The sequence below is a fragment of the Phyllopteryx taeniolatus genome, chromosome 14 (genome assembly GCF_024500385.1).
Source record: "Phyllopteryx taeniolatus isolate TA_2022b chromosome 14, UOR_Ptae_1.2, whole genome shotgun sequence".
Taxonomy (NCBI): domain Eukaryota; kingdom Metazoa; phylum Chordata; class Actinopteri; order Syngnathiformes; family Syngnathidae; genus Phyllopteryx; species Phyllopteryx taeniolatus.
Genome location: NC_084515.1, coordinates 168,843 through 240,931, shown reverse-complemented (window position 1 = coordinate 240,931; position 72,089 = coordinate 168,843). Strand labels below are relative to the sequence as shown.

Below are 72,089 nucleotides of genomic sequence, written 5' to 3'. Positions count from 1 at the left end.
GGGAGACATCGGCATTCCCCACGCACATCGAGATATTTGGTTGTAAATATTGACTGCGTAAAATATTTAAAGGTCAGATGACAAAGATGTTATGGGGTCAGTTAAAATTCATATTTGCATTGTTTATATGTTATGTAATACACGCACATAACTTCCAGCAAGTTTTCAACCATAGTTTAGCTAAAAATGAGGTTATTATGACGCATATTGAGTCCTCCCCGAACATCCCTGAAGCTCAAGACAGTTACTCCATCCACCACAAAGGCTACCAGAAGTGACATTGCAATTGCCAAACACAACGCACTACACACTGTAGTATATTTTAATAGCAACACAATCAGAGTTCCTTTGCACAGGACAAATGGTTGGAGACCTGTAGTCACACCAACTATCTTTTCTTTGTAATTCTACATCAAAGGACGTCCTTTAACCAGTTATATGTATATTGGGGTTTCCTGCGCCTCCCTGACAGAAACCTGTCTGGGGTTTACAACAGGGGCCAGGTCTTCAAAGAGGAGTGTTTTTCATTAACGCAGCAAAGGGCCCCAGGGAGGGGGGAGATTGACCAGAGTAAGAGGCACCAGCAGGCGAGTGCGATTCCAAATATGGTCATGAGGAGCACCATCCTTCCAGGTGCACCCAGGGAGGCACTAAAGCCGCTCCCAGGGAAGGAAAGCTTGATAAAACAGAGATCCAGGGGTTTTCGGGGGCTTTTTCGTCGTTCTGGCAATGTAAGCAGCTGTTATGACACTAAGGCTTGTTCAATAAATCGAATTAGCCCAAACGCCAAGTGTCTCGAAGTCTTCATTCATCCCATGCCCGACGGACGTCGGAGTTCTCCCGGGTGACCTCCGACTCGGAACCACAGGCGAAAAAAATCCACCACAACACTAAATGCAATGGCGAGCAACGTGTTGGAATATGAGGAGGAGGAGGATTTCGACATACAGGAGCACCCAACTGAACTTGGCATCGTCAAAGCGTACGTTTGAGCCGATCAGACAGTGACGACAACGAGCAGCCAAGTAGCAGCTGTACAACAGAAAAAGAGAGCGGCCACTGGCTCGATGTCACGGTATGTCAACTCGCCCATTCCGTCCACCCGCAAGGAGCGTCAACGCTTTCTTGGTTTCGCCAATTTCTATCAACGTTTCATCCATGACTACAGCAAGGTTGCCGCACCTCTCAACAGTCTCACCTCCACCAGCTCACCTTTCCACTGGATCTCCGCCGCATTGCAAGCATTCAAACGCCTCAAAGAACTGTTCACCAGTGCTCCCATCCTGCGACACCTTGACCCCTGCCTCCAGTTCGTGGTGGAGGTTGACGCCTCTGACACGGGAGCAGTCTCTCCCAGCAGGACCCAGGCTCCCAAAAACTTCATCCTTGTGCCTTTTTCTCCCGTCGCCTGTTCACATCTGCGTGAAATTATGATGTGAACCGTGAGCTGCTAGCCATCGTTTGGGCCCTGGAGGAGTGGAGGCACTGGCCGGAGGGGACCGTTACACCCTTTATTATATGGACTGACCACAAGAGCCTGGTTTATCTCCATTCAGCCAAGGGGCTTAATCCCCTGCAAGATCATTGGGCTTTATTTCTTATCCGGTTCAATTTCTGCCTCTCCTTCATCCTGGTTCGCACAATGGCAAGCCTGATGCCCTCTCCCGGATGCCCATCCTCCCTTCCTTGTGCTTCGTTGGAGCAGCCACTTGAATAGGTGGTCCCAAGACCGGACCTCCTAACCGACGTCCTTCAGTGGGCCCACAACTCCAAGCTCACCTGTCATCCCGGCATCACTCCATCCATCCATTTCATCCAGCAACATTTCTGGTGGCCCAGCCTAGCTAAAGACTCCCGAGAGTTTGTCCTAGCCTGCTCCGTCTGTGCCCGAGGTAAGGCTTCACATCAACCCCCAGCTGGTCTGCCGTGCCCCTTACCCATTCCGAGCTGCCCTTGGTCCCACATCTCCCTAGACTTCGTCACCGGCCTACCCCCATCTGAAGGTAAGACTGTCATTCTCACCATTATTGACCGGTTCGTCAAGTGTGTTCACTATGTACCTCTTCCCAAATTGCCCCCTGCCTTTGAGACTGCTAACCTTCTTGTCCTCCGCGTGTTCAGACTTTATGGTATCCCTGTTGACATAATATTGGACTGGGGTCCTCAGTTCTCATCCCAGGTCTGGAAAGAGTTCTACAAAGTGGTGGGCGCAGCAACCAATTTGTCTTCCGGCTACCATCCCCAAACCAACGGCCAGACGGCGCGCGCAAATCAAAACCTCTCCATCCTGCCTCCTGGTACACCTTCCTCCCGTGGGTGGAATATGCCCACAACTCCCTCACCAGCTCCGCCACCGGTATGACTCCCTCTAGGGCATGTTATAGTTTCCAACCTCCGTTGTATCAAGATCAAGACCATACAGTGACCGTTCCCGCATTGAGGGAGCCTCTTCGACTGGTCCAGTCTGTGTGGAAGGACGTCAGGGCTGCTTTAACATGGTCGATGGAGAAAAATAAGCCACACACTAAGCAGGCAAAAGATTTTCCCCCAGTGTGTGTGTTCTTGTGTGCATGGTTAAAATTGACTTTTTATCAAATCTTTTGCCACTATAGGAACAGATAAAAGTTTTTTCTCCTGTCTTATGCCTTATTAAATCAGACTTTTTAGAGAAGCTTTTGGCACATACTACACAAGTAATACGTTTCTCTGCAGTGTGTGTTCGTTTGTGGTTTGTTAAACTGTAATTTCCACAGAAGCTTTTGCCACAAACTGAGCAGGCAAATGGTTTCTCCCCAGTGTGTGTTCTAATGTGTGTTGTTAAACTTGTCTTTCTAGAAAAGGTTTTCCCACATAGTGAGCAGGCAAAAGGTTTCTCTCCAATATGTGTTCTTGTGTGCATGGTTAAAATTGACTTTTTAGAAAATCTTTTGCCACAATAGAAACAGATAAAAGTTTTTTCTCCTGTGTCTGTTCTTGTGCGTGTTATTAAACTTGTTTTAACAGGGAATATTTTGCCACAAATTGAGCATCCAAAAGGTTTCTCTCCTGAGTGTGTTTTTGTCTTATTAAAACTGACTTTCGAGAGAAGCTTTTACCACATGCTGAGCAGGCAAAAGGTTTCTCCCCAGTGTGAGTTCTTGTTTTTTTTTTTACCTTTGCCTTTTCAGAGAAGCTTTCGTCAAAGGTTTCTCCACAGTGTGTTTTTTTTTCACATTCTGGTGTGTACCTGTGTGCATACTTGTGTGCCTTGTTAAACTTAACTTTCCAGAGAAGCTTTTGCCACATACTGAGCAGGCAAAAGGTTTCTCCCCAGGGTGAGTTCTTGTTTTTTTTTTTTACCTTTGCCTTTTCAGAGAAGCTTTCGCCACATATTGTGCAGGCAAAAGGTTTCTCACCATTATGTGTTCTTGTGTGTGTTGTTAAACTTGACTTTGAAGAGAAGCTTTTGCCACAGACTGAGCAGGTAAAAGGCTTCTCTCCTGTGTGTATTCTTGCATGCGCTATTAAAGTCGTCTTTACAGAAAATCTGTCGCCACAAGGTTTCTCTCCTGTGTGTGTTCTTGTGTGTTTTGTTAAAGTGCTTTTTTTCTGTGAATCTTTTACCACAAGCTGAGCAGATAAAAGGTTTTTCTCCGGTGTGTGTTCTCATGTGAATGTTCAGATTTTTTTGTTTTCTCACACTGAGAACATTCCCAGCATTTGTTGTCAGTGTGACATGTCATACCACCTTTAGATTGTTCATTAAAATCAGTGTCAGGAGAATGTGAAAGTTGTGTCATCACTATCTGATAGTGGAGTTATAAAGTCATCAACTTGTGGTCGTGCACAGTGATCTCCATCACTTTCTATTGTCATGTATAGGCTTGAGCTGCTGCTTGGAGGCTCTGCCCCTCTATTCTCCACACATTGACTGTTATCTTCATCATTTTCACTCTTCAAAAGGACAAAGTACAGTGGCAACTTGGTGATATTATCCTTCTCTTCCTCCTTAATGTAGAAGGTCTCTGGCTCATCTTTCTCTTTAATGTGGGGGGTCTCTGGCTCCTCTTCCTCTTGAACAAGAGGGTGCCCTTGCTCCTCCTCTTTAATGTGAGGGGACTCTTGCTCACGACAAATATATTTTTCACTAACGTCTGCAAGACAAGAAGTAAACAAAAATTTGGTTTGTTGAAGCCAACTGTCATGCTGTGACCACAATGGCTGTGGCGAAAGGAATGATGATGAGCATGGCCGCTTCTATCTGGAAGCCATTGGCCAGTAGCTTGCAGTACTCTGGGGGCTGCAGAGCTGGCAGGAAAGGACCGAGTGTACCATGTATAGTGGATGTTGTGTGCTATTGATATATATATACACACACACACACACACACACACACACATATATATACAGTGGGTACGGAAAGTTTGCAGACCCCCTTAAATTTTTCACTCTTTGTTATATTGCAGCCATTTGTTAAAATCATTGAAGTCAATTTTTTTACTCATTAACATACACACAGCACCCCATATTGACAGGAAAAAAAATTTAATTTTTGAAATTTTTGCTGATTGATTAAAAAAGAAAAACTATCACACAGCCATAAATATTCAGACCCTTTGCTGTGACACATTTAACTCTGGTGCTTTCTTCTGATCATCCTTGATGGTTCTACACCTTCATTGGAGTCCAGCTGTGTTTGATTATACTGATTGGACTTGATTAGGAAAGCCCTACACCTGTCTATATAAGACCTTACAGCTCACAGTGCATGTTAGAGCAAATGAGAATCCGTCCGGCCAAACTGAGCAATCGGGGGAGAAGAGCCTTGGTGAGAGAGGTAAAGAAGAACCCAAAGATCACTGTGGCTGAGCTCCAGAGATGCAGTCGGGAGATGGGAGAAAGTTCTAGAAAGTCAACCATCACTGCAGCCCTCCACCAGTCAGGGCTTTATGTCAGAGTAGCTCGACGGAAGCCTCTCCTCAGTGCAAGACACATGAAAGCCCACATGGAGTTTGCTAAAAAAACACTGGAAGGACTCCAAGATGGTAAGAAATAAAATTCTCTGGTCTGATGAGACCAAGATAGAAATTGTTGGCCTTAATTCGAAGTGGCATGTGTGGAGAAAACCAGGCACTGCTCATCACCTGTCCAATACAGTCCCAGCAGTGAAGCATCATGTTGTGGGGGTGTTTTTCAGCTGCAGGGACAGGATGACTGGTTACAATCGAAGGAAAGATGAATGTGGCCAAATACAGGGATATCCTGGACGAAAACCTTCTCCAGAGTCCTCAGGACCTCAGACTGAGCCGAAGGTTCACCTTCCAACAAGATAATGACCCTAAGCACACAGCTAAAATAACGAAGGAGTGGCTTCAGAACAACTTCGTGACTGTTCTTGAATGGACCAGCCAGAGTGTGTGCTGTGTCTACATTAATATGGGAAAAAAATGAACTTAAATTATTTTAGCAAATGGCTGCAATAGGTGCAGGGTGAGCCATTCAAAAACAGTCACGGAGAATTGGCCGCTGTCATTTACTGGCGCTGTGACGCAATGCAGGCAGAAAATGGGAGTGACATATTTCCGGGTTACAGATATACACACAAAAAAAAGCTCAGATTCCAAAAGACGTGTCTCCCGTGCCTACATGGCGGCCATGTTGAATATGCTTCAGTGTAACGGACAATTGGCTATATCGGAGGGCCCCCTGCCCCTATTAGTCCGTTCTTTCGAGGTTCCACTGTACTTGGTGTGTCTTTGGTAGGAAAGGGGAGAAAGAGACTTGGTGGTGGAACTTTAAAGTACAAGAAATCATACAAGGAAAAAGGTTAGCGAAGAAGAAGTGGGACACTGAGAGGACCGAGGAGAGGAGATAAAAATATACGGAGATGCGACGTAGGGCGAAGGTAGAGGTTGCAAAGGCCAAACAAGAGACATATGATGCATGTATGATAGGCTGGACAGTAAAGAAGGAGAGAAAAAAGATCTATAGAGGTTGCCCAGACAGAGGGATAGAGATGGGAAGGATGTGCAGCAGATTAGGAGGATTAAGGATAGGATGTGTTAACTGGTGCCAGTAGTGTGCTGGATAGATAGAAAGAATACAGTGGTACCTTGAGATACGATTTTAATTCATTCCGTGACCATGCTCTTATCTCAAAACACACATATTTCAACCCATACAGTAGTTCTCCGTTAAAATGAAGGGAAATGCAATTATTCTCTTCCAGTCCCCCACCCTCCCACCCAAAAAAATATGTTTTTAATAAAGAAAAGTAGCAGTATAATCTAAAATAGTCATAAAAACATACCAGAATATAATGTAGAGATATTCACTGGTTTTATGAAGTGTAATCGAGCCAAGTCTCACTCAGACACACACACACACACACACACACACACACACACACACACACACGTCTCATGCGGCTGTTGTAAGCAGGAAGGCTTTCCCGCTGCGTCTCTCCTCAGGGCTTATGTTTCAAACACTTTTGTTTTACATGTCTTTTGATTAGAAAACTCAACAGTACGGCATTGTGTACAAACACACAGTAAAACATTTTCAACCCCACATGACATTCAGTTCTTCTATCATAATGTTATGCGACCTGATCTGCTTTTGTGTGAATCATCCACAGCACTGGCTCGTGTCTTCTGGAGATGGATCTTTGCAACTTCTCCCACGTAAAATAGAGCTCTTGTCCACGGCTTCAAATTGCTTCAAAACACACGGCTATTTTATTTTTGTGTTATGGTAATTGTTAGCTTTGTCCACGGCTTCAAATTGCTTCAAAACACGCGGCTATTTTATTTTTGTGTTATGGTAATTGTTAGCTTTGTTTATTTGTTAATTGTTTCTTGTTTTCCATCCTATGTTTGATGGAGGCTATGTGGTTGTTTCAAATACACAATGTGTAATTATTTTTGTTTTATGGTTAGTTAGACAGGAAACTCCAACTGGTAGTGGCAATTAACAGCTTGAAGCCTCTTTTCTGAAGAACATTTACTAATTATAGCAACCAAACCGCTGCTTGTGGAGTGAGTGGAGCCACCTGCCGCTATACAGCACTCGTATCCCAAGTTTGGGCTCGCAAGTCCAAGCAAAAACTCGGCCGATCGATGGCTCCTGTCTCAAAAAACTCATCAGTCGGGTCACTCTTATTTCGAGGCCCCACTGTACTTTGAGGAGTTGATGAATGAGGAAAATGAAAGAGAAGAGGCAAGTGTGGTGGACCAGGAAGTAGCAATGATTAGTAAGGGGGACGTTAGAAAGGCACTAAAGAGGATGAATAAGCTGAAGGCAGTTGGTCCTGATGACATACCTGTGGAGGTATGGAAGCATCGAGGAGAGGTGGCTGTCGAGTTTTTGACCAGGTTGTTCAACAGAATTCTAGAGGGTGAGAAGATGCCTGAGGAATGGTGGAAAAGTGTGATGGTGCCCATTTTCAAGAACAAGGGTGATGTGCACAGTTGAGTTGAGAAGTTATAGAGGAATAAAGTTGATGAGCCACACAATTAAGTTATGGGAAAGAGTAGTGGAGGCTTGACTCAAGACAGAAGTGTATTTGGAGCAACGGTATGGTTTCATGCCTAGTAGAGTACCACATATGCATTATTTGCTTTGAGGGTGTTGATGGAGAAGCATGGAGAAGGTCAGAAGAAGTTATATTGTATCTTTGTAGTTCTAGAGAAAGCCTATGACAGAGTACCCAGAGAGGAACTGTTGTACTGTACTGTATCACAAATGCTTGATTGCAGTTGTTGCTGCTAAGGGTGGCCCAACCGGTTATTTGGTTGAGGGGGCAATCACTTTCACACAGGGCCATGTAGGTTTGGATTTTTTTCTCCCTTAATGATAAAAAACATTTAAAAACTGCATTTTGTATTTACTTGTATTGTCTTTAATATTTAAATGTGTTTGATGATGAGAATCATGTAAGTGTGACAAACATGCAAAAAATCAGGAAGGGGGCAAGCACTTTTTCACACCACTGTATAGTATCCAAGTCAGGATTTTGACATTGGTACACCATCAGTTTGCAGTGGTCAATAAAATCATAGCGATACAAAAACCCATATTATAACAAGTTTCTCCAAGTGGACTTGCCGAAAATAGTTGACCAAAAATCAAAACGGACCAAAATGGTCCCATATGCCCCCTTTTCTCCGTACGCGCAAGTAAAAACTTCATCTGGTCGCACTAGTGCGAGTGCTTGTTTTAATGCTCCCTCTAACACAGTCTCACTATATAAAGTAAAACATGGTGGTTGAAAATAGCCGTCTTTTTCACTGCTTTAGTCTCCGGTTTTGAAGCGAGCGTGAGGTGTCATTATTAAAAAATGGCCAACGTCCTTAACGCCAGCACGTGCGCTACCACTGCTCCGTGGCTGAGAGCAATCCTCGTGTGTGCCCTCCGTCATTGGGCAAGGGGTGCCGCCGACAAGGGCGCAGATAGTACTGGTACCCACTCAGATTCATAATGACATCAATACGTCCCCTCCACTTTTTATCACCTCCTCTTCCTGAAATTCGAGCTAAAACTCGGCAAGGCAGACAAATCTTACAAGCCCGAAATGGAATTCGTGCTATTTGCTTTACATGTAAAACCATAGGTGGTGGAACTACCTTTCGAGTGGTCGGGCACAGGTACTCTGTGCCTGCGGTACTCCGGTTTCCTTGCAGATTCCAAAATAGGTAGATTGATTAAAGATTGCAAAATTGTTCATACGTGTGAATGTGAGTGTAAATGGCTGTTTGTCTATATGTGCCCTGTGATTGGCTGGCGACCAGTTCAGGGTGCACCCCACCTCTCGCCTGAAATTCGTTGGGATAGGCGCCAGCACACCCGCGACCCTAGTGAGGATAAGCGCTTCAGAAAATAGATGGATGGATTTTATATATATCAGAATCAGAATCATCTTTATTTGCCAAGTATGTCCAAAACACACAAGGAATTTGTCTCCGGTAGTTGGAGCCGCTCTAGTACAACAGACAGTCAATTTACAGAACACTTTGGAGACATAAAGACATTGACAAAAAACAATTGTGCAAAAAGATGCAGAGTCCTCTAGCACTTAGAGCAGTTCGAATGACTAATATTGCAATAGTCCGGTGCAATGACCATTGTGCAAAGGGCGCTGAGACTTCAAGGAGTGTATGCGGTTTAAAGTGACGAGTAGTGCGATAATCTGGGACAATGTTGGTTGTCCAAATGTTACAGATACTCCTCAATCAGTGTGCAAATGGAGCAGATGCTACTCTGGCATGAGTGGCCAGTATATGCAAATAGTGCAGCATGGCGAGACAACTACAGTGAGTGCACGAGTAATACATAATTGGCCCCACAGAAATGTGACAACGAACTCAAGTCAAAAAATTGCCAGCTTGTTGTAATGGAATTATAGGTTAGGTGTTTAAGAAGTTGATCGCAAGAGGGAAGAAGCTGTTGGAATGTCTACTAGTTCTAGTTTGCATTGATCGGTAGCGCCTACCTGAGAGAAGGAGCTGGAAGAGCTGGTGACCGGGGTGCGGAGGGTCCGAGAGGATTTTGCACGCCCTTGTCTTAGTTCTGGCAGCGTGCAAGTCCTCAATGGTGGGTAGGGGGGTACCGACAATCCTTTCAGCAGTTTTGATTGTCCGTTGCCCCAGATCCAGGTGACTATGAATAAAGATTAATATTGTCTCGGAGATTAAATGTATGTGTTTTCATTAAAAATAATTTACAGTTAAAAAATCTAACTGAAGTGACTGATGTATGGTGATATGAGAATTTGAGCAAATATGTGATAAACAGGAGGGAAATTTTAGAATAAAAGTACATTTGTTATTCCAATGTATGTATATATATATATATATATATATATACACACACACACACACGTCAAATGTTGAAATATACGTTGTATTATATTTGATCCTGTCAGGTTCAAACAACCTAGAACATTTAATAAACAATAAACAAGGAAGGAAGACAAGAGATGGTTTTTATACTCGCGAGGAGAGCGATTAAGAGTTGTTCGCAGTTTATAAACTCCTACCGCTCTGAACAAACTCTGTCGCTTCCTCTCTTTTTATTTTCTTAGGGCGGTTCCTAGTTACACAGCTGTTGCTGCTATAAAGTTGGGGGAGCACATAGCAGCAACGTGAGAACAGACTCACAGACAACTTCAATACACATGATACAATCAACATACTGCTAAATGCATGCTTTGAAAATACTATAAGATTAAATATGGGATAACAAATGTACTTTTATTCTAACATTTCCCTCCTGTTTATCACATATTTGCTCAAATTCTCATATCACCATACATCAGTCACTTCAGTTAGATTTTTTAACTTTCATTTTTATGAAAACACATACATTTAATCTCAGAGACAATGTTAATCTTTATTCATAGTCACCTGGATCTGGAAACAAATCTGACAGGTCATAATGCACGTCATCATCATTACTGTCACTACCTTCAGAGTCAGGACCAAGTAAAGGATACATTTGAGCCATCCGGTTATCCATGGGTGAGATTGCTGTTGTTATCAATCTATTAATGAGAAAATGCAGAGAAGGAATACAACAACATCCACACAAGGTCTAAATTGCTGTAAAAACAGCGATTTATACCAAAATTGAGGACATCACGGCATTGTATTTTCCAAAGGCATTCATCCAGGAGTCCCACACGGAGGTGTCAACACCATTTTACCATTAAGGGTTCGGATTCCCTCTATGGCCTTGGTGAGACTGCCATCCGCAGCTGTGTTGTTGGGAATTAATATGCAGCATTGTCCTCCTGTACATAGCACATACTCCTCCTCTCAGCCAACAACATGTCAACAGCTACCCTGTTTTGGAATGCCATAAGTGATGTGACTGATAGCTGTTCATGTGCAGCTTCAAACCCACTCTGTGTCCAATTGCCCAATTTTTTCACTTTGTAATGGATGTAGTTGATTCTGTCTACGTTTTTGTTGGTTGTGCACCACCAACAGATCGAGGACTCAAATCCTGCAGCTATTTGATACTCAAATTTGTACTCACTTGAAACACCATGGGGAACAGCAACGGCGTCAATGTATGTTGGATCATTTTGGCCCTGTCAATCTGCTACTCTTTTCTCTGACGTCGCCAATGTTCTGGCATGACAGTGGATAGACTAGCTGCTAATTCTTGTACAGACATGGGATGTGCTGATACCGGTAACAACAAGGTCACTAGAGCACAGAGACCTGTTACATTCTTTTGCAATTTATCAAATAGTCTAGCATCTCCACACCACCACCAGATGTCCCCTCTTGGCTACGGATTGAAGTTAATTTCTACCACTATTGATACTGTAGGAACCGGAATTTTATAATCACCTATTACTCTCGAGGTTCCATGAGTGTTCGTTTTCGTGAAAGAGCTACAATTTTAACGATGTGTTAAAATTCAACCAATTTATACCTAACAGAGGAGTCTCTACATTTTACAGAGCTCTGGGTCAGCAGCTACGCTTATCCTTGCCTCAGCAAAGACAGCCCAGACTGAACAAAGCTATCTGTTCTTGTATGTAATCGCTGTCATCTGATTGGTCCATGGTCCCATCTGACGTCCTCATTGTCCTGTAGAATGATGACCATTTGCCGCTGGCTCCAGGCGCGGTCTTGCATCTTATGTCCACAGTGGCTCCTCGCAGCCACCTCCTCTCTGACATCTGTCCTTCATGGCCTCCACATGCACCCTGGTGGGGGCTTTCCTGCAATAAACTCCCACACCCTTATCTGATTTCCACTTTATACTATACTGCAATAAACACCCTTGTTTACTCCCAGACCTTTTTGGAAAACAAAAGGTTTGTGCTTATCAACTCTAGTCACAGGAAACATGCTGTCCCAACTCATACATGTATCTTTCCTAGGATTAGTATTATTCATAACATCAATGACACAATTTTGTGGAATGATGGCTGGTATTATCTGTAATAATGGTCTAGGGCCCATGCACACTACACAGTCCTTGTGGGTCAGATTAGCAGCTTGTTGTACCATAAGCAACCAATTATTATTCTGACCTGAAACTCCTGTAATGGACTGAATTTCCCAATCAAAATCACTTTGTGATATTCGTTTTACAACCACCCTTGCTTGGTTGGTGTACTGACTCACTTGGGGGTTCTCTAATAGATAGTTATGTTTTTGCAAATTATTATTGGGAAATGGGGGTCTGTTCTAGTAGAATATGGCCACAAGAGAAAACCCCAACAGAATGTATTGAAACCAGCCGCGTCAGGCGGTCTAAGAGGGTCACTTCCCATGGTTACTTTCATATTTAAAATTGATCCTTGTTTTCCAAGTGTTATCTTTTTATGAAAGCACTTTGCCTCGTGACTTTGTCCTATGGACTAATAGTCACCCTCTTGGGTAGTAATTAGAGAATTCCAACTCCAATCTAATACATGTCCTGTAAGGTACCACCAATACGTCTCAATCTTTTCCAGTTATCTGTTTGGTGTTTGCAAATCCCTTTAAATTAGTAATTTGGAGCCTCAATTTAGTCGTTGTGTTTGGTGCTATGGTTACCCTAATTGAATTATTATATGCCCATGAGACTATCCAGGGAATGACAGGAATTGGTGTTCCTGACTGTCCGCTACTATGTCTAATCCTGTGTAAGAGTAAGGGTTTAGTGGTTACTTTATGGTCCGTTCGTTTAACCTTGGGTGGTTCCCACAGATACCATACTAACAGAAAATTCAAAATAACAGATAGCGTTGACACCCCACACTCCATAGCTGATTTTAAACACTTAGGGGTCATTCTGGTTAAAATATCCCCTCTACTTTAGTTTGGTGTCTTATAAAATCTTCACTGACTTTCAGGTCTTCCCAGATTCTAAACGTCTGAGACCACCCTATTATCAGACTTTTGCTCACCTCCCTTGTTGGAGTTTTCAACCTAAATGACCTTTTTACAATGTGTCAAATGAATCCAAGTTGACCTTTCTGCTATCTTTACAGCTGTGGGGGTTGTCAACAATACTTGAAATGGGCCTCAATTTAGCTGTGTACCACTGTTTCTTCTTCACATTTCTTACAAGAACCCAGTCTCCCGGCTCCACTAGTTTGGCGTCCTGCTGGGAGACAAAAGGATCCTCACCACCTTGTTTCTGTGCTTGTTGTTGTTTTTTTAACATTTTCCGCATGTAGTCAGCTAAATTAGCTTCATCATTTGTTTTTAAATTGAGGTAGTTTATAAAGCCTTCCAAACAATGTTTCATAGGCTGTTAGCCCTGAAATACTTATGTTTATATACAGCTTTACTAATTCCAAACACTGTGTCCACGGCCTTCCTGTTTCTTCAATGCACTTTTTAAGTCTGTTTTTTATTGTTCCATTCATCCTTTCCACTAATCCAGCGCTTTGAGGGTGGTAATGATTCTTTATATCAATGTGAAACATTACTCATATCTTTTCACAATTTGGTTAACAAAATGGGTACTGTTATCACTGTATATTTTTTCAGGAATATCATATCTTGGAATGATATCCTTACAAAGTGATTTTTCCACTGTCAATGCATCTGGATATTTGGTTGGGAAGATTTCTATCCATTTTGAAAAGGCGTCTATGATGACCAAAAAATATTTTTTCCTCACTTTGGTTTAATTCTATAAAGTCCATATAATTTGAAACGGATATTGTGGTGTAGGGAAACATCCTCTACGTAGCCTCAAATTACCTTGTGGATTGTGCCTTGCACATGTCAAACATGCCCTACAAAAACATTTTTGAATAAGATTTAAAAACATAAGTTGTATAATATTGATGTATCTGCCCCACCATCCCTCCTGTTGAGACATGTATTACACCATGACTCAATATAGCAGCCGATTTGTATACATTTTTTGGTAGGATAGTTTTATTATATTTTGTCATACATAGATGTCTTTTGTAATGTTGATAAGAATTCTGCATCTGTAACCAATTTGCCTGTTGATGATATCATTCCTCTATTCTTCCAATAGTGTGCAAAGGTTTGTACTGTGGCAAATGCATATTGACTATGTGTAAATAGTAACATCCTTTCTTCTCATTATTTTACACACTTCTGTTAACGCTGCTAATTCTGCTACCTGAGCTGAGTAATTCGATGGTAACCGCTCAGCTTTTATTATAGTGTCTTTAGTCACTACTGCATAACCTGTTTGTGTTTTCCCTAGTTCATTTTTCTTAGATGAGCCATCTACAAATAGGACCTCTCCTTTTTCTAAGGGCTGATCTTTCAGGTCACTTCTGCTTTTGGCTGTTGTTTCTGCTAACTGTTGACAATCATGTTTTATTTCACAAAAAGCCTTTTTTTCTTCATCAATCCACTTTAAGGGTGATGTCATTTTGAGGTCTTCCTCATACATCATTTTACTCAGGTGCGCAATGATTTCCGCTAAAGGAACCTGTGTTTTAAAATCTCCTAACTCCCGTGGTTCCAAGCGTGTTCGTTTTCGTGAAAGAACTTCGTTCACAACAATGTATCAAAACCAACCAATTTATTCCTGACAGAGGAGTCTATACATTTGCAGAGCTCTGGGTTCGTAACTACCCCATCTTATCCTTAGCAGATAAAGTAGTCGAACTGAAACTATCTGATTCTACCCCAGACTTATACAATGTTTCAAACAGGCCAGTATGTAATCGCTGTCGTCTGATTGGTCCGTAATCTGACGTCATCGTTGTCCTGCAGAATGATGACCATTTGATCTGGCTCCAGACTTCTGCTCCAGGTGTCGCCTGCAGATGTCGGCTCACATTCCTGCATTCAATGCTTATAGTGGCTCCCCGCAGTTCCTTTCTTCCTTGAGATGTGTCTCCAAATACCACCTGATGGGGGGGTTTTCCTGCAATAAAACCCCTACCCCCTTATCTGATTATACTGTAATACACATCCTCTTCCAAACTAGTTAGACCCTGAAACTCTATATTATATTCTATTACATATTAGAATATAAAGTATTCTATATTCCCTTCAATCCCCCAAGTTGATCTTCTGATAATCAGAAGATCAACAACCCCTATACCTGCAGCCTATTTCACGACAAAACTCAACAAAACCTAATGTAAACACAGCAAATTGAAAAAATTTGTGAATACAAAGGTGTCGATCAAGGCAGCGAGCGCGCTCATCGTCTCCCCGTCCTCTTTCAACGGCAGCTGCAGATCTTGGCAGTGGGGGTTCTTCTCTTCAAAGGCCTTGAGAGCAAACCTGAGAACAAGTCTCCTGAGAAAATGAATTAACACCCCCCACACCAGTCACTCTCCCAGGTGAAATCCGCCATATGGTTGATCTCCTGCTGAGAGAGAGGCTTGATCACAGTAGGGGTTATCATAGAAACCAATGCACAAGTGCCTGTCCATTCCCCAGGCAGGAAGTCCCACAACAGAACAACACCACACATCCACCACAAATCAGACCTCATCTTACTTAATCGGGCCGCATCCTAACAATCAATAAAAAGTGTGAATTTACAAAACTGTGAATCCAGGTGGCCAATTGATCAGGAAAGTTTTTTATTTGGGCCCAAAGTTACCTTACTCTTATTTTGTGTGATGCAGGGTAGGGAAGGGACCGTATTGACATTATAGAGGGGAGCACCTTTCACCTTAGTCAGAGGATAAACCTGATCCCAGTGCTGGCACTCACCCTCCAGGTTGTCATTAGTCATCAGCTGGTAGGCACAGGTCAATTTGAACTTAGTAGCAGGAGTATAATTTTCCTGGACCACAGGGTTTACAATCCAATTGAGGTTATTCATCGTAGCACAAACAAGACAGTGTTTTTGTTAGATTTTGCCTGCGTCCCTACCTTCCATAGTAATCTCTTTAAGACAATAATTACCTAGATTAATTCCTGCCACTCGTCCCTTTGCCTTTTGTACTAAATGACTATTTACCGATCCTTTGACCGAGTCATTATTCAGGTCATATCCCGTCACTTTAGAGGTTCGAAAAACCACTGGATCCTCATTTTTTGAAGCTGGTATCTTAGCAAATTTTCTCATTATCGGACTAGATGAACTTTTTGTCGGTCGTATCCAATTAATAATAATCTGTCCTAGTGGATCAGCCCCTGAGACATCTATACCCAAGGTCAAGACTGTAAAGGTCGCTACTGGTTTGCCCCACTCTCTCCACGGGGTGCTAGTTATATCATACAAGGTCAATAATACGGGATGTCGGTCCCTCGGGGTTACTGAGTGCATACTAACTCTTTCCAATTTGATCTTGTCCTTCCACCGCCAATTCCTAATCTTCGTCGGCTCCCAGTATCCCGGTTTCGAGTGGATAATCACTTGCCTCCAACGTCTTTTCCCCCAATGTGTAGTTCAATTCTAGGGCCCCTGCTGGCTTCACGGCCCTCTTTGTTACTCTTTCTCCTTGTATTGAAGGCATTCCAAAATAGATTCCTGTAACTGTAATCAGGGAGATCACCAGAGTCATGATTATAACCTTCTTTGACCAGACATACAGGATGTACACATTTCCCCCTTTGTTAAATGACTAATTTAACACCAAAACACAGTACCCACACACAACACCATACACAAACAAGCAGGTCGTCTCCTTCGTCGGAGAGGCCCCTGACCAGACCTGCAAACAAACCCTTATATAAATTAATCACAACTCTGCAAAAGATACCCGTGCCAAAGGGATGGACTACATAATTCCTGTATACATACTCCAGAGAAGGGACAAGTCGGCAATTGTCACCCAACATTGATATGATTCCCCAACCAATTGTTAATTTGTCTCACAAAAGTGTTAATGTCGATAAACCACATCACATAAAATCAGCGTTAAGTCAGCACACCAACATCATGCAATACACTATCAAGCTCCATCCTCCTGGGCGTCCTGTAAAATAATGTTATTTCAACAAATCAGTCTTTCAACAGTCTGTAGACCGTTATTCATTGGTAACTAAAGGTCTATAGTCTCTTTCACGTGATCACATCGTTCACTACTCCTGTCAGCCAGCTCAGTAGTGCTCCATTTCTGCTTTTAATTAAGACGACACAAACATTAAACACAAAACATAAACAATTAACATGACATGACAATCGAGACTTCACAGACAATAACATTAACCTGGACCCAGGAGTGAATGTCCTCTCACATACACCACACAGACAAAACTGAACACAGCACACTTATTGGTTGAACCATAACACCTAAACCACTACAGACCAGGCTTCTATACAATGCATTAATTAAACGATCCTATTGTAAATCTCCCTGGCCCTTGCAATACCATAAACTCGGAAAACTCACACACGCCCGTCGTAAAGCTGCCCCCCCCCCCCCCCCCAGCTGAGGACCCCTGTGACCTTTCATAAACCATTTGGTGCACCTTCACTTCAAGTGCTCTTTTAAGCACTCATCCATTTTCTGAGCCGCTTCTCCTCACTAGGGTCGCGGGCGTGCTGGAGCCCACCCCAGCAACCATCGGGCAGGAGGCGGGGGACACCCTGAACTGGTCGCCAGCCAATCGCAGGGCACACAGAAACCAACAACCACTCGCACTCACAGTCATGCCTACGGGCAATTTAGAGTCTCCAATTAATGCATGTTTTTGGGATGTGGGAGGAAACCGGAGTGCCCGGAGAAAACCCACGCAGGCACGGGGAGAACATGCAAACTCCACACAGTCGGGGCCGGGGATTGAACCCCGGTCCTCAGAACTGTGAGGCTGACGCTCTAACCAGTCGTCCACTGTGCCGCCCCTCTCTAAGCAATATATACGTCATTTATTCAAACTCCGAAGCGTTTTCTTAGACCACAAACCTCCCGTACTGTTGTCAGGCTTTTATCCCAGGCACGCAGAGCCGCTCTGGTCCGCTCTGCTGACCCGGAAATAGAAAGTCACGATACCACTCTTGCTTGATCACATCCGTCCGGCACACGTCTTAATTTATCTATTATTTAATTTATCTTCCAGAATATCATATGCATACCTATTTATACATACAATATGTATGCCTTATTTATTTAGTTAATAAATATAATGGGTACCCTTTGAAGCGCTTTATACCTTTTTACATATATAGTCATATAATTTTATTCATCAAAGTTCTAAGGTTTGCTTTATATTGTGTACACAATTTATAAAACGTATCGCACCGAATATTTGTACCATTCACACTTAGTCCACGTTTTTTTTTTACGATAGAGGCCTGCGCAGGACATGTTTGGGACAAGTAGAATCACTTGTCCGATCTGATTACTCGTGGAAGCTCATACGTCGGAATATAATGGTTAACGAGCGCTTTGTCGACAGATGGCACGTTTTTTTTTTTTTTTTTTTTTTTTTTGCACAAGGATAGCCTTTGGGCCATCCAGAAAAAGTGCCGACAATTATTAATAAGTACCTTATGCTTTGGACTGGGACTACCATTGCCGGTTCAGTCCATTACCACCACATAAATTCAGGCCTCGGCCCATCTCGGTGTGTTGCAATTCCCTCTTCGTTGTAGGGCAAACACTGATATCTCGACATATATCACAAAAAACACAAAAATCTTTTACCTTACACAGAAGATAAGGGTGCCACCAAAAGCGCAGCTTCTTCAGCATTGACACATAACTTTCCTGTAGGTAACATCAGTCTCCTAGGTTCTCCTTGTCATCATACTCAGCACCTGTCTCTTGCCACTTACGCTTGTCTTCCTTCGGCGCCGCCTCCTGGAGGTCGCGCACCATATCAACTGTTACTGCAGGGAGAAAGTCAATTACTTGATCCCGTTTAACATTATTTTCCTTCAGCATCCATTTATTAGCCTGCTACTTTTTTTCAGCACCATTAATAAATAGTAACACTCTGACCTTCAGATAACTCTAGTGCCCTGCACATGGCCAGCAGTTCTGCAGCTTGAGCGGAGGGTTTCATAACATCATTTATGGACCAAAGCATTGGGATTTCAGAATTTGGGTTTCCGCGATATCTTCTATGGCCTCTTGTTTACAAGGATACTACGGCACGTAAACAAAAGCAGTCGGGTTTACCTCGAATGTTACCGGAGTCACGGATGTACACAGACCCCCGTCTGCAGGACCCTCGGACCACAATGAGTCCGGCAGCGAGCTCAACAGCTGTGCGGCGTCCTCATGGTCCGAGAGTTCTCTGCCATGGAATCGCGCTAAAGTCACATGCTCCAACACCCCTCCGTCCACCATGGTACCTTGAATACAAAAACATTCAGTACTGGGAGAGTACAACACATTGGGTATTTGATCTTGTTGCCAATCATTTGCCAATTGGCATTTTCTCACCATGGGTCCCAGTTCTCAAGCTTTATGACCTAGTGCAAGTGAAAAAGTGTGGAAAAGATGTCAAACTCATCATAAACCACTCACTCTGCTCTGGCGTCAAGGTGGAGGCCGCTGCCACACCTTGCTTCCTTATGTAAATACTTTTACTTATTGAGCATCCCATTTTCCCCCTGTATTGGCTCAAACGCTTCTCTGTAAACCAAATCATCATTTTTATCATACAACAGTGTGAGATGGAGAGGATCAATTGGAGGACGATAGGGGGCAAGAGAGTCGATCCAGGACTTTCACCGCAGGAAGGCCGAGTAAACTCCGCCTCCCTCCTTTGTTTCAGGTTTTAGTCGGGCCCAATATATGTCAGCAGTTGCTTCCGGAAGTTCATGTTGTATCATGTTCCATCCGGAGGATAACTTCTTCCACAGTTCATCATGGTCCCATCGGGGAACCATATCGTCAGTCCATCCGGGCTACAAAGGATGGTAGCCCTGGTCTTGATAAGCAGATCTCTGCCCATCAGGTTCACTGGAGCCCCTCTTTTCATGAAGACAAACTGATGTTCATGTGTCTGTCCAGCAATTTCAGTCTTTAATGGTGTCGTAATCGGCAGACTCATGGGCACCCCTGCACAGCTCATTCAGGTGGTTGTCTTCCCTTAGCGGGGTTCAGAGGCTCTGTCTTTCCTCCGTCCCCCGGCTCCGGGCTCATTGGGCATTCGGACCAGTCCTCATTGCAGTAGTACTGGCGAGATGGTTCTTGTTGCTGTGGAGCCTGCTGCGGATGCTGTTGCCGGGCCGCGCCCACCTCTCCCTCATGAAGCTTTGTAGCCTCCTCTTTGAGGTGTGGCCTCTCCGGGTTCCACTGGAGGTCATTGTTGAATCATTGGGTAAACAGTACATTGGCAATCCCAGTGTCCATACTGACCACAATTGAAGCACGCTTGGTCCGTTGGAGGTCGGCAAGGGCTTCCCCTGCCTCCGTTGGTGTCCTCTGTCACGACTCCCGCCTCGTCTCCTCGTTGACCCCTGCGCCATCCACATCTGTTTTTCTGCTTCCATTTTTATTTATTTATTTATTTTTTTAATGGCCACTTTACGGGCCTGGGCCAATTGTAGCTTCAAAAGTTGTTCCTGCATGTCCTTTACCTCATCTGATGATTTGTGTTTTCTGTCGACAAAAAGTTTCAAATGGTGTGACACATGACAATTAAAAAAGCTATCTCCCCCTTTCATGAGGTCAGGGTCTTTAATAAGTTCAGTCCTAACTTCAACCGACAAGGTCTCAAGTAAAGCTATTCTATAAATAACATTTGCCTCTCTTAAACGGGAGGGATGTGATCCTCTCTTATCTGTCCAAATACTTATGCAATGTTCGAAGTGAGAACTGGGATCCATGAGAGGTTTGAAGTCCGGAAGCTTCGGCACCGTTGGGGAAGAGGACGGCAACATGTCACACAGCAAATACTATAGGAGCAAAAGGGGCAAATAAAATTTCAGGTTCGACATTATTCAGACCCGACCGTGTCAAAATATCATCCGATTGGTGAACCGAAATGCAACAGGCGCGTATCAATCTCACTATGTCACTACACGCCAGGCTCATGTTGTCCGTCAACTTTTTCAGCCCCTGGATCCAAATTACACCAACAGCAGCCAGTCCGGGCAGCCGTTTCTGTAAAAACTCAAACATTTTTAAAGACAATTTTTGTACATTTACCCACCTTTTTGAATGCGGGCTCGTGCGGAATTGATAGTTTTATTTCCCCTCTACAAATGGTCTCCCATTTGAGCCGCCCCTTGACCGGCAATGCCGGTTATAGTGACGTCACTGGGGCCGTTTTCGGAAAGGTCCGTAAATTGTATTTAGCGGGGGAATTTGTCGCTCTTTTTTTTCTTCGCTGAACAGCTGCCATGGCAGGGCACACCTGACAAATCTCATACATTTTTCTACTCAATTTTTCATTCTCTTCTATTTTCTTATTCAAATCTCTTTTCCCTCTCCACCCTGCAGCATCCAACTTTTCCTTCCTCTTTGTTTCCCTTTCAGAATAACCTCTCTGTTACGTGAAACACCTTACATTCCTTTTTCATTTCCACTTTGCCCACACACTTCTTAATCCTGTTTGTTTCTTTTTCTGCCTTTCTCTTTCAATCCACAAATCCGACACATGTAACATTCATTACCTCGACACTCGACTGTCCAATTCACAACCCCGAGTTTTGGTGGCACACTCATCTTGTTCTAAATCGGTTTTTGGGGGTCCCAAAATCCCCAACGTCTACCGAAACGTTACAATTTGAAACCGCGTCCGATTTCAAGTCAGTCTACGACGGGACAAGTAGGTACCTTGTTACCCTACTTCCCGGATTTTCTCTGATCCTGGTCTGTCAGGTACCTTGTTACCCTGACGTCAGGTCCTCCGTTACCCTGACTTTTAATTATGCAATTTTAACAACACGTCTTATTAACTATTGACAACAAAACAACTGTACCACAAGTCTCCCAAATTTCGCCATTTCCAATGTGCAGAATTCGTGATATAATCAAACAGGCTTCCGCTCACCTTTTTTATTTCGGTGCACCGGGGAGATTTGCAGTCCAACTGAATTCCTGCCCGCTCCTCTGTCTTTTTAACTAATGTCCTTTCAGGATCACGTCGGGCTCACCATTTAAAGGAACCTGTGTTTTAAAATCTCCTAACTCCCGTGGTTCCAAGCGTGTTCGTTTTCGTGAAAGAACTTCGTTCACAACAATGTATCAAAACCAACCAATTTATTCCTGACAGAGGAGTCTATACATTTGCAGAGCTCTGGGTTCGTAACTACCCCATCTTATCCTTAGCAGATAAAGTAGTCGAACTGAAACTATCTGATTCTACCCCAGACTTATACAATGTTTCAAACAGGCCAGTATGTAATCGCTGTCGTCTGATTGGTCCGTAATCTGACGTCATCGTTGTCCTGCAGAATGATGACCATTTGATCTGGCTCCAGACTTCTGCTCCAGGTGTCGCCTGCAGATGTCGGCTCACATTCCTGCATTCAATGTTTATAGTGGCTCCCCGCAGTTCCTTTCTTCCTTGAGATGTGTCTCCAAATACCACCTGATGGGGGGGTTTTCCTGCAATAAAACCCCTACCCCCTTATCTGATTATACTGTAATACACATCCTCTTCCAAACTAGTTAGACCCTGAAACTCTATATTATATTCTATTACATATAGAATTACATATTAGAATATAAAGTATTCTATATTCCCTTCACCGCATAATTTGGAAACTCAGATTCAACAATAATTTGTTGTCTTCTATTGCTCACACGTCTGTCCTGCAGCTGCTTCTTTTATTAAGGCTTGAGTAGGTGTTATCACATTCCACGACCTTTTAAGGATGTGGTCAATGCCTAGAGGTATGGGGGCTTTATTGCCTTGTGGCAATCTAGTAAGAGTGTATCCCCATCCTCCAAACGCAAATGCAAACCAAAACTGACCATCCCCATGGGTACAGAAAATTGCTGATATCTACTACAGTAAAGACTAACATCTGGCCTGAGTGTATTCAACAACGTGTAAGGGTCAGGCACACATGGAGCTATTTGAATTACTGCATTGTTTACCGCTTGTAAGTCTCGCACCATGCGGCTTCCTACAGATTGTGGCGCTTTCTTTAGTGGGAATATTGGAGTGTTGCATGGAGTGTCATCACATTTTACTATAACTCCAGCAGCAATCAAATCTTCAATTACTGGTTTGATGCCTTCATATGCATCCTGTTTCAATCGATATTGTCTCACACATAATCTGTATTCAGTTTTTTGCCTAATTTGTACTGGTAAGGTTTCTTTTATTAACCCAACATCCGTAGATTCTTTAGACCATAACTTCTCTGAAACTTCCTTCAACAAATCTTCCTCATCCTCAGTGAACATTAAGTCTCATTTTTGCTGAGAATGTAGGTATATCCCTTCTTGTGCCTGAATTGTCCAAAATAGTACCTCTTTCTATTCCTGTTGAGGCACTTATTTCTGTATTGGTTGAAAAGGTAACCTAATCAGTTGCTTTCTCACCTTGTTCAACAATTCTCCCTCAGTCTTTCCATTTTTATGTCTATCTTTTGTACAAAAAGATGTGGGGTGGAGTCCACATTCTAAACAGTGCTTCCATCTTTTCATTTAATGTTACTCCTGCAACTGCTGTACTTTCTATATCAGTGTATAAATAAGTCACAGTGACTCTGGCTGGTGTTATTTTTGCCAATTTTCTCTCATATTCCACATCTGGACCAGGTGTCCCTTTGTACCAGAGTGTAATATGCAAATCATTCTCTGACATTTTGTCTTGTAATTTGGAGATCACCTTTCTCCCTTCAGTCATTAATGCTGTTACTGTTTCTTTTATCTTTTATTATTCTATTTTATTTATTTATTTATTTTCCAGCATGGAGGGCGTGATTTCCATACTCCTCCAAGGTGCCTGTAGGCAGGCCAATATAATGTTTGTTAACCCAGCTGCGAATTGCGTCTTTTAAACCTTCAACTGCTGTTGAAATGGCTCATTTACATCTCCATCCTCCTGCAGGCCACTGTGAGTCTTGAATACAGTTGTCATTCTTACTCTGTATTTCTCAAAAAGGCTCATCATCCTTTTGTTTTACGCTTGCTATTTCAGTGTAATTTGCTCTCTGTCTGAATTGCTGGGTTGCTCTGTTAATTAATCCTTCCACCCGGTGTCTCAATTTGCGACTATCGTGGGCCAAAATCCCATTTTCATCTCTTGGATTCCATGGTCCTCTAATATTATGCCAATCTGGACCCATGGATCCACACTTGTTGGACTTCTGCATCATTTAAGTTATATGATCGCCTTAAATTTTCCATTTCCTCAACAAACTGGTTTATGTCTGCTTTATGTGGTGTCAGTCCTTCTAATGTGGAGGCGGTGGTAATTTAGGATAAAGGGGGGCAGTTACACCTCCCCCGTTTTCACTTACTCCTCCAACTCTCTCTTCTCCTCGACACTGACCCTGTTTGATCATCCTCCTTTCTATGGAACATTAATTGTTCTTTTTCCTTCTCTACACATTTTCTGTCTTTCTTTTCCTTTCTTATTTTGTCTACATTCTCTTTCCGTTCTCTGTCTCCTTCTTAAATTCTCTTTCAGTATTCTGTTTCCTCAAAATAATTTTCCTTCATTTTTTTAAGGTTTTTCTTTTTTTCCCCCTTTTTTTAAATATAATTGATTCCTGCAACGCGGCTATTTTTGTGTATTTAACCAACCATTAAAGCCGTGTTCAGTTATCCATGTCTAAATATTAAATTTTATCAGGATCCTGTTTTTTTCTTTTTTAAATTGAATTTAATGAACTTCCAATCTTTACACTGCAGTGTATCCCTGAGTTTTATTTTACTACTTCCTTTCCCCATTTTAAAGAATTTGGTCCAGTTTGTCAACACCTAGGATGTTCTAAAAACTGGTTTCTTATCAGTAGGACAGCAACTCAAATTTTCTGTTGTGGTAATTCTCACTTCAACCTTTTCAGGTGGAGAATTCTTGCCTTTGCATCCACACCAGTCTGCTGTTTACAATCCCATTGTTTTATGAGATAAATACCGAGCGGTATTTTATCTCTATTCATTCACTTCTCAGTCACACAAGCGCTTTATTACTGAGATTTTCACGGAATTTAATGTACACAGGACTCCGCCGTCCTTTTTCTACGGAATTTATCGGACTCCGCCGTCCCTCATTTACTAGTATTCACAGGGTTTTCCAACACGCAATGACATCCAGTCATTCACTTCCCCCCTTTAAGGAAGTTTAACTCACCACTGTTGTCTTCCCTCCATCGGAATGCCGTCAACCGTCAGATCCCAGCTGGTGGGTCGAGCTCCAGTCCTTGAAAAGGATCTCAGACTCTCTAGGTCTTTCTGGAGTCCACCACACCCGCTGGAATCCTTAGGTATTTTGGCATCCGGCTCGAAGGACCAAGTTAATGTCAGGTTCAAACAACCTAGAACATTTAATAAACAATAAACAAGGAAGGAAGACGAGAGGTTTTTTTACACTCGCGAGGAGAGCGATTAAGAGTTGTTCGCAGTTTACAAACTCCTACCGCTCTGAACAAATTCTGTCGCTTCCTCTCTTTTTATTTTCTTAGGGCGGGTTCCTAGTTACACAGCTGTTGCTGCTATAAAGTTGGGGGAGCACATAGCAGCAACGTATGTACAGACTCACAGACAACTTCAATACACGAATCAACATACTGCTAAATGCATGCTTTGAAAATACTATAAGAGTAAATATGGGATAACAAATGTACTTTTATTCTAACAGATCCCCCTACCAAGAATAAATAATTCTGGCTCCCACCAACTCGTCCTCTGGCTTTAAGAAAGACACCCGTCTCAACTTGTTACCTGTATAAAGACACCTGCCCACAGAATCAATCAGTCAGACACCAACCTCTCCATCATGGGCAAGACCAAAGAACTTTCCAAGGACATCAGGGAAAAGATTGTAGACCTGCAAAAGAATTGAATGGGCTACAAGACCATTGGCAAGAGGTTGAGAGAGGAGACAATTGTTGGTGCAATAATTAGAAAACGGAAGAAACATAAAATAACCGTCAATCTCTCTCGGTCTGGGGCTCCTCGCAAGATTTCACCTCGTAGTGTATCAATGATCATGAGAAAGGTTAAGCATCAGCCCAGAACTACATGGGAGGAGTTTGTTAATGATCTCAAGGATTTGATCATCACGGTTCACGTAGTCACACGTAAAGCAATACTCTCCCCTCAGACTATAATCTCCGCGGTACGAGGCATCCTATTCCGACCGCGAGTAGTTGCACGGATGCTCATGACAGACTGCGACCGCGGCAGATGAATTTGATAAAGTTATTCAAGATTCAGTCAACACATCGTGGCAGATGATTAACAAGAGCTAGCCAGCTACCGCTAACTAGCAGCTAAAATAACTAGCTGGTTTAGTCGAAGCAGATGTTGCAAGCCAATCTGGATTTACTTAAGCATTTTACGGCACAGAGTCCAGTGCAAAAACGACCACGATGCAGTGAGGGACCTTGGTTAAAGTAAGCCATTTTAAACTAAAAATTAAATTAAAACTGTAACCTTAAGACATTGAATAGAGCTAATTAGATAGAACCCACTGAAATAAGATGGAACAGCAAGTATTCCTGGGATAGTCCCACATCATAGGCTTTCAATGGTTTAGATTGCAGCAAAGTGTTCAAATTGTAGCGAAGTTCAAATCTTCCTCCCACATTCCAAAAACATGCATGCGAGGTTGATTGAAGACTCTAAATTGCCCGTAGGTGTGTATGTGAGTGCAGATGGCTCTCTCTTTATGTGTCCTGGCGACCAGTTGAGGGTGTACCCCGCCTCTTGCCCAAAGACAGCTGGGATAGGCTCCAGCACGGCCGCGACCCTAGTGAGGATAAGCGGTTCGGAAAATGGATGGATTAGTTTAAGTTTTATAAATATGTTTTCAGTTTACTACTTTATAAATTGTAATAACCTATCCCTCTGCGCGTCTAGTCAATCCTAGTCTGTTGAGGTAGCAATTAAGGAGAAAGAGAAGATAGACACATACTCCATAACACACATAATGGGCACCTTGCCACAATAATTCGAGATGCCATCCATCCATCCATCTTCTACCGCTTATCCGAGGTCGGGTTGTGGGGGCAGTAGCTTTAGCAGGGACGCCCAGACTTCCCTTTCCCCAGCCACTTCATCCATCTCTTCTGGGGGGATGCCGAGGCGTTCCCAGGCCAGCCGAAGGATGTAGTCTCTCCAGCGTGTCCTGGGTCGTCCCCGGGGGCATCCGAATCAGATGCCCCAGCCACCTCATCTGGCTCCTCTCTATGTAAAGGAGCAACGGCTCTACTCTGAGATCATCCCGGATGACCGAGCTTCTCACCCTCTCTCTAAGGGTGAGCCCGGACACCCTGCGGAGGAAACTCATTTCGGCTGCTTGTATCCAGGATCTCGGTCTTTCGGTCACGACCATAGGTGAGGGTAGGAATGTAGATCGACCGGTAAATCGAGAGCTTCGCCTTTCGGCTTAGCTCCTTCTTTACCACAACGGATCGATACAAAGTCCGCATCACTGCAGACGCTGCACCGATCTGCCTGTCGATCTCCCGTTCCATTCTTCCCTCACTCGTGAACAAGACCCCAAGATACTTGAACTCCTCCACTTGGGGCAGGATCTCATCCCCGACCTGGAGAAGGCACACCACCCTTTTCCGACTGAGGACCATGGTCTCAGATTTGGAGGTGCTGATTCTCATCCTAGCCGCTTCACACTCGGCTGCGAACTGCTCCAGTGAGAGTTGGCGGTCACGGCTTGATGAAGCCAACAGAACCACATCATCTGCAAAAAGCAGAGATGCAATACTGATGCCACCAAACCGGACCCCCTCTACGCCTCGGCTGCGCCTAGAAATTCTGTCCATGAAAGTTATGAACAGAATTGGTGACAAAGGGCAGCCTTGGCGGAGTCCAACCCTCACCGGAAACGAGTCCAACTTACTGCCGTATATGCGGACCAAACTCTGACTCCGGTCGTACAGGGACCGAACAGCCCGTATCAGGGGGTTCGGTACACCATACTCCCGAAACACCCCCCCACAGGACCACCCGAGGGACACAGTCGAACGCCTTCTCCAAGTCCACAAAACACATGTAGACTGGTTGGGCGAACTCCCATGCACCCTCGAGGACCTTGCCAAGGGTGTAGAGCTGGTCCACTGTTCCACGGCCAGGACCAAAACCACACTGCTCCTCCTGAATCTGGGATTCAACTTCCCGACGGACCCTCCTCTCCAGCACCCCTGTATAGACCTTACCAGGGAGGCTGAGGAGTGTGATCCCCCTGTAGTTGGAACACACCCTCCGGTCCCCCTTCTTAAAAAGGGGGACCACCACCCCAGTCTGCCAATCCAGAGGCACTGTCCCCGATGTCCACGTGATGTTGCAGAGGCGTGTCAACCAGGACAGCCCTACAACATCCAGAGCCTTGAGGAACTCCGGGCGAATCTCATCCACCCCTGGGGCCTTGCCACCGAGGAGCTTTTTAACCACCTCGGTGACCTCAACCCCAGAGATAGGAGAGCCTGCCTCAGATAACCCAGACTCTGCTCCCTCATGGGAAGGCGTGTCGGTGGAATTGAGGAGGTCTTCGAAGTATTCTCCCCACCGGCTCACAACGTCCCGAGTCGAGGTCGGCAGCGCCCCATCCCCACTATACAAAGTGTTGATGATGCACTGCTTTCCCCTCCTGAGATGTCGGATTGTGGACCATAATTTCCTCGAAGCCGTCTGGAAGTCTTTCTCCGTGGCCTCACCGTACTCCTCCCATGCCCGAGTTTTTGCTTCAGCGACCACCAAAGCTGCATTCCGCTTGGCCAACCACAGGCCAAAAAGGCCCGATAGGACTCCTTCAGCTTGACGGCATCACTCACCCTTGGTGTCCACCAACGGGTTCGGGGATTGCCGCTACGACAGGCACCGACCACCTTACGGCTACAGCTCCGGTCGGCCGCCTCAGCAATGGAGGCGCGGAACATGGTCCACTCGGACTCGATGTCCCCCGCCTCCCCCGAAACATGAGCAAAGTTCTGTCGGAGGTGGGAGTTGAAACTCCTTCTGGGGATTCCGCCAGTCGTTCCCAGCAGACCCTCACAATATGTTTGGGCCTGCCACGTCAGACCGGCATCTTCCCCCACCATCGGAGCCAACTCACCACCAGGTGGTGATCAGTTGACAGCTCCGCCCCTCTCTTTACCCGAGTGTCCAAGACATGCGGCCGCAAGTCCGATGACACGACCACAAAGTCGATCATCGAACTGCGACCTAGGGTGGCCTGGTGCCAAGTGCAGGTGTGGACACCCTTATGCTTGAACATGGTGTTCGTTATGGACAATCCATGACAAGCACAGAAGTCCAATAACAGAACACCGCTCGGGTTCTGATCGGGGGGGCCGTTCCTCCCAATCACGCCCTTCCAGGTCTCACGGTGCCCACGTGAGCATTGAAGTCCCCCAGCAGAACGATGGCGTTCCCAGCGGGACCGCTCTCCAGCACCCCCTCCAAGGACTCCAAAAAGGGTGGGTACTCTGAACTGCTGTTTGGTGCATAGGCACAAAGAACAGTCAGGACCCGTCCCCCCACCCGAAGGCGGAGGGAGGCTACCCTCTCGTCCACCGGGGTGAACCCCAACGTTCAGGCGCTGAGCCGGGGAGCAATAAGTATACCCACACCTGCTCGGCGCCTCCCACCGTGGGCAACTCCAGAGTGGAAGAGAGTCCAACCCCTCTCGAGAGGACTGGTACCAGAGCCCAAGCTGTGCGTGGAGGCGAGTCCGACTATATTTAGTCGGAACTTCTCGACCTCATACACCAGCTCGGGCTCCTTCCCTGCCAGAGAGGTAACATTCTCTAAAACATTCTTACGTCCCGAGAGCCAGCTTCTGTAGCCGGGGATCGGATCGCCAAGGTCCCCGCCTTCGGCCACCGCCCAGCTCGCACTGCACCCGACCCCTATTGCCCCTCCCACAGGTGGTGAGCCCATGGGAAGGGGGACCCACGTTACCCTTTTGGGCTGTGGCCGGCCGGGCCCCATGGGTGCAGGCCTGGCCACCAGGCGCTCTCCTTTGAGCCCCAACTCCAGGCCTGGCTCCAGAGGGGGTCCCCGTTGACCCGCGTCCGGACAAGGGAAACCTGAGTCCATAATTTGTCTTCTTCATCAAGGGTCTTTGAGCCATGCTTTGTCTGGTCTCTCACCTAGGACCTGTTTGCCATGGGTGACCCTGCCAGGGGCATAAAGCCCCCAGACAACTTAGCTCCTAGGATCCTTGGAACACACAAACCCCTCCACCACGATAAGGTGAAGGCTCAGGGAGGGTTTGGAATAATTGCAAAATACATTCCTTCAGGGAACACACAGATGAATTACTAGTCTGTTGTGCTCCGCTAATTATGAGGGGCCAGTCTAAAACAAATATGTTTTTGTCCCAGCTAGTACCACCCCTGGCCAGTTAAGAAGAATTCATTCTATATAAACACATGAATATTTTTAACCATACAAAAGTAGTTAGTTATGAAACAACTGACAGTAGAAAGTGTACAAACCTGCTCTGTGTAACGCAACACGGGATTGCTTGCAAACGCGTCCAGTCGTTGATGACGATGTCGCTCGTTCTCCTCATTCGTTCCGGGAAATTTCTCCAGGTACTTTGCTGTCGTTCTCGCGCACATTTTCACACAATGATCCCAACACGTTCACACTTAATCTCTGGTTAGCGATGTGTCGAGCACAAACGAGTCCCTTTGATAGCGGCTGGAGAGCTAAACTAAGATAAGCTAACTAGGCCGGGAAGCTTCGACGCGCACCAAGACGAATTTATCCCGACACGAAGATTCAATAAATTATGTTTCTACTCCTTTAAAGTCTGTCAATCTGTCCGTTCAGAACTAAATCGATGTTATTGAGCGGAGCGCGTTTGTTTTAGCAAAAAAAAAAAAAAAGTGAATGGAAGTAGATCCGCAATAACCGGAAGTTGTTGGCAACTTTTTAAATTATAGCTCTTCATTGATAAATTGGTCATATACAGTAAACAGACAACAGTAAGTGTACAAAGTATACAAAGAACAATATACACCACAATTAATAATAAGCAACAAAGGGGGGGGGAAAGTGAAATACATTATACAGTAATAAACATTTATATTCAAGTAGTTACACACACTAATTTACCTCAAGTATAAGTGTAGTATCATTCCAAAAACAACAAAACATGTTTTTTCTTTTTTTTGTTTTAATTGCTGAACTTATTTTTGAGAACAACGTATTTGTCATGAACAGAACAGAGGATAGAACCCAAAAATGCACGACTCTAAAACAAATGGACAGTATCAAAAAAGAGAGGTTTAATATACGGGCATAGGTCGGTACACAGGCAGGCAATCCAAACAAGGCAACAGTATCCAAAAACATGAGGCAAAAAGGCGAGGTTGATAATGGGAACAGGGTCTAGTCTTACTGTGAGTCTGTGACGTGGAAACAAGGAATGCTGGAACGCGACGACAAGGTACAACGAACTGGCGACGAGAGAGAATGAGACACGACGTTAAATGCAAGGGGTAATTAGGGTGAACGAGGCACAGGTGGTGAAGAAGCTCTCAGAAGCAGGTGTGTGTGAAACAGGGGGAAGACAAAAACCGGAACACACACCCATGACAGTATTTTGCCAAAAGAATGAGCAGGAGCATGTTTATTGTTATTTTATTGTACATTTTCTCTCAATCTTTGGATAATTGTGAGAGCTCAACAATGCACTTTCCCAACACAAACAGAAATCTTTACAAACATGATGTAGTTGATAAGGTATTTATTTACTTTTTTAAAACCTTTACTTAACCAGGTAAGGCAATTGAGAACAGTTTCTCATTTACAACACCAACAGTATGGCAAAACAAGGTAAAATAAAAGTCAACACATGACAAAAAAAGTACAAATAAAACAAACTGTGCTACGTGATGTACACATGTACACAAAACATAAAAACATGAAACATATAGTATGATAAAAAAATAATCAGACATACTCTTCCTCTCCAATCAAAATACACCAGAGCTCCCTTCACATTGACACTTTGATTAGACCTGGATAGTTTCTCACCAGTTTGAGTTAAAAGATTTTTTTTAACACAAACTGAGAAGGTAAAAGGTTTCTCATGAGCATAATTTGTCTTGTTAATTGTGTCTTTTCAGAGAATATTTGCACCAAAGCTGAACAAGCAAAATGTTTCTCCCCAGTGTGTATTTTTGTGTTCTGTTAAATGTGACTTTAGACAAATTCCTTGATCACAGTCTGAGCAGACAAAAGTTTTCTCTCCCGTGTGTATTATTGTCTTGTTAAATCTGCCTTTTGAGAGAATTTATTTTTTATTTTTTTACCACAAACTGAGCAGGCCTATGGCCCAGTACACACATAAAGATAATTGGCCTGTTTTGCCCCTGGCTGTTTTAAGCAAAGCAAAGCACATATCATACACAAGGTAACGTAATGTGCTTTACATGATTAAAAGCATTTAAACACAAAGGGGAAAAAAGCTTATAAACATTTAAAACAAAGAGAGAAAAAATAAAAATACAATTAATACAGCGTACCGTACGGTGGAAGAAATATTTAAAAGTGGAAATGGTCTCAAAAGCATGAGAAAAAAGAAGAGTTTTTAACCTGGACTTAAAAACATTCACACTTGGGGCTGACGTCACTTCTGTTGGCAACTTATTCCATTTGTGTAATAGATAAATGCTGCTTCACCATGTTTCTTTGGACTCTGTGCTCCACTATTTGACCTGAGTCTGTCGATCTCAGAGTCCTACTGGGTGTATATTCCATTAGCATTTCTTTCATGTAGTCAGGACTTAAACTGTTTAGTGATTTATAGACCAGTAGCAGAATTTTAAAATCTATTCTAAAGCTGACTGGAAGCCAGTGTCAAGACTTTAGAATTTGAGTAATATGCTCTGACCTCTTTGTTCTGGTCAGAACCCGAGCTGCAGCATTCTGAATGAGCTGCAGCTGTTTAGTGCTCTTTTTGGGGAGTCCAGTCAGAAGACCATTACAATACTCAAGTCTACTTGAGATAAAAGCATGGATGAGCTTCTCCTGGTCTGCTTGACACATGCAAGCCTTCACTCTGGATATGTTCTTCAGATGGTAGAAGGCAGTTTTAGTAATTGATTTGATATGACTGTTGAAAGTCAGGTCGGAATCTATCAGAATGCCAAGGTTTCGGACTTGGTCTTTAGTTTTTAAAGAGAGTGACTCCAGGTATTTACTAACAGCAATCATCTTTTCTTTATATCCCAAAAAATCTCGGTTTTATTGTGGTTTAATTGAAGAAAAGTTTGGCTCATCCAGTTATTTATCTGTTTTAGACACCACCAACAGCTTAATTGAACTATAGTCATCTGCAGACTGCTAAATATAACTGTTTGTAATCTTCATAGCTATGATAGTCAAAATTAAAGTTCTGAAGAATTTGACCCAAGGGTAGCATATGCAGGCTGAACAGGAGTGGGCCAAGAACTGACCCTTGAGGGACCCCATTGGTCATTGCCATTCGATGAAATTGAACATTTCCAATGGTTACAAAATAACTCATTTCCTCCAGTTAGCACCTGAACCATTTAAGGACTATTCCATTCAGTCCTACCCACATTTCCAACCTGTTCAGCAGTATATTATGATCTACCGTATCAAAAGCCGCACAGAGGTCCAACAAGACAACAACTGACATCTTTCCCGAGTCAGTATTCAACCTTATATCATTTAGCACTTTCTCCACTTACGTTCTGCTTTCCTACACTTTGATTTAGAGGTCTTTACCATCATTGTGCCCCTTCACTGTGTTCTAGGTCGCCACAAGAATGTCTTAAGTTTTAATAGGAGCGACAGCATTTATTACATTTGAGATTTTCCAGGTGAAATTATCCACAAGTTAATCAACTGTCTCAGCATTCAAAGTTTGTGACACAGCTATGGTCTCCATAAAGTTAGTGGCGGTACTCTCATTTATGTACCTTTTCTTAATAGACATTGAGGTTGTCTGAACTTTTGGAAGAATCTGTAATTTAAAGAATACACAAAAATAGTCAGAAATAGCCATATCCTTAATGTGAATTAATAGAATTTCAACATCCTTAGAGATGACCAGGTCTAAGATGTGACCTTGAGTGTGGCTTGGACTCTTAATATGTTGAGAGAGGTCAAATGCGTTTTACCCCTTCCTGACCAAGGATGACAAACACCAGACTAGTTTATGTTTTATAGGAGTATCCTATAAGATTATCCTGTAGTCTGGGTTGTGTTTAGAGTGAATTTGTTGCGATAGTTGGGTCCAAAACAGGTCGGGACGACGACCTCCAATATTTTGAACGTGTTTTAATATTGATGACCAAAATTATAACTTGAGCAAGACTCGAACAATTCCTAGGTGTACAAGGCCCAAGGCTTTTCTCCAGTGTGATTCTAGTGCGCCTTGTTTCACTTGTCTTTTCAGAGAATATTTACCCCTAAACTAAGCAGGCAAAAGGTTTGTCTCCTGTGTGTTCTATTGTGTCGCTTGTTGAACTTATAAGAGAATCTTTTGCTATAAACTGGGCAGGTAAAAGGCTTCTCTCCTGTCTGTGTGTTCTTATGTGTTTTGTCAAAGTGCCTTTTTCAGTGAATCTTTTACCACAAACTGAGCAGGCAAAAGGTTTCTCTCCAGTGTGTATTCTTGCATGTCTTAATAAACACATCTTTTGAGAGAATTCTTTACCACAAACTAAGCAGACAAAAGGTTTTACCCCAGTGTGTGTCTTTTTGTGCCTTGTTAAACTTGCTTTTACAGTAAAGCTTTTACCACAAATTGAGCAGACAAAAGGTTTCTCTCCAGTGTGTTTTCTTGTGTGATCTGTTAAACTTTTCTTTTCAGAGAAGCTTTCGCCACAAACTGAGCAGGTAAAAGGTTTCTCCCCAGTGTGTGTTCTTGTGTGCACTGTCAATGCGCTTTTTTGTGTAAATCTTTTACTACAAATGAAGCAAGCAAAATGTTTCTCTCCGGTGTGCGTTTTTATGTGTGCTGTTAAATGTGTCTTAACAGTAAATCTTTTATCACAAATTAAGCAGGTAAAAGGTTTTTCTCCAGTGTGTGTTCTTGTGTGTACTGTCAAAGCACATTTTTCAGTGAATCTTTTGCCACAAACTGAGCAAGCAAAAGGCTTCTCCCCAGTGTGTGTTCTTGTGTGTACTGTCAAAGCACATTTTTGACTAAATCTCTTACCGCAAACTGAGCAGGCATAAGGTTTCTCACCAGTGTGTTCTGTTGTGTGCCTTATTAAAATTAACTTTTCAGAGAAACATTTACCACAAACTGAGCATGCAAAAGGCGTCTCACCAGTGTGTTTTCTAGTGTGGCTTGTTAAACTTATCTTATGTGAGAATCTTTTGCCACAAAATGCGCAGGCAAATGGTTTTTCTCCTGTGTGTGTTCTTGTGTGCTTTGTCAAAGTGCCTTTTTCAGTAAATCTTTTACCACAAACTGAGCAGGCAAAACGTTTCTCTCCAGTGTGTATTCTCATGTGAGCGTTCAGATTCCCCTTTAAACTAAATGTTTTCCCACACTGGGAACATTCCCAGGATTTGTTGTCAGTGTACAATGTCATGTCGTCGTCGTCATCGTCATCATCATCATCATCACTGTCAGGAGAGTGTGACGTTGTGTCGTCACTCTCTGATAGTGGAGCTAAGAGGCCGTTTGCTTGTGATCCTCCACAGAGGTCTCCAACTTCTGTTGTCATGTGTTGACTTGAGCTGCTGCTTGGAGTCTCCGCACCTCTGTTCTCCTCATGTTGACTTTTATCTTCTTCCTCTTCACCCTTCAAAAGGACAAAATACGATGGAAACTTGGTGATATCCTCCTCCTCTTCCACTTTGATGTGGGGGGGTTGTGGCTCATCATCCTCTTCAATGTAGGGAGGCTCTGGATCCTCTTCCTCTTTAATGTGAAGGGGCTCTTCCTCCTCCTCCTCCTCCTTTATGTGGGGGGACTCTGGCTCCTGTTGTCCAGGACACAGATATTTTGTCCTGAAGTCTGCAGGGCACAAGAAAGCAAAGACACTTAGTTTGGTAAAGTCAAATCTAATGGTGTGACTTTGATGTTGTGTATCGTTTCTGCGGTGGGGCCCTACTTACAAGTTTAATTCCATCTGTGACCAAGCTCGTCAATCAAATTACTCATACAGTGGATTCCCACTTGCAGGAGAGGGAGCGAGCCAGGCTATGATTAGCGAATTTCTGCCAAGTATTGACACCCCTCTAAAAGTGATATAATTTGTGATGACATTATAGTAACCGGCGGCACGGTGGACGACTGGTTAGACCGTCAGCCTCACAGTTCTGAGGTGCGGGGTTCAATCCCCGTCCCCGCCTATGTGGAGTTTGCATGTTCTCCCCGTGCCTGCGTGGGTTTTCTACGGGCACTCCGGTTTCCGCCCACATCCCAAAAACATGCATTAATTGGAGACTCTAAATTGCCATTAGGCATGACTGTGAGTGCGAATGGTTGTTTGTTTGTATGTGCCCTGCGATTGGCTGGCAACCAGTTCAGGGTGTACCCCGCCTCCTGCCCGATGACAGCTGGGATAGGCTCCAGTGCGCCCGCGACCCTAGTGAGGAGAAGCGGCTCAGAAATTGGATGGATGGATTATAGTAACCTGTATTAATAGGGTGGCGCTGGCGAGTTGCACAAGGTAAATGGAGGCTGTTTTGGCTTGGAGAAGCTTTATTGACCAATCAAGGGAAAACACGTTAGGATGTTATTCAGCCAGATAACTCCAAGAAATACAGCCAACATAACCGTAAGGTCATTGTTCATCATAAGGTCAGGGTTTCAGAAACTAAATATGCCCATATACAGTGGGTACGGGAGGTATTCAGACCCCCTTAAATTTTTCACTCTTTGTAGCCACTTGCTAAAATAATTGAAGTTCATTGTTTTCCTCAATGTACACACAGCACCACATATTGACTGAAAAAAAATGGAATTGTTGATTTTTTTTGCAGATGTATTAAAAAAGAAAAACTGAAATATCACACAGCCATAAGTATTCAGACCCTTTGCTCAGTATTTAGTAGAAGTACCCTTTTGAGCTAATATAGCCTTTTTTGGGAATGATGCAAGTTTTTCACACCTGGCTTTGGGGATCCTCTGCCATTCCTCCTCGCAGATCCTCTCCAGTTCTGTCAGGTTGGATGGTGAACATTGGTGGACAGCATTTTTCAGGTCTCTCCAGAGATGCTCAATTGGTTTAAGTCAGTGCTCTGGCTGGGCCATTCAAGAGCAGTCACAGAGTTTTTCTGAAGCCACTCTTTTGTTATGTTAGCTGTGTGCTTAGGCTGATTGTCTTGTTGGAAGGTGAACCTTCAGCCCAGTCTGAGGTCCTGATCACTCTGGAGAAGGGTTTCTTCCAAGATATCCCTGGACTTGGCCGCATTCATCTTTCCTTCGATTGCAACCAGTCGTCCTGTCCATGCAGCTGAAAAACACCGACACAGGATGATCCTGCAACCACCATGCTTCACTGTTGGTGAGTGCCTGGTTTTCTCCACACATACCACTTAGAATTAAGGCCAACTATTTATATCTTGGTCTCATCAGACCAGAAAATCTTATTTCTCACCATCTTGGAGTCCTTCAGGTGTTTTTTTTTAGCAAAATACTTCTCCTGGTGGAGGGCTGCAGTGATGGTTGACTTTCTTGAACTTTCTTTAATCTCCCGACTGCATCTCTGGAGCTCAGCCACAGTGATCTTTGGGTTCTTCTTGACCTCTCTCACCAAGGGTCTTCTCATCCAGATTGCTCAGTTTGGCTGGACGGCCAGCTCTCGGAAGGGTTCTGGTCGTCCCAAACGTCTTCCATTTAAGGATTAGTGAGGCCCCTGTGCGCTTAGGAACCTTAAGTGCAGCAGAATTATTTTTGTAACCTTGGCCAGATCTGTGCCTTGCCACAATTCTGTCTCTGAGCTCTTCAGGCAGTTCCTTTTGACCTCATTATTCTCATTTGCTCTGACATGCACTGTGAGCTGTAAGGTCTTATATAGACAGGTGTGTGGCTTTCCTTATGAAGTTCAATGACTATAATCAAACACAGCTTGACTCCAATGAAGGTGTAGAACCATCTCAAGGATGATCAGAAGAAATGGACAGCACCCGAGTTAATATATGCGTGTCACAGTGAAGGGTCTGAACACTTATGGCTGTGTGATATTTCAGTTTTTATTTTTTAATAAATCAGCAAAAATGTCAACAATAAAAAAAATTCTGTCAATATGGGGTGCTGTGTGTACAACCCCTATTCCAATGAAATTGGGATGTTCTGTTAAACATAAATAACAACAGAATACAATGATTTGCAAATCATGTTCAACCTATATTTAATTGAATACACTACAAAGACAAGATATTTAATGTTCAAACTGATCAACTTTATTGTTTTTAGCAAATAATCATTAACTTAGAATTTTATGGCTGCAACAGTTCCAAAAAAGCTGGGTCAGGGTTATGTTTACCACTGTGTTACATCACCTTTTCTTTTAACAACATTCAATAAACATTTGGGAACTGAGGACACTAATTGTTGAAGCTTTGTAGGTGGAATTCTTTCCCTTTCTTGCTTGATGTACAGCTTCAGCTGTTCAACAGTACGGCGTCTCCGTATTTTACGCTTCATAATCCGCCACACATTTTCAATGGGAATTTTCAATTTTCAACAGGTCTGGACTGTAGGGAGGCCAGTCTAGTACCCGCACTCTTTTATTACGAAGCCACGCTGTTGTAACACGTGCAAAAGCCATTCCTGATGTTGTTAAAATGTTAAAGTGAGCGTGCTCATACTGTCGTGAGTGAACGGTGTTAATAGTTTAGTTTTCCCCCCGCTTCGTAAAATCCTTCTATTTATCGTCCAGCCGCCGCTCTCGATAAGCAGTCAAGCTCACAGGCTTTTCCGGCTGCGGAGAGCAGCGCCATCGGGGAAGACGAGACCCAATGCTGCTTGGTGCGGAATTGAAGCATGCATATTTATTACCATGACGTGCGTTTGAAGTGTTCATGGTCAATGTGTCATGAAATTCACATTAGTTCTCGCAGCTAGCTAGCTACCTTCTTCATCAATGCATGAGCCGCTAATCCCAGTTTGGTTGTCATTCCGAGCAGTGGCACGGGCTCAAACCAGGGCGTAACTAGCTCGTCATTTGGGGGACCAGGGCAAACATAGTCACGGCTCCCCCATGTAATTTAGACCGAGGTGGGGGGAGTAGCCAAATATTGTACTCAAGTAAGAGTACTGTTACTTTAGAATATTATGACAAGTAAAAAGTAGTCATCCAAATACCCTAACCACTAAAAGTAACTTCACACAACATCAGTGAATTTTGAGAACGAAAGTAAGGGAACCAAACGCTATAAAATGTTGATTCCTTTACCTATCCACCTAAGGACACAAGGTTAGTGTTTATGACACTGTGAAATTTTTGTGAATTTTGTCCCAATTGATTGTGATGTAAAGTTGTTAGTTTGACCTTTGGTGAAGTTTTAGCTCAATGTTAAGCTTGTAATGTGACTGTTTGTACTTTTTTTCCAGTATGGGAATTATTTAATTTGTGTGTCTGTCGTCAGCTCTTACGTTGGTTTGAAGACTAAAATAAACACTAAAAAACATCAGTGCAAGAGTGCAACCCAGCGTTTAACTTGTTAGCTGCCTCAATGTTGGCATAGACGTATTTTATTGATTCACTCACCCAACTGACTTGACTGAAGTTCCGCGTAGTGTAGGCTGAGGCTTGGAGAGGGAGGGCCCACGTCAGACTTCAACACATCGTGAAAGCCTCCTTTGTACAGTATAATCTTAATCCAAGTGTTGCACTGAGGTGACTGGTCATTTATTTTAACATGGTTAACACTTTAGTTCGCTGAATGCCGTTGGGCACAAGAACGGCTTCGTGGGCGTTCTTCTTTGTTGGTTTTTGCCACTTTCTTCTTCGGGGTCGGCGGACTGTAGGCATCAAAACTGGGAACCGAATTGTTTTAATTTGAACGATCCAGAATGTTAGTCACGGTTCCAATCGGTTCTCAATGTCCAACCCTACTCTCCACGTTATCTCTATACTTGGCTGACACTGACAGCAGTACTACTGCTACTGACAAGACCATTATTATACAGTATTACATTTTTACAAGGCATTAAGTTAAATCAATAAGTCAATATTCTATTGTAATGGAAGGTTTTTCTTTTTACAATTTAATAGTAAAATAAAGATTTGTTATTCATATCAATCCATCATAACATTTAGGCCTGGCCTACAGGAAAGAGTTATTTGTTGGCTATAGCAAATGTTGTGTTGGTCATACTATAGAATAATTTATTTCTTGTTTAGTGAAGATAAACTTACTCCCGAAAAATCGCATGCTAAATCGCATGCTAAATCGAAATATTTGTTTAAAAGAAACAAAACAAAAAAAACTCAATCACAAAAAAATCGTTCATCCCTACTCCTGACTGATGACTAGATATATTTAATTGGGCCCCACATCGTCAAAGCTAATCTGTTTAGTTCCCAGGGACGAAGACTGACTAAGTGTGGCTAAAGGTTTAGCCACATAAACACACAATGTTGCGGCTAACTACACACGTGTGGCTCGGAGAATTTTACACTGTTTAGCCACAATGGCAAAGATTACTTGACCCTGTGCCAACCCTCCTTGTCAGTGTAGCTTACTCGCTGCCATGGAGGCAGTGATGGGTAACTTTAACATTTGAACCGGTATGGCACAGATTCCCGGTACCTGGCAATCGATACTGGTACTGGTATGCTACCAATATTCGGTACTTTTGTGTTTTCAGTGGACAGGAGAATGTCAAATCAACATTTTTTCAATATAACCTTTATTTTTTAATATATACACTTTGACAAATTTAGCAAAACAACATCCTAAGTTTAAAACAAATGAGCAAAAGAGGATGGAATAAAAAAATAATACAGTAAAGGTATATTTCATTCATTCATTTTCCGTACCGCTTATCCTCACTAGGGTCGCGGGGGTGCTGGAGTTGCCCAGCTGTCTCTGGGCAACATGCAAACTCCACACAGGCGAGGCCGGATTTGAACCCGGGTCCTCAGAACTATGACTATACTACCCAGTCGTGCCGCTCTAAAGATATAGAATTTTACAAATAATAAAAAAGTATAAATACAGTAAACCCCTGCTATATTGCGGTTCACACTTTATGGTCCCGCTATTTTGCAGTTTTACATTATTGCGCAATTTTTTTTCATTGCTTTTACGCTCTCTCTCAATATATTCTGTTTGTGGATTGTTTTAAAAATGTCAGAAGACCCTAAAACAATTTGAAGTTTATAAAAAAAAAAAAAAAAAAAAGCTAAATGTTTTTATTTTTTTTCATCTTTCGATAGGTATTTTTATATCACAGATTTTCACTTATCGCGGGGGGTCTGGAACGTAAACCCCGCGATGGACGGGGGTTTACAGTAATACAAACAAAGTATTACAAAATACAAAGTGTGGAGCAAACTTCTTTGCAATGAACAAAGATAAACAGTAATTGTATGACAATGTGTTATGATAACTCATCAATCCACTATGTAGGTATGTTACTAAATCCAGAAAACTGGCCACCATTTTCTTTCCATTTTGCTGTGCCAGAATCACAGCACTTGGATATAAAGTCCTCTCCAAATGTATTGGAACAGCAAGGTAAATTCCTTTGTTTTTGTTGTATACTGAAGAAATTTGGGTTTCAGATCAAAAGATTAATATGAGACAAAAGTTCAGAATTCCAGCTTTTATTTCATGGTATTTACATCTAGATGCATTAAATCATGACATAGTACCTTTTGTTTGAAGCCACCCACTATTCCAGTTAACAAACGTATTGGAACGGACATTATTAAATTAACTTTAAGTGAATAACATTTAATATTTGGTGGCATGGCGGCAAGGTTGCCGACTGGTTCGCACATCAGCCTCACAGTTCTGAGGACCGGGGTTCAAACTGGGTTTGCATGTTCTCCACATGCCTGCGTGGGGTTTCTCCAGGTAGTCCGGTGTCCTTCCACATCCCAAAGACATGCATGGTAGGTTGATTGAAGACTCTAAATTGCCCTTAGGTGTGAATGTGAGTGTGAATGGTTGTTTCTTTATATGTGCCCTGCAATTGGCTGCCGACCAGTTCAGGGTGTACCCCGCCTCTCGCCCGAAGATAGCTGGGATAGGCTCCAGTACACCCGCGAGCCTAGTGGCATAAGCGGTACAGAAAATGGATGGATGGATGGATTTGGTGGCATAACCCTTGGAATAACTGCATCAAGCCTGCGACCCATTGACTTCACCAGACTGTTGCATTCTTCATTTGAAATGCTTTTCCAGGCCTTTACTGCAGCCTCTTTCAGTTCTTGTTTGTTTCTGGGGGTTTCTACCTTCAGTCTCCTCTTCAGGAGGTAAAATGCATGCTCTAATGGGTTAAGGTCCGGTGGTTGACTTGGCCAGTCTAAGACCTTCCACTTTTTCCCCCTGAAGTCCTTTGTTGTGTTGGCAGTGTTTTTGGGTCATTGTCTTGTTGCATGATGAAGCTTCTCCCGATTAGTTTGGATGCATTTTTCTGTAAATTGCCAGACAAAATGGTTTTGTAGATATAAGAATTCATTCTGCCGCTAAAATCTTGAGTTGCATCATCAATAAAGACTAGTGAGCCCGTTCCAGAAGCAGCTATGCAAGCCCAAGCCATGACATTACCTCCACCATCAGAATCAGAATCATCTTTATTTGCCACAGATGAGCTTGTGTGTTTTGGATCATAAGAAGATCCTTTCTTTCTCCATACTTTGGCTTTTCCATCACTTTGTTAGAGGTTAATCTTGATTCATCAGTCCATAAAACATTGTTCCAAAATCCAATCTGGCCTTCGATTATTTTTGCTGATGAGTGCTTTACATCTTGTGGTATGGCCTGTATATTTCTTCTCTCGACCTCTTCTTTGAACAGAGGATTGTGTTATCTTCACTCCTGCCTCGTGGAGGTTGGCAGTGATGTCACTGACTCTTGTCTTGGGTGTGTCTTCACAGCTCTCACAATGTTTCTGTTCTGTTTCATTCACTGCCAGCCGTTTCCTGAGCAGGTAATCCCTAGACTGCCAGGCATTTTAGAGCAATTTCACAAAATTTTCAAGCCCCACGGAATATTGTGCACTATGTAAACACCAAAACCACAAAAAAAAAAAGATCTGATTCTTTCATCAGAAAATAAAAAGTTTGTCTCTAGCTTATACCGTTCTTTAGTAATCAGCAGTCAAATATAGGCTAGTTTCAGCCAAATCTGTTTCGGGAGGAAAATGGTGAATGGACTGCACTTATATAGCACTTTATCTACATTATCACAGTGCCTAAAGCCCTTTACAAAGCCTCACATTCACCCATTTACACACACATTCATACACCAATGTGAACCAGCAGTCGCTGCCATGCAAGGAGCTGCCAGGCCCAGTGGGAGCAAATTAGGGTTTAGTGTCTTGCCCAAGGACACTTCGACATGCAAGACAGTTGGAGGCGGGATTCGAACCAGTTACCCTTCGGTCACTGGACGACCCGATCTACCTAGTGATCCACAGCCACCCTGAGAAAAAAATGAGAAAACAGCCTTTTTGTGAAAGCAGACAGATCAAGCAGAACTGACTTTGACACCACTTTTTTTTTTCTTTAGTGAAAATGGAAAAAAACCACTGAGAAAGTACTTTTGACAGAAAAAATGCATGAACAAATGGGGCTCCCACATTGGCACTTTTCCCCTTCAAATTCTCCTCTACCGTTTGCTCAATAGTCCAGGGTTTTATTACCTTGCGCATAAAATCGAGCAAAGTTTTATCCACATCTGGATTTTATTCTTTGTTGGCGGTTAATGGGATCTTGTGTGGGATCTTGTTCTGCTCGAAGCACAACCCGTGCAGTTTCGAAATATAACTATTACTGTAAAATTCCATTGTTGAAATTGCTGTAGTGGGATGTGAAAAAAAAAAAGCTTTCAATTACCTTTTTTGTCTGCACTGCGTACTGGAATGGGAGTCGAACATCTGCTGGATGCATAACCTCTAAGTTTAAAAAAAATAATAAATTACGATTAATATAGAATACTTTTTATTGATGACGTGTTTTGCAAGGCTAAAAAAACATTACTTTCCTTCGCCACAATCCTAAAAGACGTTCGACTCGCGGGTGTTGAATTACTGCAAGATGGACGAGCTGGAAATGGAAAATTCTAATCGTACTGGCAACAGATGTTACATTGTCATGTGAACTAGTGGGACCAAATTATGTTTTTATAGAACAAGGATTGAAGAAGCGTGTTTGCTCGTTAAATGTAGCCAACGCAAGCTCCAAACGAGTTACCTTTGTCTCCATTATCATCAGGAGGAAACTCCGAAAGAAGCTCGGCTGCTTCCAGGCGATCCAGAGGGAGTTCACTCGTCATGAGTCCGGATCCTACTTACTCAAATCCTGGTCGGCAGACAATCAGCTGGCAAGTGGTCGAGAGCATCTCGCTATATGGCCCAGCATTTTAGGCGATAGCTTTGCAGGAAAGGTATCGCTCGGAGCGTCATCCTTTATTCCCCCGCATGATTAAGGCATCTTTCCTGTCGGTCGCAACAATATTTTTCTTGCCTTGGTGCAATACATTTCTAGGACTGAAGGCTTTTTTAAATAGATTTTTTGTCTTCTCGCTTTTCCGCCATTATGCTTGCATCCTCTCATTGTCTTCTCACCGCGCCCCCTCCTCCTTCTTCCTCTTCTTCTATCTGAGGGAGGGATATTCACCTCAAGGCATTGTGGCCCTCTACAGGGTGCCATTCCTCATTGCAGTTATCCACAGGCTTGACAATCACACATAAACTGCACAAGACCCTCCCCCACCCATCCCTGTTAAAAAACGCCACTGAAGTCTTTAGACGGCATTGGCAGGGAATAGCTCAATTCTGAATGACGTCTTTGGACAGCATTGGCAGGGAATGAGTTAACCACTGTGGCCGACCTGTTCGATGTCTGTTGCTCAGTACACCAGTACTTTCTTTCTTTTTTAGGACATTTCAAATTGTTGTATTGCCTATTCCCAATGTTTGTGCAATAGCTCTGACCTTCTCTCAGCTTCAAAATGGTTTGCTTTTCTCCTATAGACAGCTCTCTGGTCTTCATGTTTGCTTAACAGCAAATGCAGTTTTCAAAGGTGAAACCCAAAGCCAAACACAAGCATGATCTAATGTTTAAGCAATCAATCTAAAAGGCAACACCTGCGCAACTAGAAACATCCATCAGTCACATGTTCGAATATTTTTGCTCACTTGAAAAGTGGGTGGGTTCAAACAAAAGGTACTCTGTCCTGAGTTGTTTAACACAGATGTAAATACCATGAAATAAAAACTGGAATTCTGAACTTTTGTCTTATATTCATCTTTTGATCTGAAACCCAAATGTCTTCAGTATACAACAAAAACAAAAGACCTTGCCGTTCCAATACCTCTGGAGGGGACTGTAGCGGAGGTCCACTAAAATCGCGTTTTCTCATTCTTTTGCACAAGGTAATCCTTGTTCTTTTCCGATTACTGTTGGGAAATCCCTTTACCATCTTGCTTCTGGAATTTTTTTTAATTCAAATGAGATTTTCTGTAGTTCTGAAATTTTTTTTTTTTAAATGTTCATTGATTTTGGCGTCCAAAATCACTCATTCATAGGATTCGGACACTATTGAAAACAATATGAACTATTATTATTCTTATTTACTGTGAAGTTTAGAGTAAACCTGATGATGTGCTTGCTCTCGGTGTGCCTCGAATGGGATGGCTCAAGCGAACGCCGCCACTGAAAAATCTTAAAATGGCCTGTTTAAACATCAACAACAACATTTTCAACTAATAAGACTAACATACGGCATTTAGCGAGCAAAGAGTCATGGTTTTGGTCACAAATTTCAGAATGATTTAGACTGATTTCTGGACAAGTAAATTTGGGCCGATTAGCGACATAAAATGGCATAAAATCCTTAATCCTGATCCAATTCTTAAAAACTAGCGCTCATTTTATTCATGTTTCAAACCTCTTCTTCTTCTTTTCCTTTCGGCTTGTCCTGTTAGGGGTCGCCACAGCACGTCATCCTTTTCCATGTAAGCCTATCTCCTGCATTCTCCTCTCAAACACCAACTGCCATTATGTCTTCCCTCACGAGATCCATCAACCTTCTCTTTGGTCTTCCTCTAGCTCTCTTGCCTGGCAGCTCCATCTTCATCATCCTACTACCAATATACTCACTATTTCTCCTCTGGACGTGTCCAAACCATCAAAGTCTTCTCTCTCTAACTTTGTCTCCAAAACATCAAACCTTGGCTGTCCCTCTGATGAGCTCATTTCTAATTTTATCCAACCTGGTCACTTCAAGAGCGAACCTCAACATCTTCATTTCCGCCACCTCCAACTCTGCTTCCTGTTGTCACTTCAATGCCACTGTCTCTAATCTGTACATCATGGCTGGCCTCACCACTGTTTTATAAACTTTGCCCTTCATCCTAGCAGAGACTCTTCTGTCACATAACACACCTGACACCTTCCTCCACCCGTTCCAACCTGCTTGGATCCGTTTCTTCACTTCCTGACCACACTCACCATTGCTCTGGACGGTTGACCCCAAGTATCTAAAGTCCTCCACCCTTGCTATCTCTTCTCCCTGTAGCCTCACTCTTCCCCCACACCACCCCTTTCATTCATGCACATATATTCTGTTTTACTGCGGCTAATCTTCATTCCTCTTCTTTCCAGTGCATACCTCCATCTTTCTAACTGTTCCTCCAGCTGCTCCCTGCTTTCACTGCAGATCACAATGTCATCTGCAAACATCATCGTCCACGGGGATCCAGTCTAACCTCATCTGTCAGCCTATCCATCACCACTGCAAAAAGGAAGGGGCTCAGGGCTGATCCCTTATGCCGTCCCCCCTCCACCTTACATTCGTCTGTCACACCTACAGCACACCTGACCGATGTTCTGCTGCCCTCGTACATGTCCTGTATTATTCTAACATACTTCTCTGCCACTCCAGACTCTCGCATGCAGTACCACAGTTCCTCTCTGGGTACTTTGTCATAGGCTTTCTCTAGCTCTACAAAGACACAATGTAGCTCCTTCTGACCTTCTCTGTACTTTTCCATCAACATCCTCAAGGCAAATAATGCATCTGTGGTACTCTTTCTAGGCATGAAACCATACTGTTGCTCGCAAATACTCACTTCTGTCCTGAGGCTAGCCTCCACTACTCTTTCCCATAACTTCATTGTGTGGCTCATCAACTTTATTCCTCTATAGTTCCCACAGCTCTGCACATCACCTTTGTTCTTAAAAATGGGCACCAGTACACTTTTCCTCCATTCCTCAGGCATCGTCTCACGCACTAGAATTCTATTGAACAAGCTGGTCAAAAACTCCACAGCCACCTCTCCTAAATGCTTCCATACCTCCACAGGAATGTCATCAGGGCCAACTGCCTTTCCATTTTTCATCCTCTTTAATGCCTTTCTAACTTCCCCCTTACTAATCATTGCCACTTCCTGGTCCACCACACTTGCCTCTTCTACTCTCCCTTCTCTCTCATTTTCCTCATTCATCAACTCCTCAAAGTATTCTTTCCATCTAGCTAGCACACTGCTGGCACCAGTCAACATATTTCCATCTCTATCCTTAATCCCCTTAACCTGCTGCACATCCTTCCCATCTCTAGCCCTCTGTCTGGCCAGCCTGTATAGATCTTTTTCTCCTTCTTTAGTGTCCAACCTGCCATACATGTCATCATATGCCTCTTGTTTGGCCTTTGCCACCTCTACCTTTGCCCTGTGTCGCATCTCAATGTATTCCTTTCGCCTCGCCTCGGTCCTCTCAGTATCCCACTTCTTCTTAGCTAACCTTTTTCCTTGTATGATTTCCTGTACTGTGGGGTTCCACCACCAAATCTCCTTCTCTCCTTTCCTGCCAGAAGATACACCAAGTACTCTCCTGCCTGCCTCTCTGATCACCTTGGCTGCAGTGGTCCAGTCTTCTGGAAGCTCCTCCCGTCCACCGAGAGCCTGTCTCACCTCTTCCCGAAAAGCTGCACAACACTCGTCCTGTCTCAGCTTCCACCACATGGTTCTCTTCTCTGCCTTTGTCTTCCTAATCTTCCACCACCAGAGTCATTTTACACACTACCATCCTATGCTGTCTAGCCACACTCTCCCCTACCACTACCTTACAGTTGGTAACCTCCTTCAGATTATATCGTCTGCACAAGATGTAATCGCCTGCGTGCTTCTACCTCCGCTCTTGTAGGTCACCCTATGTTCGTGCCTCTTCTGGAAAAAAGTGTTTACTACAGCCATTTGCATCCTTGTTGCAAAGTCTACCATCATCTGTCCCTCCAAGTTCCTTTCCTGGATCCCTTACTTACCCATCACTTCTTCATCACCCCTATTACCTTCACCAACATGTCCATTACAATCTGCACCAATTACGACTCTCTCTCTGTCTGGGATGCTCAGAACTACTTCGTCTAGCTCCTTCCAGAATTTCTCTTTCACCTCTAGGTCACACCCTACCTGTGGGGCATAGCCACTAATCACATTACACATAACACCCTCAATTTCAAGTTTCAGCCTCATCACTCGATCTGATACTCTTTTCACCTCCAAGACATTCTTAGCCAACTCTTCTTTTAAAATAACCCCGACTTAATTTCTCTTCCCATCTACACCATGGTAAAATAATTTAAACCCTGCCCCTAAACTTCTAGCCTTACTGCCTTTCACCTGGTCTCCTGGACACACAATATATCAACCTTTTTCCTAATCATCATGTTAACCAACTCCCGAGATTTTCCTGTCATAGTCCCAATATTTAAAGTCCCTACATTCAGTTCTAGGCTCTGTGCTTTCCTCTTCTCTTTCTGCCGAAGAACCCGCTTTCCACCTCTTCTTCTTCTTTGACTTCAACCCACAGTAGCTGAATTTCCAATGGCGCCCTGCAGGTTGACGGCGCCGGTGGCGGACGTTGTTAACCCGGGCCACGACCGATCCGGTATGGAATTCTTTGGATGAACGCTCATATTTGTTTGGCAAAGTTTTAAGCCGGATGCCCTTCCTGACGCAACCCTCTGCATTTATCCGGGCTTGGGACCGGCCTACAGTATGCACTGACTTCTGCCCCCCATAGGGCTGCATTATTCATGTTTCAAACCTCTATCCAATGATATCCTCGATTTTTATATGCAGGTGGTTCGAAATATTTAGCAACATACCTACACTATGCACATACTGTACGTAATACAATAGAACAACAATGTGGAGATCGCTGGCAAGCTGCTCTACCTCCTCTATTTTCACTATTTTGTACCTTGTTTTGCGGCACGGTGGACGACTGGTTATAGCGTCTGCCTCACAGTTCTGAGGTCCGGGGTTCAATCCCCGACCCCGGCTGTGTGGAGTTTGCATGTTCTCCCCGTGCCTGTGTGGGTTTTCACCGGGCACTCCGGTTTCTTCCCACATCCCAAAAACATGCATGGTAGGTTATTTGAAGACTCTAAATTGCCCGTAGGTGTGAATGTGAGTGCGAATGGTTGTTTGTTTATATGTGACCTGCAATTGGCAGGGAACCAGTTCAAGGAGTACCTCGCCTCCTGCCCGATGATAGCTGGGATTGGCTCCAGCACTCCCGCGACCCTTGTGAGGATAAATGGCTCAGAAAATGGATGGATGGATGTACCTTGTTTTATCAATTTACTCAAGATTGTCGCATATCAATTCTGGACTTTAAACTCATTTGTTAGACTCAGCTGGCTAACACTCCTCGACCCCGAAAGAGTAGTTTAACAGCCTTTAGCTTTCTGCTGCTTACTGCATTGCCACTCGTTAGCCAAAAGCTAGCTACGCCAGTGGAGCTCACTTGTGTGGGACGCTCGTGTGGTTACCCTCCACACTGTGTGGCTTTTCAGCCTTCTGGTGTATCCCACAAACCGCTTTGACCCCAGTTTGCTGCCTCCCTGCTAGCTCTCTGTGCCTGACGACATACCAACCAGCCACCTGCTTATGGATTGTGCTACATGTCTAAATCACGAGCGCAACTCCGCCGCTTCGTTACTCAGTAGCGGAGATATTATGTTTCCGGACCTTTTCAAACAGAACCCCTCCACTTTTCCACCATACTTTGACCATATTCGTTCCACATGGTTGGTTGTTGTGAGTGACACCATTATGCTCTTGTTCGGCATTGATGTGTTCAAGAGCGTCATGGAAATTGGCCAACTCTTTAATTTCCGCTGCAACGGGCGGACTTTGGTACCGAATTATGGTACGGATCGATTTTAAGTGAATCAGTACTAGATATTACCCCCCCCCCAAAAAAAAACAAGTACCACTTTTGGTATCCATCCCGACATGGAGGCAATGTTTAGTAACTTATAATGTGTTGACATCGGATACGGCGGCACGGTGACCGACTGGTTAGAGCGTCAAGCCTCACAGTTCTGAGGAGCGGGGTTCAATCCCCGGCCTCGCCTGTATGAACTTTGCATGTTCTCCCCGTGCCTGCATGGGTTTTCTCCGGTCACTCCGGTTTCCTACCACATCCCAAAAACATGCATGCTAGGTTAATTGACAACTCTAAATTGCCCGTAGGTGTGAATGTGAGTGCGAATGGTTGTTTGTATGTGCCCTGCGATTGGCTGGCAACCAGTTCAGGGTGTTCCCCGCCTCCTGCCCGATGATAGCTGGGATAGGCTCCAGCACTCCCGCGACCCTAGTGAGGAGAAGCGGCTCAGAAAATGGATGGATGGACATCGGATGCGACGCAAACATTGGCCTCCATGGCTCGATAGCTGAGGGGCATAAAATAGCAGATATTCCCCAATAGTACCCGAACGGCGGAAAGCAGGGAGGTTGGGCGACTGTTTAATCTGGACACATCGTTTTGTTTTTTACTACATTAGAGTGTTGATAATGTTAACTGAAAATGTAATTAAATAAATAGTTGCCTGAAGTTTACGCAGATTAAGCAGATTTACCGCATTTTCACGACCATAAGGCGCACTGTATTAAAAGGCGCAGTCTCAGTTACGGGGTCTATTTCTGCATTTAACACATAAATAAGGCGCACCGTATTATTGGGCGCAGGCATGGTAAAACATACGCTAGCTTAAAACATACGGTAGCATGCATGCATGCTAAAACAATGTTTTTAAAAAGGCAGCGGGAGCAAAACTGAGTTCGGTTGTACTTTATTGAAGTATTTAACAATGTACTCACGTTATTATTTGATCAATCCTCATCCACAAATCCATCAAAGTCCTCATCTTTTGTATCCGAAATGAACAGCTGGGCAAGTGCTCCATCAAACACGCCAGGTTCCCTTCATTGTCGGAGTCAGTCTCGTTGCCTTGCGGCTCCTCAGAAATTATGCCGGCTTTTACGAAAGCTCGAACAACAGTGCAAGCAGACACGTTACCCCAAGTATCCACAATCCATTCACAAATTGTGGCGTAACTCGCCCGGCGCTGCCTCCTAGTCTTAGAAAGCTGTGTTCGCCATCTGTCATCCACCGCTCCCACACCGCTCGCAACTTCACTTTGAACGCCCTATTTACACCGATGTCCAGCAGTTGGAGTTCCTTCGTCGTTCCTGCTTCCTCCACTTTCGAACCATGAATTTGTTGATCTTAAATTCTCTCGCGGCTGCTCCATTCCCAGGTCCCTCCGCGTAACTGATAGCTTGCAGTTTAAACTGCGCTTCGTCAGCGTGTCTCTTCGTAGGTGCCATTTTCGGGGGTTCTTAGCCAAACCGATGTTGTTTTGCACAATGCACAACCCGGCGCTTTATACCTATTGGTGCGTGCCTTTAGCGTCCTCTGTCACCCCAACCCTTCCCCTTTAACGTCCGCATGCTGTCCTCAGTCACGTCCGCCTTTCCTCTATATAAGCAGCGTGTCGGCAGGAAATGCTCCCAGTCAGTCAAGTGAGCGCTCATCACACAACAACATTTACAGATTTTGGAACTCTGTGCCACTTTAAAATGCGCCCTGTCAATTTTGGAGAAAATTTAAGACTTTTAAGTCCGCCTTATGGTCGTGAAAATACGGTAAATTGATTGCTTATCGGTCATCAGGCTGATGCCGATACGAGTCAAAATGGCGAATATTGCCGCCGTCCATCCCTAATTTTAATACCAGCCTCCAATTTTTATAAACAAGCATTACAGTTCATCTAACATGACTATGAAAGGAGGGGAGCAACAACTGAGTCATGAGGCTGAAAAAAAGTAAGCACAATACAGGAGATGGTAGAGAACAGCGTGTGGAGAAATGGCAACGAAAAGGCAAGTAAAGCCAATGTGTCTAATCACTCCAAAGTTTTTCACTCCTTGCGCAAGAGTTAAAGGATTTGAAAGATGACTTGAAGCGACAGACACCTCAGTGACTTTAAAGTCGATGTCAGGATTTTGATTTGAGTTTCTTGAGCTCAATCAATCAAGACCTCAACTGACAGTGACTTGACCTCTCCACATTTACTTTTTTAATTTTTTTAAACATTGTGTTGTCATCCACGGAGGTTGAAAAAAAAAGTAACAAGCCTCTTTTAACAAAGTAAGGAGACGGGGTACACCCTGAACTGGTTGCCAGCCAATCGCAGGTCACATACAAACAAACAACCATTCACACTCACATTCACACCTACGGACAATTTAGTCTCCCCAATTCATGCATGTTTTTGTGATGTGGGAGGAAACCGGAGTGCCCGAAGAAAACCCACGCAGGCACGGGGAGAACATGCAAACTCCACACAGGCGGGACCGGGGATTGAACCCTGGTCCTCAGAACTGTGAGGCTGACACTCTAACCAGTCGTCCACCGTGCCACCAGGAAAGTACATATAACTGAAAAATCTACTTCAGTACAGTTAAGAATTATTGCCACTTTGTTTTTCTGTCTGAAGACTGACGTTAAAAAATTTATTGTGGCCCTCTTGAAATGTGTATTTGATACACTCTGCTTTTGGGTGATTTCACTTGGCATGAACAAATTATGTTCAGTAAAAAAGCCTTCAAGAGGAAAAAAATATGCACATTTTTCCAAACAAGTCAACTGTTACAATGTGATAATATGAAGCATTGCTCGCAACCCTTTTAGAGGACATTTTTCAAAAATGTCAAAAAAAAGAGAAAAAATAAACATAAGTGGACCCCATAAGATCCACATAGTACACATTATTGGATGTTGATGAGCTATAGTACATTTAACGTCACAAAGTTGCCTTAAATATACACGGGAATATTGTTTTGAATAACAAGTATGAAGTGAACAAACCTGCCGTGCTTAACCCAACTCGAGGGTTCTTGAAAACAGCGTCCAGTAGTTGCCGTTGTTGCACGTTCTCTGCTTTAGTTCCACGAAGTTCCTTTACGTACTCTGCTGTCCCTTTTGCACACATTTTTACACGAAAAGCACAACACGCTCACACTGGAATCACTGTTTTGCGACGTGTCGATCACAAACGCGTCTCTTTGTTAGCAAACTAAGCTAGGCTAAGCTAACTAGGCCGCCAAGCTTCAAAGATCACCGAGACGAGGTCAACCGGACACAAAGAGTTAACGAATGCTTTTTTTGTTTTCTTTTTTTTTTTTTTAGTCCAATTCACGATGAACGTAGTGGAGGCTTCAATACTTTCAAAGCGCGTTTGGTTAGGAAAAAAGTAAGGCTGCAAAAAAATGTACGGCAATTCCACTTGGTCAAAATCTGTCACGGACGCGCGATTCGATTTAGGCCTTTTTTTTTTTTTTTTAATACCAAATTTATACGTACTTTATAGCGAAAACATATCTCCCGTGACTGAGCAATAATATCCCACTAACAAGTAAAGTTGCTTGTGTGTTGTACTGTTTACGTCTATTTGTCCTTATGCGTTGTATGTCGGTTCGCGTGTAGTGACAGGAGGTTTGTCTAAGTGGAGCTGCCGTACACTGTCCGCATACTTGTTGTTATTATTATTATTATTATTTATTTTACGAAAGTATTACTATTTATTTTACGAAATTATTATTATTTATTTTACGAAACGACCACACGCGCTTCACTAAATAATTATTCTCGAATTAGTATTGAATCTATTGAACGTAGTACGTTCATCATTACTTTACTGAACTAAAAAGAAAAAAAGAAAAAAAAAGAAAAAAAAGAGGTATTTAGCTCATTTGGTACGGAGCCCCCCTGGTACCAAGGTATGAGAAAAAATAAAATTCCTTGGTAATCAGTTCCCTCAGTTTAGTAAACCGTTCCCTCAGTTTAGTAAACTGTACCCTCAGTTTAGTAATCTGTACCCTCAATTTAGTAATCTGTACCCTCAGTTTAGTAAACTGTACACTCAATTTAGTAATCCGTACCCTCAGTTTAGTAATCCGTACCCTCAATTTAGTAAACTGTACCCTCAGTTTAGTAATCCGTGCCCTCAATTTAGTAATCCGTTCCCTCAATTTAGCAAATGTCTGGGGCTCCGTATACCTACGTATATCTGTCAAGTGAAGTAAATTCTATTTGTATGTTATATTCTTACTGGCGTGAATTCTGTGTATAAATTGTCATGTCGTGATGTAGCCTACATCCCATTTTTTCAACTGAAAGGCAATATTGCTGTAGTTGAGGGGGTTGATCATTATATAGCAGTACTAGTAGGACCGGCTACAATTAGCCTGCGTGTTTCCTTTCACTTTCCGTCCTTTTAAGCATGCAATCACGCTATCATGACAACCTTCTTATCCCCGATGTGTTGACGTTAGTGTGGGTTTTTTTCTGGCACATAGCGGCCACCAAAGGGGTCCTAGTTGAGTTGAGTTCTCGCCGGAGAAGTGGAAGTTCGCAGACAGACAAATGCGTCTGTGATAGATCAAGCAATGTAAGTATCTTGTCTGCAGTTATTCACCTTTTTGTTTCATGACAACAATTTGTTGGGGTTATTTACTGCCGTACTGAGCTACTGGGTTCTGCTCAGGTGCTCCAGTATATGCTAAAACATATGGCTAATACACACCCAGAGAATCACATTCAGATTCAAACATTCATTTGATTGGTTGAGGAGTGTTGTTAACAGAATCATATTGCCAAGTTCAAGTACTTTTCATCTTGTTGTGTCTTCAAAATTTGCTATGGTTATTCAATGAATGAAATATGTGTGGTCATTTACTGAATTTATAGAAAAGACACAAAGTTACATGAATTGTGAAACCAATGCTACGTGTGATAGACTAAACTGCAAACTACACTACAAATATGGAATGCAGAGATTGAACTACAGACGTGCTAATATACACACAGGGCAGATTCAGTCATTTTGTACATTGTTGAGGCTGACAGGAACCTTATTTTTGTTTCACAGGATGAATTAAAATTTTCGAAAATTCCTTCAAGAGCAAAGAAGGTTAAATGATAATGTCATTGCCACGTTTATTGAAGAGAAGGTATGTACCCCCTTGTAAATATTTGTCATTTCATTGAGATGTATATTCAAGGCAATGTTTTTGCTTCATATATGTGTAGCGTGATATAGTTTTTTTTTTTTTTTTGGGAGTTTGTAAATGTGCAATATCAGTCTCAGTAATCAGGGTTTATGTGGCGAAGTGAGTTTGCACACAAATTATTTTTGGAAGGTGGTGAGTCTAGTACACAGTGTAAAGCAAGAAGTACATAAACTATTTTACATTAAATACATAGCCTAACTGTAGTAATTGAGTGCATGCACCAATGACCTTGTTTGTGAATATTTCTGTAATCAATGTAAGTGTGTGACAAGGCAGTCATGTGAACTACAATCTACATTAGGTATGGGTTATATACAGTGTGCTATAAGGCAATGCAATCTTGCAATGTGAACAGTGGGAAATGTTGATCAGCTGTTTCGTACAGTAGCTGCTGGCAGAGAGATCAGAAAAAAGAGCTCCGTTACTGTCAATCATTTATCTACCTGGCTGTAACAAACATGTTTTACTCTCTAGGCTTTTAACTCATGTTTCAGAATTATTGATGACCATGCTATTTAGGTATTGCTACATCTTCTTGTTGAATTACCAATGTTCTTCTTTTTTCCTCAGATTGATTGCTACGCTGTCCATGCAATGACAGATCAGAAGCTGACAGAATATGTTCCCAAAATTGGAGAATGAATTGCAATATATCAGTACTGCAGAAGAGAAGTGGCTGTGTTTGAAGTAACCAACACAACCATATCCAAAGCTACTGAATCTTTGATTTAAAAAATTAAACAAAAGCGGGGATCCAACAATGGCCTTACAGATGAGCGTGTGAAAGAACTTTCTGGTAATTCTAATTATAAGAACAACACAATTGTCAAATGGGCCTATTGGAAGAGAATCAGGGCAGATTTGTGCAGGTGAGACAGAGAAGAGGGTGAGGCACAAGACATTCAAAGGCCGCAAAGAATACAACAATGTCAGAATTAATAGCAATAGGCAAAACACCTAACCCTTTTTCCAGATGGAAAATCAAAACTAGGCAGGGAAAGTGATTTCGAATGTTCAATGCGAGACTTCACCGAAGAAATGCTTGAGCCACAAACAACTTTAGGTGAGCAGTATGAAAAGCGAAAGGTGAAAACATTACAACTTTATTTGTCATGCTGTCTTCAGACATACCTTTGCTGATTATGCCACTTATGATGTTGATGACCCCCTCGACGACACCGTCCCCATGGAGCTCTTAGAACTGGAAAATCCACCTCCAACTTAAGAATTTCATCCACTTAAAGTAACAAAGCTTAAGCTGCACAGGGGAAATGTTTTCACTGAGTTGAATACAGCCTTTCAAAATGGCAGTGTATCTGTTGATGAGCTGCTGGTCCCAGCTATCATCAGGCAGGAGGCGGGGTTCACCCTGTACTGGTTGACAGCCAATCGCAGGGCACATACAAACAAACAACCATTCGCACTCACATTCACACCTACAGGCAATTTAGAGTTGTCAATTAACCTACCATGCGTGTTTTTGGGATGTGGGAGGAAACCGGAGTGCCCGGAGAAAACCCACACAGGCACGGGGAGAACATGCAAACTCCACACAGGAGGGGATTGAACCCCGGTCCTCAGAACTGTGAGGCAGACGATCTAACCAGTCGTCCAGCGTGCCGCATTATTATTATTATTATTATTATCCATCCATCCATCCATTTTATACACTGCTTATCCTCACTAGGGTCTGGAGCCCATCCCAGCTATCTTCGGGCGAGAGGCGCGGGGTACACCCTGAACTGGTCGCAGGGCACATACAAACAAACAACCAGTCGCACTCACATTCACACCTACGGGCAATTTTGAGTTTTAAATTAACCTACCATGCATGTTTTTGGAACGTGGGAGGAAACTGGAGTACCTGGAGAAAACCCACACAGGCAAGGGGAGAACTTGCCAACTCCACACAGGCAAGGCCGGATTTGAACCCGGGTCCTCAGAACTGTGAGGCAGATGTGCTAACCAGTCATTCACCGTGCCGCCATTATTATCCATCGATCCATCCGTTTTTTCTGAGCCGCTTCTCCTCACTAGGGTTGTGGGCATGCTGGAGCCTATCCCAGCTATCATCGGGCAGGAGGCGGGGTACACCCTGAACTGGTTGCCTGCCAATCGCAGGGCACATACCAACAAACAACCATTCGGACTTACATTCACACCTACGGGCAATTTAAAGCTGTCAATTAACCTACCACGCATGTTTTTGGGATGTGGGGAAGCCGGAGTGCCCGGAGAAAACCCAAGCAGGCACGGGGATAACATGCAAACTCCACACAGGCGTTTGCGGGGATTGAACCCCGGTCCTCAGAACTGTGAGGCAGATGCTCTAACCAGTCAGTCACCGTGCCGCCTATTATTATTATTATTATTATTATTATTATTATTATTATTATAAAAGCACAGACCTTTTGTAACAGTATGAATACAATGAGTATTTCACCTCAGAAGAAAGGAATGATAAAAACATTTTGGCTAGTCTCTAGCTCTATTAAAGAAGAAATAATGTGTTTATTAGGTCACCTTTTGATTTGACTAATGTCGTACAGTATACCCATGATTTTTATTTTGGCCGGTCCGGGGGCCTCATGTACAAAGACTTGTGGATTTCCTACTAAAACATGGTGTACCCTCAAATCCAGAAAACGTCGTACGCACAAAAATATTCAGATGTATGAAACTCGTGTGCTCATGAATCCAAGCATATTTCATTCGTACATTCCAATCAACGTGGAAATGAGCGCACATGTTGGAGTAGCCGACTCCTCCCTGTGCACGCCCATATTTGAATATGCAAATCACATTTAAATTACCCTGCACCTGAGATGCCGATCTCTGCATGATCAGAAAAAAAGGAAAATTAGCAAGGTACTGAAGAAAAAACATTTTTCTGAATGTGAAGTTGCTCAATGAAGTGGAGGCACGCAAGAAAATCCTTGTTAGATTTATCTTACCCAACATTATAATAGACACAAAAGGAATGAAGACGCTGGTTTCTTTTTCTCATGAGGAGGGCGTATGGGAGATTGTTCAGATCACAGTCTCTCAACACGCTCTAAACAATCCCCCCCCCCTCACTCCTGCATTTATTTGAAATAGGAGGGATTTACAAATCATAATGTTCTAAGCAATAAGACACAACACAGAATATTTGATAATATTCTAAGTAATAAGACACAACACAAAATATTTGATAATAAGAGGGTTTTTTCCCAGACATAGTATTCTAAGCAATAAGACACAACACATAATATTTGATAATATTCTAAGTAATAAGACACAACACAAAATATTTGATAATTAGAGGGTTTTTTCCCAGACATAGTATTCTAAGCAATAAGACACAACACATAATATTGGACCAACACCTGTCACGACCCGACCACATCCGATCACGTCCTTGGTCCAAGCGCCCTTCCATGGATGATGCTGAGTCTTCTTTTTGAAGGCGAAACATCTAAAATTGTCCATCATACTAATGCAAGCTAAGCAAATAAATGATAACTTCTATAATATATTTAACATTTCCCTCCTGTTTATCATGTATTTGCACAAATTCTCATATCATCTTACAGTCACTTCATTTCGATTTTTAACTGTAGAATCATTTTTATGAAACAAATACATTTACACTCAGAGTAAACTTGTCATATATGAATGTTGTAGTTTAAATATCGTAATCATCTGTATCAGGAAACAAATCAGTTAAAGCAAAATCATCATTATCATCATAATCATCATTATCATCATAATCATCATTATCATCATAATCATCATACAGTAATGGATACATAAGCTCCATACGATTCTCCATGGGGGTTATGGCTGTGGTGATTAATTTACTGATTGATGCCCGAATGCATGGGATACAACAACATCCACATAATGTCAGAATGGCTGCAAAAACAGCAATTGATATCAATATTGGTGAAATTAGGGTTTTATATTTACCAAAAACGTCCATCCAGCTGTCCCACAAAGAAGTGTCCACCCCAGAGTGGTTCTTCATCTTGTGATTGAGGGTCCGTAGACCATCGATGGCTCTGGTCAAGCTCCCATCCGAAGCAGTATTGTTTGGAATGTATGTACAACATTGTTCTCCAAACATACCGCAAACACCTCCCTCTCTTGCGAGGAGCATGTCGACAGCTATGCGGTTCTGGAACGTCATTAAAGAGGTAGCCTTGAGCTGCTCATGTACAGCTTCCAACCCACTCTGAGTCCAATTACCTAATCTCTGTACATTGAAGTGGATGTAGTTTATCCTATCAACATTTTTATTAATCGTACACCACCAGCATATGAAAGACTCAAATCCTCCTGCAACTTGGTCAGCCAATTTGTATTGATTTGGCACCCCACGAGGAACTCCTATGGCGTCTATGTATGTTGGATTATTTTGCCCCTGCCAGGACAAATCTCTTTTTTGTCTATGTTCTAGATTGGACAAAAACATTGGTGTCCTTTCCATTAAATCTTGAACAGGAATAGGGTATACTGACACATGCAATATCAAAGTAATAATAGCGCATAATCCAGATTTATCTTTAGGTAATCTATCAAACAGTCTATCATCTCCGCACCACCACCAGATGTCGCTCCGTGATATTGGCACAAAATTTGGTTTGACTTTTAAGATTACTTTACACTGTGTGTTGTTCAGTGGTCCTAATTTTTTCCCTTTATTAGTCATGTTTATACAAGTGAAATTATTTGGTGCTACTAAAGTAGAAAACATTGGTTTGTGTTTATCTGCTTCTGTTACGGGATATATAGGATCCCATGATTTACACCTCTTTGTTGGTACAGTAGCGTTCATGAATGGAATAATACAATCTTGTGATAATTGTGCCGGAACTATGCGCGACAAAGGCCTGCGACCCATGCAAACTACACAATCTTTTCTCGTTACATTTGGTGCTTGTTCCACCAATAATAACCAATTATTATTTTGTCCTGAAACTCCTGTGACAACAAGGAACCAATCATCAGTAGTTATTTCGTTAATCGTTAAAATGTATCCACCTTTATTTGAAGTTTCTAATGGCATTTCTGGTTCGACATGGTTCCCATAACACAATGCTATTTGGAAGTGGGGATCTTTTCCGCCAGTATATGCCCACAAGCTCACCGTCAAACACATTGGGTGATTTGATTCGTATTTCAATATTAAACTATGGACCGTTTTGCTTAAGTTAAATTTCTTTCTATGTTATTTTGCTGTTCTTTTTGACCAACTGGACCAATCATAACCTGTTTCACCAATAAGGTCTTCCCATTTAAAGCCTATAGTTGCATACCAGTCATATCTAAGTCCCCAATTTTGCCCATTCTCTTGAGCGTCATTTGTGAGAGCCGCATATGGAATTATGATTAAAGCAGCTTGATTTTGGGGGGCACAAAATATTAAACCCTTTTGCCGTGTTTGGAGGCCATGCCCACAATCTTGATCATCAGTTGTACTCCTTTTGACACGAGTTAATGATTCAAATTTTTTTATTATTGGGTTTGTCATATTGGTCCAGTTGGTAGGTGATTTTCCATCAAAAAAATGGGTTCTATCATTTAGGGTGGGACGTCCCATGTACCACAAAAACAAAACCAACACCATAGTAGCCGAAATTGCTACGTAACCACTTATCAAATGTCGTAACCAACGTGGGTATGCCATTCTGCTGAGTTCTCACTAAACGGGTTGGTGTCTTTTTTCTTCACTGACCAGCAAGCGTTTTCAGAATCTACACATCTGCTCCCGCTCCGTTATCAGACTTTAGCTCACCTTCCCTATTTGAGTACTCAGCTGAAATGACTCTTTTACAGTGTGTTAAATGAACCCACGTATTTCTTTCTGCTATTTTTAGGGCTGTTGGTGTTGTCAATAACACTTGATACGGTCCTTCCCACTTTGGTGAATGCCAGTGCTTCTTTTTGATGCTTCGAATTAGGACCCAGTCTCCCGGTCCAACCAACTTGGTTTCCTGCTGGGAAACATGTTTACTTTTAGCAGATTCTTTTAAAACATTTTGTTTCTCTAACAACTTTCTCATGTAATCAGCTAAGTTTGTTTCGTCATCAAGTTCCCATTTTTGTTTAAATAACGGAAGTCTATAAGGTCTTCCAAACAATGCTTCGTAAGGTGTTAAACCTGTGGTGCTTGTAATGTTGATGTACATTTTAACGAGGTCAAGACACTGTGTCCATGACCTTCCTGTCTCTTCCATACATTTTTTCAGTCTATTTTTTATTGTCCCATTCATTCTTTCCACTAGACCTGCACTCTGAGGGTGGTAAGCACAATGGTTTTTTAAATTGATGTGGAACATGGTTCCTATTTTATTAATTATTTGGTTTACAAAATGAGTCCCATTATCGCTGTAAATGGTTTCAGGTATGCCATATCTTGGAATAATGTCTTTACATAGTGCTTTTGCCACCGTCAGAGCATCAGGTGATTTTGTTGGGAATAATTCGATCCATTTAGAAAATGCATCTATGATAACCAAGCAGTACTTCTTTCCTTCACTTTGACTTAATTCTATGTAATCCATGTGAATGCGTTGAAAAGGGTATGTAGGCACTGGGAATGTACCTCGAGTAGGTCGCAATTGCCCTTGCGGGTTATGTCGTGCACAGATCATGCATGCTCTACAATAATTCTTTGAATATAAATTGAAACCATAGGTTGTAAAGTGTCGATTTATCTGTGCCACCATCCCTCCAGTTGAGACATGTGATACACCATGGCTCAATATCGCAGCCCATTTAAATAAGTTTTTTGGAAGTATTTGTTTCCCTTCTGTGCTAATGTAAATCTCATTTTGTAGTTTTGCACCTTGTTTTTCCCAATTATTGCGTTCTTGTTGTGGACTTTGTTGTTGCATATCTTTTAATGTTTGGTCATCTAATGTTTGTTGTTCAATCTGTTCCTTTAAACCTAAAAATGGTTTAAAGGCTGCTTCTCTCGTGGTTCTGTCAGCAAATGCGTTTCCTTTAGAAACCTTGTCTGTGCCTGTTGTATGCGCAACACATTTACAAATTGCCACCTTTCGCGGATGTTGCACTGCCTGTAATAATTGTTTAAGTAATTCAGCATGTGTTACTGGCTTCCCTGTTGACGTAATCATTCCTCTGTTATCCCAATATTGCGCAAACACATGAACTGTGGAATAAGCATATTGGCTATCAGTATAGATTGTAACATCTTTATTTATCATTAGTTTGCATGCTTCGGTTAATGCTACTAATTCAGCAGCTTGGGCAGAGTAATGTGATGGTAGTGACTCAGCTTTTAGTACAATGGTATCAGTTACCACCGCGTATCCTGTTTTTGTCTTACCTAGTTCATCTTTTTTCGAAGAACCATCTACATATAGAACCTGTCCATTACTTAATGGTTGATCTTTCAAATCACATCTACATTTAGCAGTTTGTTCAGCCAATTCCTGACAATCATGCTGTGTGCCTTCATCAGGTAAGGGTATTAGTGTGGCTGGATTTAAGGTTGTGCATCGCTCAACAGTCAAATGTGGTTGTGACAGCAAAATGGCCATGCAAGATAAATGCCTTGCAGGTGATAAAAATGCCATATTGGTTTGCAATAGGAGAGCAGACACTGTATGTGGCACTTTAAGAGTTAATGGATGAAATAACACTATTATGGAACTGCTTTCTATTGCCATTGAAGCTGCCACAACTGCTCTGACACAATGAGGTAATGCACATGTCACGTTGTCTAATTTAGTCGAAAAATAAGCTATTGGTCTTAGCTTATCACCGTATTGTTGTGTAAGTACGGAGGTCATGTAATAGTTTTTACAATCTACCATTTGAATGAATGGTTTATCATAATTTGGAAGGGCCAGTGCAGTGCTGGACACCAAATGTTGTTTAATGTCACAGAAGGCCTTTTCTGCCTCTGTATTCCATTGAATAGGTGATGTCATTTTAAGGTTTGTTTCATACATCAATTTTGACAATGGTGCAACAATTTCTGCATAGTTTGGAATACATGCTCTACAATAATTTGTCCGACCTAAAAATGACATCATATGTTTCTTTGTCTGTGGTTTAGGGGCTTTTAAAACTATAGCTTTTCTGTCTTCTAATATAGTCCTTCCTCCTTCACTTAAATTATGGCCTAGATATTTGACTTGTTTTTTACACCATTGTAATTTATTTTTGTTAACTTTATGTCCCTCTTCTGCTAGATGATGCAGTAAGGCCAATGAATCTTTGATGCATGTGTCTTTATCTGGAGATGCCAGCAGCACGTCATCCACATAAAGTAAAATTTGGCTCCCTCCTGGGGGAGTGAATTTAGACATGCTTGTTTTCATTATTTGTGAATAAATGGTTGGACTTTCACAGTAACCTTGTGGTAATCTAGTAAATGTGTATTTTTTTTCCTTCAAATGTGAATGCAAACCAAAATTGACTTTTCTTTTCTACTGGTATAGAAAAGAAAGCATTACTTATGTCTACCACTGTAAACACTTTAGCGCTTGGTTTCAATGAATTTAACAATGTGTGTGGATCTGGTACGCATGCTGCTCTCTGAATTACTGCAGAATTTACTGCCTGTAAATCTTGCACCGTTCGCCAACCAATTGAAGGTGGGGCCTTTTTTACTGGAAAAATGGGTGTGTTACATGGTGAATCTGGACAATCCACTATAACTCCTGCCTTAATTAGTGCTTCAATTACTGGTTTGATTCCTTCATGTGCATCTGGTTTTAACGGATATTGACGAATCCCTGGTCTATATTCTGTTTTTGGTCTAATTTGTACTGGTAAAGCCCCTTTAATAAGGCCTATATCGAATGGTCCCGTGGACCATAATTCTTTAGGGACTTTTTTCAATGTTTCTTCATCAATTTCAGTGAGAATCATTTGGTCTAATCAAACAGGTTGCATGTGTTTCCCTTCATCAACCTGTATTGTCCAAAACACCGCCTTTCTAATTAGACCAGTTGATGCACTGTATTCCAGTTTGTTTTCTATTTGCTGCCAATCATCTGTCTCTTGTCCTTGTTTTACTAATGTTCCCATATGTTTCCATTGTGACTCATAATCTTTGCACAATGAAACATGTGGGACACTTGTATTTTTATACAGTTCCTTTAATTTGTCTGGTAAAATAATTCCTGCCGCAACTTTTGCTTCATTGTCTGAGTACAGATAATCTACAGTAATCTCATTAGGTGTCGCATGTCGTAACTTGTTTTCATATTCTAGGTCTGACCCTTGTGTGTTATTGTACCACAGAATTATATGCAGCTGATCACATTGTTTTTTATCTTCTAATTCTGTGATAAGCTGCAAGGCTGCAGACACTAGGGCCTTCCCCATGTTTAACGGTGGTTTGTCTGTGATATCGATTGTGTAATAGAATGTATTTTCTTTGTTTTCCAGTGTTAAATAGAGGTCCTCTCTCTTTAATTCATGTTTTCGTTTCACTACAATATTTCCATTTGATGATGGAATGAGTACAAGTCCTAATTGGAATAAGCCATCTCTTCCCAACAAATTCACAGGGCACTCCGGGACTTCGAAAATGGGCATTCTACAAGTTTTTCCCTGTGGGTCTCTAATCCACACAGGCTCAAGTTCCATGGCAAAAGTAATTTGTCCATTTGCAGATCTCACTAGTGCCTTATATCCCGATAATCTGGAACCTGGAATCTTTTCCCGACATGCAGTCCTACATGCCCCTGTATCGCAAAGAAATGTCATTTGTTTACCATTTACTGATAAAGTTATTTCAGGTTTTTCAGTGTCCAAACTCAGAATGTCCTGTAAATTAAAATCCACCTCCTCATTATCTGTAATGTTTACATAAGAAGATTTGTTGAGTTGGGAAGCAGGCTGGCTTAGTCATGCAGTAGTTTGTCCGTATTCTCTTTTATTTTTATTAGGGCAATCACGCGCAATGTGGCCTTTGTTTCCACAGCACCAACAGATGTTCTTATTATAATAATTTCGATTTCTATCATTTCTTACTCTCCAACGGCCTCTGCCGCGTCCCCTAAAATTATCTCTTTCTCTGCCTTGATAGTATATTTCTGCTCTTTCGTCGAGGAAGACATCTATTTTTTTTTTCTTTTTCTCTAACACTCTCTCTGCGTGGAGGGCATGATTAACATATTCCTCCAGTGGGCCAGTTGCTAGGTTTATCCAATGTTTATCTACCCATCTGTTAATGTGTTCTTTTGAATTCGTATGTAAAGCATTTTTTAACTGCTGTTGATAAGGGCCCTGAGGACTAGCATCCTCATTCAAGCCGCTGTTTGCTTTTAAACAAGCAGTCATTCTAACTCTATATTCTTCAAAAAGTTCGTCATCCTTTTGTTTCACCCTATTAATTTCCGTGTAATTTGCTCTTTTGCGGAACCTGGCTGTGGTTCTCTCTATCAAACCCCTAACTCTATATTGTAATTCTTTGTCATCATGTGGCATTATAACACCATGGTGTCTTGGGTCCCAATCCCCTCGGCAAAGATGCCAATCAGGCCCCATTGCCGTCATCCAAATTTGTTGAGTCTCTGTCCCATTTAAATGATAAGATTGTCTAAGATTTTCTATTTCCTCTACTAACTGGACAATGTTTACTTTGTAAGGTGTGATGCCGGCTACGGCCTTTTTCACATCCTCATTAGTCCAGGTCCTATAGACCAAAATAGTTTCTCTGCGGTCTTCTTGTACATTTGGATTTGCTACTTCAATCATCGGAAATAAATCCATATCTCCCTCGTCTGAGGTTATATTTGTTATTTTGGGAGTGGGAGAAAATGTTTCTCCCATAGTTTTAGACCAATTCATTTGTACCCCTCCCGATCGTAAAATTCGTTGTGTTTGTGCCTCTTGAGTTGGAGGATTTTCATGAGGTGGCAAAACCGGGTACAAGGGTGCTGATGCTTTTGTTTCCTTACTTTTTTTACAACTTTCTTCAATTATCTTTTTCTCGCTAGTTCTTATTATTGGTCCTGTCTCGTCATCTTCCTGTCTTTGAAACAACATATTTTTATGTCTACCTTCCTGCTCTTTTTGTTCATTTGTTAAGTGTTTCTTATTCTCCCTTCCTTTTTCTCTTTTTGACGCCATGTTTAACCAGAAGAGTAAGTCGTCAAATCCATCTTTTTGTATTTGTGATATATCATTTTTGTGTCGACACTTTATTTCGTTTTGAAGTTGAACTATTTTTTGCGAATTTAGCTGGCCAGCGAAACCGTATTTGGTTATCCACGTGTTTAAATGTTCTATTTTGGAAGGGTTTTGGAGTTGAACATATTTCCAATCTTTACATGTTAGGCCTATTTTTGGATCCGGTTTATTGTTGTTATTTCCCATTTTTGTGAATTTGGAAGTCAGTTCATTTGCACCTAGAGTGACCTAAATACTGACTTTATTCAAAAATGACAGGGTGACAATTAATGTCTGAGTTTTGGTAATTCTCAAGCTTCTACCCTAATTAGGGCGGAGAATTCTTGCCTTTGCTTCCAAACTCAGTTGTCACTTACAATCCCGTCTTATACATTCATACTTTTACACATACACACGATGTTAATAACGTTTTTATAAACATACGAAAACACGGAAACACAGAAACACAGAAATACGGAATTTAAGTACGTACAGGACCCCGCCGTCCCCACGGATTTTATCGGATTCCGTCGTCCATCTGACCACTTGCCAGTGACTAGTATTACACAAGGTTTATTCTGCCGCAGACTTCTTCGTCGCGCAATTCATTCACTCTTTTATTCCTTTTTCCTAAACAAAAATGTTAAAATTTAACTCACCAAAGTCGTCTTCAATCCTGTGGATTGTCGTCAACCTCCAGATCCCAGTTGAGAAGTCCGAAGACCAGTCCCGGAAAGGGTCTCAAATGCCGTGGCCACGGTCTCTTAACTGGATGTCGGCTCCACAACTGGAATCTTCGGGTGTGTTGACATCCGGCTCGAAGGACCAATTTATGTTAGATTTATCTTACCCAACATTATAATAGACACAAAAGGAATGAAGACGCTGGTTTCTTTTTCTCATGAGGAGGGCGTATGGGAGATTGTTCAGATCACAGTCTCTCAACACGCTCTAAACAATCCCCCCCCCCCCTCGCTCCTGCATTTATTTGAAATAGGAGGGATTTACAAATCATAATGTTCTAAGCAATAAGACACAACACAGAATATTTGATAATATTCTAAGTAATAAGACACAACACAAAATATTTGATAATAAGAAGTTTTTTTCCCAGACATAGTATTCTAAGCAATAAGACACAACACATAATATTTGATAATATTCTAAGTAATAAGACACAACACAAAATATTTGATAATAAGAGGGTTTTTTCCCAGACATAGTATTCTAAGCAATAAGACACAACACATAATATTGGACCAACAGCTGTCACGACCCGACCACATCCGATCACGTCCTTGGTCCAAGCGCCCTTCCATGGATGATGCTGAGTCTTCTTTTTGAAGGCGAAACATCTAAAATTGTCCATCATACTAATGCAAGCTAAGCAAATAAATGATAACTTCTATAATATATTTAACAATCCTCTTTGGCACGCTGTCCTCCGGCGTTAACAACACGCGAAAGAGGAGTGAATGGGACAGCGCGCGTGCGGCTGTCAATGCTGTGGAGACAGAACAGCGCGCACACTTTGAACTAAAAAAGAAGTGTTCAGACATTAGCGATGTGAAGCGGAGGAAAGCTGCCCACCGCCAAAGTGTGGCCAAAAAAAGGCGGAAGAATCGGCGCAGAGGGCCTCACCCCGTTCGAGGTGGCAATCAACTTCTTAAACACCTAACCTGCAATTTCATTGCAACATGCTGGCAATTTTTTTTCTTTTTGTCTTGAGTTTGTTGTCACACACGGTGGCCGACTGGTTAGGGGTTCAGCCTCACAGTTCTGAGGACCCGGGTTCAATCCCCGCCTGTGTGGAGTTTGCATGTTCTCCCCGTGCCTGCGTGGGCTTTCTCCGGGCACTCCGGTTTCCTCCCACATCCCAAAAACATGCATGAATTGGAGACTCTAAATTGCCCGTAGGTGTGAATGTGAGTGCAAATGGTTGTTTATTTGTATGTGCCCTGCGATTGGCTGGCAACCAGTTCAGGGTGTACCCCGCCTCCTGCCCGATGATAGCTCGGATAGGCTCCAGCACGCCCGCGACCCTAGTGAGGAGAAGCGGCTCAGAAAATGGATGGATGGATGGTTTGTTGTCACATTTCTGTCGGGCCAATTATATATTACTCGTGCACTCACTGTAGTAGTCTCACCACGCTGCACTATTTGCATATCTGTTGTTGACCAATACTGGCCACTCATGCCAGAGTAGCATCTGCTCCATTTGCACACTGACTGAGGAGTATCTGCAACATTTGCACAATCAACATTGTCCCAGACTATCGTACTACTCGGCGCCCTTTGCACAATGCTCATTGCACCGGACTATTGTAATATTAGTTATTCGAACTGCTCTAAGTGCTAGAGGACTCTGCATCTTTTTGCACAATTGTCAAAAAAATAAATAAATGTACCGCCATTACCAGATAACTAGCAACCCTTTATTGCTCAGTGACTGTTTTTCTCAATGTCTTTGTCTCAAAAGTGTTCTCTGTCAATTGACTGTCTGTTGTCGTACTAGAGCGGCTCCAATTACCGGAGACAAATTCCTTGTGTGTTTTTTGGACATACTTGTCAGATAAAGATGATTCTGATTCTGAGGAGAGAATCGTTGTGATCATGGGTGATGCTGCTCTCTCAGTGGTGATAGGAGGACACGTGGCTCACTAAGATCACCCCACAAGGTTAATACCATGTATTTTTAGAACTCGTAACAAATGTGTTCATACGATAACCTACACTCAGCCCTGTGAGCTAAAGGTTCATGCGTAAATGTTGTATGTGTGGTATTTGTAATAAATCTTTGTATTCAAATAGAAGCAGATCAGCATATCAAAAACTTTGACTCCTTTTTGATTACTCAATTTATTATTTTAATACATAGGAGAGAACATGCACACTGACGAAAAAAAATCATGTTTTATTTTTAGGATAAGAGGGGTAAATTATGTCAATTTAAACACATTTTAATCATGTGCAACTGATGCATATGTTCAAATGAAGTAAATTCAAATGACTTTTTTTTCAGTGCATGTGCTGGAGTCACGAAGCAATTGTGAGGGCAATAGGCAGCATAAATGATTGTCTTGATCAATTAATAGGTGTCCTCACAAATATCAGTGGTTCATTAAATACACTGGTTAACAAATGAATTCTCAGTCCTTGCCTCAATTGCATTGTTGAAATCAAATGTTGCCGGACATGAATTGTTCATCAGTGCTAATTATTCATGTGTCTCTGGTGTGCAGATTTATGAGAACAGTTTCCCAGCATCACCTCTAAGTGTCGCTAAAGCACCCAAAGCTGCAGAAACGTATGTACGCCAGCCATGCAGTTGGCGTGAGGCACCACCCATTTTCACGGTCATGTCACTCTTGATACATCTGAACTTCACCGTGAAAAAGAACGGACGCCACGTTTTTGTGCCTACGCACCTTTTGGAGTCTGTGACCTTTTGTTACTATGCTGGTGCATGTCTGAGCCAATAGATGGCAGTGTGAGCTAATTAATGCAGTTCTGACTCACTAAATCACAGGTGGCCCGGGGGCCAGATCCGGCCCGCCACATAATTTTATGTGGCCCGCGAAAGCAAATCAAAATTGCTCATTGTATTCTGGTGGAATATCATTGAGATATTTGCAAGCATTTTATTTGTTACCAATCCCCCTTTGAAAAGAAATGTAATAGTTGAAAAACATGTTTTTATAGGCTTCTGATTTCAAAACTGGTTATTCATTAATGTGTTGTGTATACTGTATGTAATTAGAATATATGTGGTAATCTTTCATTTATATGGGTTCACAGTCGTAGCGGCCCTCCGAGGGAAGTCATAACTATGATGTGGCCCGTGACAAAAATGAGTTTGACACCCCTGCACTGAAGTGATGAAAGGAAACAAAACTGTTTGGAAGAAGGAATGATGAAATGGAAATGAATTGTAATGACAAATTTGGGAAATATAAATATTCTAAATCTTGGGTCGTTTTCACTCATACAATGACCATGTTGTATTTTATCCTGTTTTGTATTTGCAGTTACTATAACACATTGATTTTCAATGTAAACTATACATTGTGATGCAACTAATCTTAATTAGTTCTGACTAGAAATAAATTATTCTTAATATTTAGAGTTCTGGCGGCACGGTGGAGACTGGTTAGAGCGTCAGCCTCACAGTTCTGAGGATCCGGGTTCAATCCCTGGCCCTGCCTGTGTGGAGTTTGCATGTTTTCCCCGTGCCTGCGTGGGTTTTTTCCGGGCACTCCGGTTTCCTCCCACATCCCAAAAACATGCATTAATTGGAGACTCTAAATTGCCCGTAGGCGTGACTGTGAGTGCGAATGGTTGTTTGTTTCTATGTGCCCTGCGATTGGCTGGCAACCAGTTCAGGGTGTACCCCGCCTCCTACCCGATGACAGCTGGGATAGGCTCCAGCACGCCCGCGACCCTAGTGAGGAGAAGCGGCTCAGAAAATGGATGGATTTAGAGTTTTTGCAGGGCATGTCAACTTTCTCTTCCCCATAAAAAAAAAACCACCACGTATGAACACGCCCTATCTTGGCTTCTTATCGTTTCAGATACGATGAGGCAAAAAGTCTTTGCTATTCAATTAGGTAACGATAGCTCCAAGTGCCTAATTAGCTTATTCGTTAATAGCTACGCAGAATGCAGCCCTATGGGGGGCACAAGCCAGTGCAAACTGTAGGCAGGTCCCAAGCCCGGATAAATGCAGAGGGTTGCATTAGGAAGGGCATCCGGCTTAAAACTTTGCCAAAGAATTCCACACCGGATCGGTCGTGGTCCGGGTTAACAACGTCAGCCACCGGCGCCGTCAACCTGCAGGGCGCCGTTGGAAATTCAGGTACTGTGGGTCGAAGTCGAAGAAGAGGTGAAAAGCGGGTTCTTCGGCAGAAAGAGAAGAGGAAAGCACAGAGCCTAGAACTGAATGTTGGGACAATGACAGGAAAATCTCGGGAGTTGGTTGACATGATAATTAGGAGAAAGGTTGATATATTGTGTGTCCAGGAGACCAGGTGGAAAGGCAGCAAGGCTATAAGTTTAGGAGCAGGGTTTAAATTATTTTACCATGGTGGAGATGGGAAGAGAAATGGAGTTGGGGTTATTTCAAAAGAAGAGTTGGCTAAGAATGTCTTGGAGGTGAAAAGAGTATCAGATCGAGTGATGAGGCTGAAACTTGAAATTTTGGGTGTTATGTATAATGTGATTAGTGGCTATGCCCCACAGGTAGGATGTGACCTAGAGGGGAAAGAGAAATTCTGGAAGGAGCTAGACGAAGTAATTCTGAGCATCCCAGACAGAGAGAGAGTCGTTATTGGTGCAGATTGTAATGGACATGTTGGTGAAGGAAATAGGGGTGATGAAGAAGTGATAGGTAAATACGGCATCCAGGAAAGGAACTTGGAGGGACAGATGGCAGTAGATTTTGCAAAAAGGATGCAAATGGCTGTAGTGAAC

The 72,089-nt window shown here is 42.6% G+C and overlaps 1 protein-coding gene and 1 long non-coding RNA gene across 6 annotated transcripts; one reads left to right on the top strand and one right to left on the bottom strand.

The window, feature by feature from the left end:
• Positions 1–31,209: 31,209 nt before the first annotated feature.
• LOC133489303 (gastrula zinc finger protein XlCGF57.1-like) lies at positions 31,210–54,182 on the bottom strand. 5 transcript variants are annotated; one of them, XR_009791864.1, is made up of 4 exons: positions 53,278–54,182; positions 43,948–44,006; positions 39,646–43,534; positions 35,804–35,942 (listed from the first exon to the last, which is right to left on the bottom strand). XR_009791864.1 is itself a non-coding variant. In XM_061798246.1 (4 exons), exon 1 carries the CDS (start codon positions 48,075–48,077, stop codon positions 46,797–46,799), a length of 1,281 nt encoding a protein of 426 aa, XP_061654230.1. In that variant the 5' UTR covers positions 48,078–52,661; the 3' UTR covers positions 35,847–35,942; positions 43,488–43,534; positions 43,948–44,006; positions 44,092–46,796. The 5 variants fall into 5 exon arrangements, 3 of the variants coding, with proteins under 3 accessions (XP_061654228.1, XP_061654230.1, XP_061654229.1); XM_061798246.1 differs by lacking the exon at positions 53,278–54,182 and adding an exon at positions 44,092–52,661 and having other exon boundaries at positions 35,847–35,942; positions 43,488–43,534; XR_009791865.1 differs by lacking the exon at positions 39,646–43,534 and having other exon boundaries at positions 35,808–35,942.
• Positions 54,183–54,593: 411 nt separating this feature from the next.
• LOC133489309 (uncharacterized) lies at positions 54,594–57,461 on the top strand. Its single transcript, XR_009791867.1, has 3 exons — positions 54,594–54,859; positions 55,340–55,421; positions 56,052–57,461. It is a non-coding gene; the product is annotated as an uncharacterized LOC133489309 (long non-coding RNA).
• The last annotated feature ends 14,628 nt before the right edge of the window (positions 57,462–72,089 follow it).

What these genes read in the sequence shown, in the direction of transcription:
- LOC133489303 (XM_061798244.1), bottom strand. Translation starts at nt 53,401, where the DNA reads ATGTGTGCAAAAGGGACAGCAGAGTACGTAAAGGAACTTCGTGGAACT. An exon ending in AGTTGGGTTAAGCACGGCAG is followed by an intron (nt 35,943 to 53,277) that starts GTTTGTTCACTT and finishes TGTGCCCTGCAG; the next exon opens with ACTTCAGGACAAAATATCTG.